This window comes from Pinus tabuliformis, chromosome 8 (genome assembly GCF_031772625.1).
Source record: "Pinus tabuliformis cultivar Carrire ecotype Pingquan chromosome 8, CPIR1, whole genome shotgun sequence".
Lineage (NCBI taxonomy): Eukaryota > Viridiplantae > Streptophyta > Pinopsida > Pinales > Pinaceae > Pinus > Pinus tabuliformis.
The window spans coordinates 686,389,586-686,461,674 of record NC_142294.1 but is presented as its reverse complement, the minus strand read 5'-3'; positions in this window follow the sequence as shown (position 1 = coordinate 686,461,674).

Genomic DNA, 72,089 nt, shown 5'->3' with positions numbered 1-72,089 from the left:
TATGCCAGTCGGATCTCTATCTGTATAATCCTCCCTAATCACTGCTACTAAAGAAGTATTTGAGCTTCCCTCACCTGCAATTCCATCGTCAAGATCTTTGGTAGAAGATGCTCCTACCAAGTGCTTCAAGATTCGTGAGATTGATCTCCCACTTCCTTCCTTCTTCTTCACTCCTGCAACGAAGTCAATTAACTTCTCTTCCTTCGTTGTTTGAGTCATACTCCCAAGTCCTCTTTGCTCCACATCCTCATGCTTCACATTCGGATCTTTGGGATACAAATTCATAGAAGCCATCCTTGGTCTATACCCCAAGCAACTCCTCCTATTCATCGAAACCAACATGGTTCTCCCTTCAGCTGTGATCAAGAGAATGTCCCGGTCCACCATTGGTATGGCTTGTGCAAGGCTCGGAAAATCTTGCCCCAGCACCATAGAATGATCATCCAAGTCCACGATCCTCAAGTCCCACTTTCCAAACCATGAGGCCACTCTCACCTGAGTGTTCTCCATCACACTAGTAACAACTTTCATGGTAGAGTTGACTGCTTTGAAAGCACTCCACTCTTTTTTAATTTAGCTTTCTTCCCAAAAGACTTTGCTACCTTCCTACTCAGGAAACTATGAGTAGCTCTCATGTCTACCAAACCTACAAATCTCTTGCCTTTCACAGTCACCTCTACAAAACTCAACTTCAAGGAATTACCATCCTCTTTTGGCTTGATATTGCACCTTACATCAGCAACCTTCTTCAACAATTCAACCTCAGAAGAGTCTATCGGCTTATGCTTCGACCTGACTTCTTTTTTAAGTTACTTCACCTCCATGCTTAGCTCTTCTAAGCAACTCAATCCTGGTTTGGCCTGACTTCCCTCAAGCTTGTCCTCCATCGCATTTTGCTCAAGTGCACCAACCAAGTGCCCATTGACTGCTTCCATCGAACTAAGCTTCCGAACATCTGCCTAATTGTTTCGGTAGTAGTCCCCAAGTCTTCCAATGTAGTCGAGCTCATCCTACTCTATTACAATGACCTTTCTAAGAAAGTCCTTCTTCACCGGATCCTCGTATTGGCCCTTGAGTTCTTCAAGTTCTTCCTTTATCTTCATACAACCTTCCCGAATTTGCATTTTCTCGGCTTTCATCGAAGCCCATTCAAAACTCCATTTCCTCATTTGTTCCAATACCTTGTAATGGAAAGCTTCCCCAGCATTGTGGCTAGATTCACCTGTCATAACCTGAGGTCCTTCTGCCATCTCTGCTACTGCTTTCTTTACAACTCTAAATCACCTTTCACAAGTCTTGATACCAACTCTCACGTTAGTCCAGCTTGCACCAACTTCCTTGTCCTGATTTCACCACCTCTAATACCACCTGTCATGTTAGTGCAGTGGGATCATCTCCTCATCACAATTCACCAGCTCTGATACCACCTGTCACATTAGTGCACTAGCGGTACTCTTCCAACCGCACTATAGGAGGGTCGGCACCACCAACCACTTTCTTTTCACCAATACTTGCGATCGTGGACTACACCTACTTTTGATACTTAGTTTATTTTTCAATAGCTAAGCATATATTTCATTATACCATTTATCATATTAACTCCATTACCATGAATCAACATTAACATGAAATGCACAATAGTGTAACTGGGAGGGGCAACTCCCTGTAATGAGTCTGCACGTAATAATAATAATAACAACATTTTACAATATACAAGTTCAATCCTGAGGAAACCCAGGATTTACACTTAGGATATTTTCACATTTGCCGGCACAACACGTTTAGCCAACTCATCGGGCGCGCCCACACGGTTTCCTGAATGATCCTTACCTAGCTCGTTGTCAGCCTCCGCACGTTCACCCGAACGCATTTTGTCCAACTCATCGATCAGTTGTCATTCACCATTTGCCTGGCGCCTTTGTGCACCCTCAGCCGGCATTCAACCCAACTCTCCAACTTGTCTAACTCGTCGAGCACTCCCACCGAATGCCCAACTCGCCAACCAGCGAGTGCTCTCCACCGAACGCCCAACTCTCCGATTCTCCACCGGTGAGTCATTCACCATGCACACGCTCGTTCAAGACTTCACATGATCTACCCATTCACCAACCCGTGTCGTTTGGCCGGGCACCCTGCTGTGCCCTCGCACGCCCTCGAATGACTTCCTGAACAGCCTTCCGAACGATCTTCTGAATGACCTCCTACATGACTTCCTACATGACTCGTTCAAGTCTTCGTTCAAACCTCCTGCTAAACGATTCTCTAAACGACTCTTCGAACAATCCTCCAAACGCCTCTTCGAACGATATCTTGAATGACCGTTCACCTAGATGCCCTGTCGCACCCTCAAACGACCTTCCTTCGTTTCGGCTTGGGTGCTTCGGCCCGTGTCCACCTGCACCTTCGCCCGTTGCTTCAGACCAACTTCACACTTCTTCCTACGCTCCACACTTGAACGCTTGAACTGCTTCGTTGATTGAATGCCTTAGCTCCATCGCCAAGCCACCAAATATATATGGTTCGCCCATCATATGAAACATTGTGTCTCATAACCACGCCAACCCATCGTTTCAACTTTCAAATGAGTCGGTTCGCCCCAACTCTTCACACTTCGCATGTCGGTCGATTGGTTGGGTGCCCCCCCACCCGGGACCGCCTTATACTATAAACCAACTACCATCAATACTTAGCCATTTCACGTTTCCTCTATTCATTGATTGTTTCGTTTGGCTCGCCCGCACTTCCTCGTTGCACTCCCTCGCCCAAATGTGTCTGTAGCTCGAGGTCCTTACAACGAGGATCCAACGCAATCGATCACAGGAACCACGGCCTCCTTGCCTGAATCAACTCCTGTTAGTTGTTGAGCAACTGTAGAATCCATATGTTGAATATTTTTAATACTCAATAATAACTCAGAAACACAGAGGTAAGCAAACAAGAGCACAGTTCTTCTGTATGAAACATAGAGGTAAGCAGACAAGAGCAGTTTCTTCTGTATGAAAAAAAGGAAATGGTGAGAAAGTATATAACAACCTTGACTTATTAGAAATAATTCAAGAGAAAGTGTTTTTCATGTTTTACTCTCTTAATATCTTAAAAGAGGCATATTCTCTAGTCCCAAAATATTTTGGGAATAGACCAACTTCCTCTTTCATTGTAGAGATTATGTGAATTAGTTCTAAATCTACAATATTCATTCTCTTTACTAAAAATCTTAACTAAAAAAAGTAATTCTGATAACCAAACTTGAGTTGATAACCTCTTTATAATATCTTAACTTTCTTTTGCCCTCAAATCTTTATCAGTCCACAACTTATCCTTGGAATTTCACTATACATTCATAGATATATATATATATATATATATATATATGATATTATATTAAGATAGCATTATATAATATTTAATATAAATAAAGATTATAATAATTATATTATATTATATGTAGAATGAATTTTTAACTTTTAATATTCTTTAATTTATATTAATGATTAATAAAGTTATTTTATATATATATATATAAATTTAAGTTAATTATAAATATTATTTTATTAATAGCCTTAAAAACTTAATTAATCTCTTGATAAATTCATAATGTTAAAACTTAATTAATCTATGTTCATAAATTCATAATGTTAGAAAGGTGAGAAACTTGAATACTCAAAAAAAAAAAAATGTTGAGTCTTGCCTATAGTTGTGCAAAACACTATAAATAAATAAGCTTATTGTTATCCAGTTATGATAAAGCACTTTAATATATAAGTATAATTAAACATAAATATATATTAATTTAAATTAATTATACACTAAATAGTTTCATGTTTTTTTGCTTTAAAAGTTAGTTAAATCATTTTTATAAATTTATAAGTTAGAGCAAAAACTCAAAAGAAGGTCGTACTTGTACTTACACATGAACACTTTAATTATAAGTATAGTTATATTAGAACATTTTAATATACTTTAATTACAAATATAGTTATATTAGAATATTTTAATATATTAATGATGATGATGATGGTTAACGTCCATTGAGACCAAATTTTGGTCTATCGGACCTAAAGAAACGAATTATTTAGTTTGATTTAAGATTTTATTCCTATGCTCAAAAAGCTTGGAGAGAAGCCTCCCGAGCTCACTGTAATTTTGACATCGTAAAAGGCTAGGAAGGTCAGTGTTGCAACAAAGATTTTGAAACTGAGATCTAATGTGGTTGTACGTGGGGCACTCTAAGAGGAAGTGATTTTCATCCTCGATGTTCGTATTCTCACAGAGATGGCAAAACCTTTCCATCCATGGTGTTTTAGGAACTGCCCAACGACCTGTTTCACTATGGAGCTCATGAGAATTTGTTCTAATCTTGGCTATATTAATTTTCTTCTTTGAGCTAGTTAAAACAGAGAGATACTTTTGATATTCTAGGGTGGGGTTGATGACCTCCTTATAATATCTTAATTTTCTTTTAGCTGCTAAATCTTTCTCACACCACATTTTTTCTTTGAACTTAGAAGTAACAATATTTTTAATGTTATTAATGTTTTGAAATGCAACATTCTCGTCGATCTCCCAATGGTTTAACCAGGCCTTGGTGTCTTTATACCAACCTCGTTTGAGCCTTAGGTTTTTTTGGCTTGAATTTAAAGCTAGCTTAGGAAGTCTATCGTTATGTTAAAATTAGTTATAGTTATAGTTATGTTAAAACATTATATTAAATATATTAGTATAGTTATATATTTATTGTTATGTTATATTATAATTAATATATATTTATTTTTATTAGATAAATAAGATATAGTTATAATTAATATTACAATATTGTTTTATATATAATATTAATGTTTTTTTGTAATTGTGGTGAGAGGCAAATTTTACAATTTAGTATGAGGGTGATGTACGATTTTTTCTGTGCTCAACTTAGAGTTGACACATATTCTGTAACATCCCTGGTAAGCATCGTGTAAAAATACATTGGATTATAGTTATTTTACGGAATTTACTAACATGTAATATTCTCAATAACTTATTCTATATTCCTTACCTGACCATTAGATAAAATCATCGTCATTACATAAAGTATCTTTAGAAATGGAATAGCAAGTCAAATAACGTAACAACCATTGTTGCAGCTTATTAACATAAAACTCCATGTTGTAATTTTACATCATTATCATTGTCCATTTAATTATGCTAGTTATTCACATATTTGATGATATAAGTGTCAATGCCATGTAAGGAAGCAACATCATTATAATGGAATAATAGGCAAACACATCAATGGACACTGATATACCATAAAAACATTGTAGGGAAAAACTAGAAAATGTTTATTTTATTAAATGTTTCATGAGGGTGTTCACCCCTCACTCAATGGCTATAAGAGAGTCCATCCCTTGCCCATTGTTAAAAATAAATAAAAATAAATAACATCTTTAATTCAACTTAACTAGTTAGAAGTCATTACATTATTCATATTATCAAAACACTTTACCCCACAATTATTTGAGCATTTTGTCTTTGTGATCTTGTCGTCTACAACAATGGAATGTCATGCATTTGGTGAACCTTCACTCCACATGGACCATTAGTTAAGCATAATGACATTATTCTCTGTTATAGTTTTAACTATAATCCTTTTTCATTTGTTGTATGAGGAATGGGTTACACACTATTAATTCATTCTTTGCATAAGTCACATTTCTTTCCTGCAATTACTATCGTCAGCCACTTTGACATCATGATTAATAAAAGTATTTGTTAAACCCAAATAGCAAATTTCTACTAAAGCGGATAAATAAAACGCATATATATTATCGAGACATGCCTCTTTTATTGGCACCGCACATGCATTAGTTAAAAGCACATAACTACCAAAACATGTCTATTTATCTTTACATGTGTATGGCTATGACACACGTCCATCCATCCAAATATCACATGCATAAACATTACTAAGACATGCCTATCTATCTATACATTCCATGCATTATAAGAAAAATAATAGTTACATTTTACCTCTACCCATAAGAATATGGTAATAATTTAAATATTCAACATAGTTATCACTATCTCTTCGTACAAAAAAATGGGAAATATTTCCAAAATGAGTAACACCACAATTACTATTATTTTTTTCGCATAAGAACACATTCTTTTCTACTAGCAACTATTCATATTTTTTTAAAGGAAAACTAGCACAATAGCTATAATCTTTGGGCATGCAAACACATATTATCTTCCAAGAAATTCAAAACAATATTTATTATTTTTTTGCATGCAAATATATATTAATTTTTTTCCAAGAAATCTATCACAATTAGTTATTCTTTTTGTGCATGCAAAAACATGTTTCTTTTTCAACAAAATATCTGCATCTTCATCTTCTTATATGCAGGGTTCACATGCATTCTCCTTCAAGAAAATATTGTTTCTTTTTTATCTTTTATGTGCAATGTTTATATCTAATCTTTTGAAAAAAATGTCATGAATTCTTTATCTTTTAATGTGAAAAATTGACATGTTTTTTTTAAAGAAAAATTATATTTCCATACACATAACCATGCAATATTTTTCAAGAATCTAATACATAAGAACGGAAATTAATAAAATTAATTATACCTCTGTCCACCAAAATAACGAAAACTTTCAAAGAAATCATTTTAAAAAAATTAGCATGTTTATCTATTCATTTATGCGCACAAGAATAATGAGACATTCTAAAAGGTACACGAAGTTAACTCATCTCTCTTTAGACTACGACACTTTGATTATTCATATGAATAGGTAGCCACAATGAATCTATACAAGGATGTTAAATTTCATTAAAACGTCCTACATTCATAAAGAAATCAAATCTTATATAGAGACGTTGTTCATTCTATTAAAATTTCAAATCTTGCAAACATCTACACAAGTACATTAAATGTCGAGCAAATAGACCTTTAAAAGGAGGAACAAATACACCCTCTACCTCTGCAGGTCTAGAAGGAGCGACCACTAGTGTTCGATTTACCTAAGATGCAAAAACAGAAACATTTCTTACTAAGTGTTGGCAAATGTAGGAAAGCTAATAGTACAACATTTTTCATAAGAGATGACCAGTTGACATTCAAGTAGCCAAAAAGTTTTCAATGCCATGTTATCTCTGCATAGAATTATCTCTCCAATTAATTATCGAACAATTGATATATGATGTCTGCATCGAGGTTTATTGGAATCCTTCTCTCCGCCATGGGAACACTAGTAGGCGTGTTGATTGTATTTCATACAATTCGAAATGCCCGACCAAAAACCCGTAGCATGTTCAGCGTAGTTCTAAAAAAAATGTTTTCAACCATATATGAATCTTGTCCCAGCTGCTCAAATTAAAGTGACATATTAATCAATAATAAATTTTATATTATTCAACCCGTGAGGCTTAATTCTAAAGTGACATATTAATCAATAATAAATTTTATATTATTAATTCCATGAGACTTAATTCTAGGGATAGAGATATTACAGGTTTTTTTTAAATAAAAATAAATTATTCTCTAAATTAAAAAAAATTGTGTAAACTATAATAAAATTTAAAAATGAATATATATGTTTGGTTAGTTTTAATTAAAGATATTTGAAAACATCAATGTGGGCTCTATTGATCTTCCAACCTCCTCTTAAAGAGTGGCTGTAAAAATATTTCATTATTATTCTTAGCCACAAGTAAAATATTTTGATATTCATATAAAGTAACATAATTTTATATCAAATTTAAAGAAATAAAGTAATTAAAAATTAAAAAATATTATATTTCATTTATAAGCATGGGAAAGATGTATTATTATACTTTTTTAAATATTTCAATAGAGAACATAAATCAACTATTTCAATGACCATGTTAACTAATTTATTTTAATATTTTGAGCTGGTTGAGAAAGGGTTTTGTTAGGAAGGTGACCTATGTTCAAACCTTAGTGGGCTGTTAGGAACGTGCACTAGGAGGAGACATCTGACTTAGAAAAAAAACTAATTTATTTTACTATGAACTTCTTATATAAAGAGAGAGCTTTAATCCCTATCCATACTTGCTAGATCCATGGTTAAGATCGATCTATATTGGTGTATAAGGGTGATGTGGGATTATGTCCATGATCAACTTAGAGTTAGCTTGTGTTCCTATTAAAATAAAAATTAATTATTCTCTAAATTAAAAAAATTAATGTGACTATAATAAAAAACAAAATGAATATATAATATGGGTAAAATAAAAAATAAAATGAATATATATCTTTGGTTAGTTCTAATTAAAAGTATTTGAAAACATTAATAGTAGCTTTGTTGATATTACAGTCCATTGTCAAGAAGTTGTGGGAAAAGTATATCACTCTTACTCTTAAAGCTATAAATAAAATATTTTCATATTCATATGCAGTAACATATTTTTATACCAAATTTAAAGAGATAAAATAATTAAAAGTAATAAAGTATTATATTTCCTTTGAGTGTGGGAAAGATATATTATTCTTATATTTTTTAAATATTTCAATACATGACTTAAATAAACTATTTCAATGTACATATTAATTAATTTATTTCAATACCAATTCCATATATATAAAAAAATGTTAACCATCATAAAATATTTCAATGTCCAAATAAAATAAGTACTTGAAAGTTAGAAGATTCAAATAATTAAAAAGACAGATGTGTAATTCATTTAATTTTTAATATAAAATTAATATGTAATATTTTTTTAATAATAAAAAAATTAATAGAAATGATAAATAAAATATTTGAATATATAGAATTAAGTAATATTGATGTATATTTAAAAATATATTAATAATCGAAAAAATATTTATACATTTAAAAATGTAATTCATAAATAAATTATTCTAATCTCTATTTATGTTAGATAAAATATTTTAATGTTAATTTAAAATATATAGAGAGAGAAAAAGGTTCTATTTTGGTGTGCAAATGTTTTTAAAAATTTTACACTTCAAAAGAACTTTGCAGCTCAAAAAAATATGATTCATCTTGAGACTTGTTACAGATGTAGTTAAAATGGATTCATACCAATAATATTAATTTTATGTAATATTATATAGATTTATAATATTAATTACTTGTGACAATACATTTGAAATATTATAATTATATAGTTGTACTTATAATGTAATTTTTATTAAATAAGATAACATATAGTTATAATTAAAATTAATACTATTTTATATGTAATATTAGTATTGTTTATAAAAATATCGTTCTTTTTGTAATGTTGCTCATACACACTTTAAATATTAGTATAATAATATAATATTATTTTATATATAATATTAGTGTTGTTATCTATATCTATATATATATATATGTGACAAAGTTAATTATAGACTAGTAATGAAAGGGATCAAATTTCTTTTCACTTTAAAAGAAGAATTAAGAAGGATCTAAGATGGTTTAATTTGCCTTTTAAATAGGCTATATTCTACATGAATACCATGTGTGAATAACATGAATTTATTTTTATTTTAATGTTATTTTTTTATTATTTTTATTTTATTTTGAAAGTGTAAAAAAAAAAATCACGTTATTAATTTTTATTTTATTTTTTTTTTGTAATTTGTCTAAGCCAAAATATTTACAAGACAAAACATTACAACAACTCTTCTATACTAAGCTAAAAAGCACCTTTTTGGTACAGTTAAATGTTTATATATTTATTAATTTTAAAAACTAATTAATTTATTTTATAAAATTAAAATATATATATATATATATATATATATATATAATAAACAAAAACAAACAAACAAACAATAAACTAAGCCAAAAATTGCAATGTCACAAAAACACTTTGAATATCAATATAGCTATATAATTTGAATATCAATATAGCTATACAATTATATTAAAATGTCAATAATAATAATAATAATAATAATAATAATAAAAACAAAAACAAACAAACAAACAATAAACTAAGCCAAAAATTGCAATGTCACAAAAACACTTTGAATATCAATATAGCTATATAATTTGAATATCAATATAGCTATACAATTATATTAAAACATTTTAATATATTATTATAGAATAGTATTAAAATTATATAGTAATTATAGTTATGTTAATGCTTTTAATATATTAGTATAATTATACTTATCTTATATTATATTTAATATTAGTTTATATATAATATTAATGTTTTTTTTAATAATATTAATTATATAGATAGATTATAATGATATATGTGTTAAATCATAATATATAGAATTATAGTAGGAAAATATTATATAAATAAATATTATATATTTGTTTAATTATAAATTAGTTAATTAATAATATTATAATATATATAGTGATTTTTTATATTTAATATTAGTTAATTAAGATTATGTATTAAAAGATATATTTTACTAATTAATATAAAGTCATTAATATATTATGATTTATAAATATATGTTAATCTAAGTTAATTATAAACTACTATTTTTATGTTTCTTGGATTTAATAATTAGTTACTCTAAGCCTTAAAAGGTTAGCTTAGTTGGTCGAGTTTTTGTTGCTAAGTACCTTTCCAATTATGAGGTCAGGGGTCAAATATCCTCGCCCTTGGGATTAGGCCCTGCCCGTGAACCATCCTTAAAAAAAATAATTACTTACTCTAGCTTTATATAAATTCATAAGGTTAAAAAAGTTGAGAAATTCAAGAAAAACTCAAAAAGGTTAATAAATTAAAAAAATTATTGTCAAAATGTTAATTAATACAAACATCATTAGTAAAACAATCCATTCTTAGCTAACCATGTTGACGAGTGAATTTTTTATGCTTCATTGTCAACACTCTTGAATCTTACTACGCTAGTGACATAATGAGACTAGGCCTAGGGTTTATCTAGTGTCCGTAAACCACCCTTAAAAAAATAATTATTTACTCTAGCTTTATATGAATTCATAAGGTTAAAAAAGTTGAGAAATTCAAGAAAAAATTAAAAAAGTTAATAAATCAAAAAAGATATTGTGAGAATGTTAAGTAATACATAATTTCTTAGTTGACCATGTTGATGAGTGAAGTTTTTAAGCTTCATTATCAACGCTCTTTATTCTCACTACGTTGGTGACATAATGAGACTAGGCCTAGGGTTTAATGCCCAAATTTATGATACAATGTATTTACAACAACTTTTTAAAATGAAGCAGCGAAAACTATTTATAGTATATTTATACAACAAAGTTAAAGATTGTTTATATACATTAAATCAAAGATGAACAAAATAAATAAGCAATCACCTATCCTTTTGAATGTTAATAGAATGAAATTTAAACAAACTAATGAGTTATTTTACACAAATATTTCTTAAAAATTCATACATTATCAGCTTTAAGATTGAGTAGGTATGACTATAAAGTCTGATATAAATTTAACAATGATTTTCTGATATTGATATTAAAAATAACACTTCTCTCAAAAATTAAAAAATATAAGGAAAATTCATTGAACAAAATATGTCGAAATATACTAGTTGTCAAAATGCTAATTTTATTAAAAAAATAGAATATAACATATTGCCAGTTTTTGCGAAAATTAAGAGAAAGAATCACTTAAAAAATCCTAAGATGTAACAAAATTCATCTATAGACATCCAAAATGGAAAATAATCAAGCAAGATGATGTTCTAGGCAGTATGGGCACTTTTGATAGGATTGGAACAACAATATTTCCTGCAAAAGTTGTAATAGTTAGCAATGGTATGAAAAAAATATCATACCTTCTAACAATAGTAATTGATGCAAAAAGTAAACAACAATCTTTGAAAAGAACTAGAAATTAGATGAGCCCACTTTACTCCTTGTTACTTGTGAAAGGATTTATGATATCACCAAAATAGGTAAGCTTTATGTGATACCCCTATGTTTTTCCTTTTAAAGACATGACTATTTTTAAACTATTGAATTATTGTTTGAACTTAATAGTTGTGGGATTGTAGTTAATTGATCATGTAATTAAATTTTATATGATGAATAGATTATTTTGTTTTTGGGAATAAATGAGAAATATCCTATGAGAATAGAGACTTCTTGTTATTCTATAAATAAATTGTTAAGTGGTCAAGTCCACATAGTGGACCTTCCCAAATATTCTCCCAAAAGTCCTGGGAGAAAACTATCAGTTCAAGAATAGCATAATGGGAGAAAAAAATTATGCTAATAACTTAGCAAGAGAGAATTGATAATTTGGGTGAAAAGAAAGAGAAAGAGAAACAATAGAGAAAGACGTGTTTTAAAGGAGAATAAAATATTTTTTCCTAATTAAAATAAAAATCCTAGGTAATTAAGGGATGCAAACCCTAAAGGCGTGATACTGCCAAGGAAAAAGCTGGTAGGAAGAATTATAAAAATAGCACTAAGGAATACAACAATGGTTTTTATTCATGGAGCTAAGAATTCTGATCTCTATGGGAGTTTTGGTGGTAGCTCGTTGGTTGGGAGGAACATCCTCTCTCCCTAAGTTTTCTCAAGTGACTAGCTATGGTGAGATGATTGATTTTATTTACTGTTGTGAATTGATGAGTCACATATATTGATGTTATTCATAGTTGTATTATGATTTCAATTATAATTTATGGAATTATATAGGGATGTTAAATTTGATGTGAGAAAGTTAGTCTGAGTATTTCTGCACATGTACAATAATATCTTATATATGTCAAATGTTAATTTCAAACTAGTTCCCTCAATTATATATATATATATATATAGCTAACCTATCAATTAAATTCAGAAGTTTAAAAGAGTAAAGGCTCCTCTTATATAAGAAGAAATCAAAAAATTAGTTTAGTTGAAAGAATTAATATAAATTAAATTGTAAAACTTTATCCACAAGAAAAAGAAATAAAGGTAAAATTAAAATACAATGCACATGCAAGAAGCGTGAGGTTAAGCTGGAAATAAACAGGTAGGAACAAAACAAAATATGAGTTACAGTTAAGTTCCTATAATTGAATATGGATAAGAGCAATAATATAGGTAAGGAAACACATAATATTTCAATAGTAGAAAATGAGCAATTAGTGACTAGGTGACTAAAAAAGTTAGTCACCACAGCTTTTCCAAGTGAAATACTACAAAAAATGAGCAATCTTAAGTGACCGAACTAAAAATGACTAACATAAATCACTAATTTAGTCACGGGTTAAAATATGTGACTAGCTAATAAGTAATACAACTAAAAATGACTAACATGAATGACTAATTTAGTCTAAGAACAAAAATACAACTACCTAACAAGTACTACAATAATATGAATCAATTTTTTATGTTAGTCATCTTAATTGTGTCAAGCAATCTAAACTTACAAGTGATAGGGGATTGAAAGGTTGTTAAAGATTGGTTGAAAGGTTATCCTTCCTTAAACACTTATTCATCCTCACATGGTGTATAGGTGAGCCAACTTTGCACTATGTATCTCTAATAATTTGTAATTTTAAAAATATATTTTTTAATAAAAAAAATATTTTATGTATTTTTTAAAAATCTATTCATTGAATCTAATTGGATCTAGTTCTAATTTGAAATTAATTTAAAGGGAAATTTTAATTTTTAAGACTATAATATCAAATAAAAACTACTTTAATTTCATATTAACCAACCTACATCCATCTTAACCCTAGATCTATCAAGCGTTGAGAGGGGTCCAATCTCTCGAGGTGCAAACTTTTTTTTCTAGTGCAAAACTTGAGGAAATGTTTTCACCTCGAGAGATTGGATCCCTCGCAACACTTGATAGTTATAGAGTTAATATGGATCTAGGTTGGTTATATAATACTATATAATATCCATATTTGTATTTGTGTCTCTTTGTTATTCCCTCTCTCTATCTCACCCCCCAAACATACACACACACTCTCTCCCTTTCTTCCCCTTCTTTGTCTATCTCTCTCTTCCCCTTCTCTCCCTCTCTATCTATATCCTTCTCTCTATTCCCTCTCGCTGTCCTCTCTCCCTCACTCTCTCTCCATGACTCTGTTTTCACCCCATCTCTCTCCACCTTTCTCCCTCTATGTTTTTCGTGTTCCCTCCCTCTCCTGCCCCCTCCAATTCCATCTCTCTCTCCTCATCTCTATCTTCCTTCCTCTCTATCCCTTATCTCCCACCTCCCTCTATCTCTCCCCCCAAAATCACTCTACCTCTCTCTCTCTCTCTCTTCCATCCAACTCTATCACTATCTCCCCCCCTCCTTGTCCTTCTCCATCTCTATGTCTACATCTCTCTCCCTTCCCCTTCTCTCTCGATCTCTCATGGGGGCTTCACTGCTGGAGCAATACCATAGCATGTGGGTTCATATTGGGGGATATATAATGAGGAAAAAGTGACATAATATATTGGGGGATATATAGGGGGTAAAGGGTTTGTATATTGATAGGTATAAAAAATGGAGCTCAAAGTTAATGAAAAAATATAAAGGGGTATAAAAAATGTTAATGAAAATATGGATACCTACAATATCTAGTGAAAGTAGGGTATTTTTAAATTGGTGAGGTGTATTGGTTTTATATTGGTAGGGGGTAAAATTATGTCATTTTTAGAGGTATTTTCCAATATGTACTCAAATTAAGGGTATTGTTTAATATGCCATGATCACACGTGATATGTCAGAGGTTCATTATGTGAAGCTGCCATGCAATCTCTATCCTCTCCTCTTCTTTCTCTTCCCTCCTCTCCTCTCTCCCTCACTCTCTCTCCATCTCTCCCTTCTCACTCCTCTCTCTCTCCACCTCTATCTCTCTATGTCTTTATTCTTTCCTCCCTCTCTCTCCCACTCCAAATCCATCTCTCTCTCTCTCTCTCTCTCCTCTCTCTTCCTTCCTCTTGCTCCCTCTCTCCCACCTCACTCTCTCTTCCCCCCATCACTCTCTCTTTCTCTCTCTCTATCCTCCAAATTTTTCACCATCTCACTCCCTCTCTCCACCCCCTCCCCAACTCTCTCTTAAATTTGATCACATTGTATTGTGTTTAAGAAATTATCTAAATTAGAAAAACTTAATTGGTTGTAAAATATTAAACCTATATTTTGGATCAATCATGTCAAAGAAAATAAAATAATGAAAAACTTTAAAAAATCATGCACTATATTTAATCTATTATAATTAGTCAATTTGCTTGCTCTCATCCCTTGGATCCTTAGCTATGATGGATCAATGTCGGTTCTTTATATATATATATATAAAGAACCAGCATAGATCCATCTTAGCTTAATTTTATTAAAACCTTATTTTAATTTCTATGGGAATATTTTTAGTAGTGGTGAGGATAGAGGGTTTAAATATATCTCAAATTGTAACATTTTCCCTTTTAGATTCAATTAAAAAAATGTTGTAAAATTAAATTAAAATAAAATATTTTTACTATGAAATAAGTTATGGTTTTTTGGCATGTGGTATTTATAAGCCATGGTATTTTCCCATGGTATTGTAACAAAGTGGATTTACAAGTTAATATCCATGGTAAAGTGAGGGTGAATATCCATGGTTAACAATCTTGCAATATTGTTATAAAATATTTGATTGTGAAATAATTTATGCTTTTTGGGCATGTGGTATTGTTATAAAATATTTTGATTGTGAAATAATTTATGTTTTTTTGGCATGTGGTATTGATAATCCATGGTATTGACCCATGGTATTGCAACAAAGGATATTTTTTACAAGTTAATAATATCTACCATAATGTGGGGGTGAATATCCACAGTTAAGAATCTTGTCATATTGTTGTAAAATATTTTAGTCGTGAAATAAGTTATGGTTTTTGGACTTGTAGTATTTATATTGGCCCATGGTATTGGTTGTAAAATATTGAATCTATATTTTGGATCGATCATGTCAAAGAAAATAAAATAATGAAAAACTTTTAAAAAATCATGCACTATATTTAATCTATTATAATTAGTCAATTTGTTTGCTCTCATCCCTTGGATCCTTAGCTAAGATGGATCTATGTTGATTCTTTATATATATATATATATATATATATATATATATATATATATATATATATATATATATATATATATATACAAACCTTAATTTAATTTCTATGGGAATATTTTTAGTAGTCGAGAGCATTTGTAACATTTTCCCTTTTAGATTCAATTAAAAAATGTTGTAAAATTAAATTAAAATAAAATATTTTTACTATGAAATAAGTTATGGTTTTTTGACATGTGGCATTGATAAAGCGGATTTACAAGTTAATATCCATGGTAAAGTGAGGGTGAATATCCATGGTTAACAATCTTGTCATATTGTTATAAAATATTTGATTGTGAAATAATTTATGTTTTTTGGGCATGTGGTATTGATAATCCATGGTATTGACCCATGGTATTATAACAAAGGCTATTTTTTACAAGTTAATAATATCTACCGTAATGTGGGGGTGGATATCCATGGTTAAGAATCTTGTCATATAGTTGTAAAATATTTTGGTTGTGAAATAAAGTATGTTTTTGGACTTGTAGTATTGATAAGTCATGGTATTGGCTCATGGTATTGTAACAAAGCCTATTCACAAGATAATCACAAAATCAAAATATAACAAATTAAATTTTATTATTGTTGTTAAATTAATTTTTTATTATTAAAAATAAATCATTTAACCCAATTGCAATTTATATATTTTGTTTTATATTATAAATATTTCTTTTATTTTTTCTATTATAAATATTTATTTTCTTTTTCATTTCCAGTTTAGCGCTAGGTTCAAATAAAATATTCACAAATTACAGCATCACATTGTAGCACTGTATTTTTCTCTTGTCTATATCTGTGTGGAAATTCTAGAAGAAGGAAGACCATCAACGTGATCTATGGATTTCATGGGATTCGAACCCCAGATGGAGTTTTCATGGGAAACACCTTAGGAGAGAATCAACGATTAGATGGAGGAAGGGCAAGGTCACTGGGCGTGGATATTTTGGTAATTTGTACATGGGTATTCGACTTTGTTCTTTCTTTTTACTAAAGAGGATTTTTGTTTGTATGGGTAAATAATTTCGAGGGTTTATATGATCAAAGCATAAATTTTATCTAGAGTTGAGGGTTTAATGATTATGATAAGGGCAAGGTCATTGGGCATGGATATTTTGGTAATTTGTACATGGGTATGAATTTGGACTCTGTTCTTCCTTTTTACTAAAGAGGATTTTTGTTCTTATGGGTAAATTCAAAGCATAAATTTTATCTAGAGTTGAGGGTTTAATGATTATGATAAGGGCAAGGTCATTGGGCGTGGATATTTTGGTAATTTGTACATGGGTATGAATTTGGACTCTATTCTTCCTTTTTACTAAAGAGGATTTTTGTTCTTATGGGTAAATAATTTTGAGGGTTTATATGATCAAAGCATAAATTTTATTTAGAGTTGAGGGTTTAATGATTATGATATTTTGGTAATTTGTACATGGGTATGAATTTGGACTTTGTTCTTCCTTTTTACTAAAGAGGATTTTTGTTCTTATGGGTAAATAATTTTGAGGGTTTATATGATCAAATCATAAATTTTATCTAGAGTTGAGAGTTTAATGATTATGATAATGTAGATCTTGATTGCGGCCAACAATTCATCAAAAGACAATGCACAAGTAAGCATTTTGCATGTCCTTATTGTACAAAGGGTTTAATGATTATGATAGACAATGCACAAGTAAGAATTTTGCATGTCCTTATTGTACAAAGGGTTTAATGATTATGATAATGTAGATCTTGATTGCAGCCAACAATTCATCAAAAGACAATGGACAAGTAAGCATTTTGCATGTCCTTATTGTACAGATCAGTTCGCTCCTCCCTAACTTTTCTAGGGTCAGAATGCATGAAATTTTTTTTTTCTTTTCACCTTTTTTTAGTGGTTGATTGTTTGTGTAATGGACTCTACCATGCCCAAATTAAAAGGGCTCAAGTGATGCAAGAAAATTTTCTGGTAGGATGCAAATGCTAGACCTTCCTCAAACTTTGTTACATGAAATTAAAATTTCTTGTAATCATGAACATAAAATCTTTTATGTTTCATCCTTAGATTTTGATCTCAATGCCTACAATTTTAAACCATGTTACTATATTTTAAGTAGAATATACTTAGATCCATTAAACCTTACAACTCTCCAAATCTTAGGTTAATTTCAGCTAAAAAGAAGGAACCTGAACGACTTTTGCAATTTAGATTCAATTCTTACAAACAATGATTAAAAATGGAAGAACTCAATGGTCTGATAACTTTTACCCACCCATCAATTTCGAAGACCTTTGGTATTATTCTGAACCTAAACAGAGAGAGTAGAAGAAGAAGAGGAGCCTGGATGAGGTGGACCCTAACCTGCTTGATACTTTTCAAAAGTTGGGCATGCCCTTGACTAGAAGAAGAGATTGACCAACTTTGTTGTATATGATGTTTTTGCCAGTGTTTTCATTGCTACCATGCATAGGTAGACTCTATAGGTAGTTGAGGTTATATTTTGTTCGTTATAAGAGGTAATTCAGGAGTATCTTTATCTAGTTAGGAAGTAGCTTAGTAGGGTTGTTGCTCCTGCTGATAACTATTATGCTACATTGTATTTTTATTTTTTTAGTGATAGCTCCTTCTATTAAATCTCCAAGCACACTTTTTCACCCATGGAAATATCCACTTATTTCAAGATGAATGAGATGGAGACCAGGCATTTTGAGAGGACTCTTATTTTTGTAGATGAGAGGATTTTTGTGAGATGAGAGGAGTTCTATGACATATATTGAAGGATGAACTATACCATTTTATGACACCAATCATCTCCATGCCACAGTAGTGGATCTATATTGCATCGAGGCAGAAATTATAAAGTATTCCACTTTAAAGAATTGGTATGTCGGGGACAAGGAATACAGATGTGGGATTTATAATTTTATTACAAAAATAGGTTTTTGCGATGGAGACAAATCAAGAATTTCATGGACCTGAGTAGAGACTGGTTTAACAATCACCTGGAAATACTCAAGCATTGTTTTGAAAGGCAATGATGCATTTGGAGAGTTTTATTCTGTTGCCTTAAAAAATAACTATCATTACAGGGAGACAAAGATGATCCATATAGGGAAGAATTGTAGGAGTAGGATTGTTTCTAAAATTATATCTATAAGCAAGTCAAGGGACTACTACAGAGGATTAGTGCAAGTGCAACCAAATTATCATAATGCAAGGAATTTTTCACAGTGTGATTTGATGCTCATTGGTGACCAGGAAGCTGCAAATACTTATCGTTACATTCAGGTACAATTGAGTTGCATTCTAAAGTCTCTAATTTCATTTATTGATAGTCCTTCTTGTGTCCTTGTCTCTCTTAATTTCATTGTGGTAGGATTGAAATGGATTAAAAAATCAAGCATATCATTGAGTCAAATAGACACCCACATGTCACTACATGTCATTGTGCATACTCTTTGTTTTTTATACAATTAGAAGTGAGCAATATGATGTGTGCACACACAAAAAATCCTAGCATGCATGATGAATCCCCCTCCAATTCCATTTTCTATGGTGACATTTTATTTGCTTTGTTTATACAGGTCATCTAGCCACATAGTGGCCACTATCGAATGTTGAGGTATATGTCATATAAATATTTTATAGTCTACTTTATTTTATATTCAAGTATTCATCGTCTTTCATGTCTTATACTCTGCATTGTATCTTCTTTCATTTTCAGGAGAGGAACTTAATATTGATGGTAAGAAGCAACAATTGAAGAAAGAGGAGAACAATAACACTGGAGAGACAAATGCAAAATGAGAGAGAGAAGAGAATATGTCTAGTGATACCCTTAGGGCCAATATATTGCATAAGACACACTCATAGATACTGATGGTCAAGCCTTCAGAGTTGGTGAATTCACTTGCAATTCTTTGGAAACACAGTGATAATGTTTTGAAATGATTAAACAATATTTCATGTGTAAATTGTAATCCAACCCATATTAAGTTGGAAACTCATATTGTAATACTTGATATTTTATATAATAAAATTTATATGGTTTAAATTATTTTTATTTGCACATGATATGATTTATTCTTGTAATTAACATATGTAACTTTGCGTTATCATATTAGATAAACATGCACATTGTATGACATTTTCTTAAAATTTAGTCGCAAAATCATACTAATTAATTTATGGTGATTAATAATAAACACATAAAATCAATATAAAACTACTAAATTAGTAGTTTATATTAATTAATGATGAACATGAATAAATGAAATGAATAGAAACTACTAAATTAGTCGTTTATATAATGAATATGAAAATACGAGAAAAGGATAAATGACTACTGCAAATGATAAAATTTTTATTATTAAATGATGACTAAATTTTGCATATATACAACTATTAGTAGCTAATTTATAGCATCTTATAACACAACTAAAATTTAGTCATATTTCTTTAGTCATTAATTGGTTTTAAATGATGACTAAAATTTGCATATATATGACTATTAGTAGCTAATTTACAGTATCTTATAACACGACCAACGTTTTGGTCATATTTCTTTAGTCATTAATTGGTTTTCTCAAGGATTCATATAGTAATATATTTTGTTATATATTTGGTCATTAATTGCGACAATTAATGACTAAACCAATGAAAAAATTATGACCAAATTTATGACTAAATATACTACTAGATGGTAAAATTGAGGAAACCAATTAATGACTAAGCTAAAAATGACTAAAAGTTGGTCGCGTTATAAGATACTGTAAATTAGCTACTATTGGTCACCGACTGAAAAATGGTCGTTTATATGCAAATTTTAGTTGTTTTTTTAGTAACTAATTAGTCATTTTCTACTAGTGTGTAAAGTATTCCTAAAGGCTATTTAAATACTTAATTATGTTTGTGAGTCTTGTGAAGACCCATTGTTAAAGTTGGGGAATATACCCACAATCTTCATATGAATAGTATCTTATGTTTAGTCATTATAACTAAGTGATACTTTGAATAAGAAATAAAGGAAAAGCATATCTAAATGATTAGAAGTAAATATCATAAATATGTGTAAATATCATAAACAGAAAAGTAAGGTCTTGCCACCAATGCCAGAGATTTGCTGGAAAGAAAAACCTTGCCGCGTTGCCCTTAAAGCCTATTATAGTTGAGGCACCATTCTAGCAATGGGGTTTACACTTCATCATGCAAATCCACCCCCCTTCCAGTGGTCAGCACCACTGGATTATCACTACAACCGACTATTTCACAAAGTGGGTGGAAGCCACACCATTGAGAAAGATTAACAATAAAGTTGTAATGGATTTTTTGATTGAGAATATCTTCTCTTGTTTTGGGTGCCCCTGGAAAATTATTGCTGACAATGCTAAGCCTTTTTGTTCGGCCGCATTTCAGAATTTTTGCGATAACTAAGTTAAATTGGGGCACTCGACAGCTTATTACCCTCAGGGGAATGGGCTCACCAAATCCACCAATAAGAACATCGTTAAAATCTTGAAGAAGTATTTACATTCAAAAAACGAAACTAGCATGTACGACTAAAATATGTGGTCTGGGCTTATAGGATCAGCACCCAAATTTCCATTGGCACTTCCCCTTTTCAGCTTGTTTATGGGCTGGAGGCTTTGTTCCCCTTGTACCTAGGTACTAAAGTCATGAAGAGTTTACAAATGATAAATGAAGAACCCAATGACTTGCAACGGTGAATTAATCAAATGATCCAGCTGCAACAAGAGAGAGAACTGGTCTTTGAAAGAATAAATCAACACCAGTCTAGAGTTAAACGAGATTTTGATAAACGGGCTAAGAACATAATATTTTGCCCTGGGGACTGGGTTCTGAAATGGGATAAGAGGAACGAAGAGCCAGGAAAACACGGGAAATTTGACAACCTGTGGATAGGACCATTTGTCATCGATAGAGTTGAGGGGGAAAACTCCTTTTCCCTAAAGAATTTTGAAGGAGAGGAAGTTGGTCGTGCTATTAATGGTCAATTCCTCAAACATTACATTACCTACTAAAGTATTTCTATTTAAAACAAAAAACAAAAAACATGAAATAAAAAAAATACAATCTATATATATATAGTATAATAATAATAACAATAAAAACAATAAAAAATGGTGAATCATACAAGATGTATATATTAGGATAGACCATGTATATAAACCAAATTGATTTCAATAACGAGAAATAACTGGGAAATGAAATAATTATAATTATGAAATTCTTGACTAAATATTAGCTGAAGTGAGAAAATTAAACTATAATCCTTGCACCATGTGAGTTCTCTTTTCCTCATTTTAGAATTAACTAAGTTGCTAAATTTTCTATTGAAAATATACTTATGGTGCCCTAGGTACTTCCCAAACACAATTGGCTTTGAGGATAGGTAATTTGTACACAAAACAAATTTGGATCCCATTGGTCCCTTACCTTGTCTCCTGGAAATTATCTTACACCTATGCATCTCTACAAGTCCTTTGAGGCCCTGTATGTTGCAAACATTTATAACTTGAGCCGGTAAAGAATTTTTTTCCTCCTCTACAAAAAAGAACTATCATAGTCTATTCTCACTAATCTTAAGCCTCCATTCTTAGGATGGGGTATGCTGACAACTCCATCGGGGCTATAGATGCTCACTGGCAGTGGAGCAAGGTCAATGGCATTGAGGATTCAGTGTGCAACCTACCCATCCCCTAAGTTTTGGTTAGAGTAGGGTATGATGATGACTTCGTTGGGGCTATAGATGCTTACTGCCAATAGAGCGACATCAGTGGCATTGGAAAGATCCAATGTGGTTCTTCATGTTGTCTCGTGTAAATAGAAAGCTAGAAAAGCAATAAATTAAGAGCATGATGAACCTTAATAATTTGTGAAAATAAGGATCACGGGCCAATCTTACTAGTGAGATAGTGAATGACTCCGTCGGGGCTATGGAAACTTGTTGGAAATTGAGCGATGTTTAGTAGTAACTTCCATACAGGGGTGTCTTAAAACCTTGTATCTTAATGATTCTACCCGTCTCGATATCCATGTATTTGCAATATGTTATCCCCCTCGCAAGAAAATCTTGTTACATAGATTTTTATAAAATCTATGGGAGATAGTTTCCCTTATAGTATTCCCACATTCTCTCTTTAGATTTTGTGTTTTATCACCTAACACATAAAGGTTGATTTGGGAAGGACTTTGTGGTCACCTTTAGTAGAATTTTGGTTCATTCGACACGCATATACACATAATGGGAGAAGAAAATATGCTTTAAACATATTAAAATAACTATTTATATTCGTACACAATTGATAAGAGAGCTAAACAATAACATAAAATTACATTTCTAGCTTCCTTTCCATTTGACGCAGTTTTTTTTTAATGAAGAAAATGAGCATTAGCTATTCCATTTTTTAAAGAAAAAGGTCCCGTGTTCAATAAGTTTAATTATTTAAATATAACTAAAATTGAGTCTAGAAATGTAATAGCAAAGCCTTCACGTTCTATAATACTTAAAAATATACAAAACTATACATTTAATGGGCGTCTAGGAAAAATTAAGCCATTACTATATCATAACTAGCTATCAGAAACCTAGATTACATCCTTAGAAGGGTCAGAGGATCCTACCAGATGAACACTCCCAATTGGCTCCCACAATTGGATGCCTTCAATTCCCTGATAATTTTTTGGTAAAATCGATAGTTTTCCTTCAATTCGCTCCATATGCTCTTCCATCTTTGTTAACAAATGCATTACTCTATCTAGATTTTCATGAAGAGTCTCACGATGACCTCTGTGATTGTCTTCAGCACCCTCCATGGTCCCTAGCTCCTCGTCGCATGTAGCTTGGGAAATAATTGTGTTTTTTCCTGATGGTGGTGATTTTATCCTTTAGTTAACTCTCATCGTTTCTGCATTAATACTCCCATTTAATCCATCACATCACAAATATTTCCCCCATGTCGTATCAATATGGAGTTGCCTTCCAAGAGTCTACATCACCGATTAATTGTGACTCCACTCCATAGCCCAACCAGATAAGGCACTTGGCCCATGTTCTTGGCTCCTAACACCAAGAATCGATCCCCATATGGAGCCAACGTTTGGATAGTTTCTCACCCCCCTTTTTTTTAATTTTTCCTAAGTATTCCCTTCTCTTAAATTTAAATAGAGAGATAAGAGGCCCTTCATAAACAATGATTAGGTGCGTAGAGTGGATCTCTGTCGATTGAAGATCAATGGCCAATGATTGCCCATCGCATCCTCAATAGCATAGTTTTTTGTACTTCTAAAAATCCCTGATGTGTTTAATACTCGCTTAGTTTCTCTATCGATCATCGAAGAGGATTAGATCCTATGGCTCACAAGCACGATCACAATAGGAGTAGCACACGTCTTAAATGTGATTGTATTACTCGATGATTCTTAGCCATTCGATCCTGTATGATATGGCAGTTATTCAGGCTCGTCACATTTCAACATGCTCACACGTTAACGCTTTCACAGAGACCCGATGATGCGACAACCATTGATCGGTTCTAGATCAATGGTCGTCACACTCAAACTTGCATGTTGTTTAGACATCAGCCATCATACGATGAGCAGGTCCTGCCTCCCATGGTTGGTGGCTCAACCAATGAGAATCGAGCACTTGTACATTGCACTAATTAACTACTGGTCACCTTTTAAACCTCATTTCTGCCATATTTTTTCATTCTCCCTGTTAATTTACCTTCCTGCATGCTCTCTCGCGAAGCGCAGCCATAGTTGTTTTGAAGTTGCAAGGAAACTCTCTAGTAGACAAACTTTCCATTATTGAATGGTAAGTATACTATTTTGTTTACTTGTTTTTGCACCTGCAATTTAGTTTACTATGTATCGATGGCTAAGCCAATAGGGAAGGAAGCCCTAGTAAATGAGCTGGTTTTCATTCATGAAAATAAGGTGTGCCTAACCGATATCCTTATGTTGAAAAAGGCTCTTACTTCATCAACAGCAGCAACGACCGATGACCTGTGCTTGCTCAGGACCAAGATTTTGCATGCAACCCTCCCTCTAGTCCATTTCGACCCTGACTTGGTTCTCTTATTGGCCGAGCACTTGAGTTAGAGAAACAAGTGATTTATTTTAAAAATAGTAGGTCATTGTTCCTCAAATTAGACGAGCAGATACTGGCTAAGATGCTAGGTATCCTAGCCCAAGGTGCTGATTTAATAGAGAAAGGATTAGACAAGGAATTTATCACTTGGGTTGAAGAGGATAAGCTCAAATTCCTCAAGACCCCGAACCCTGAGCTAAAATTATCCTTTCCCATATCCACTCGATCACTTAAACCTTTCTTTCAAACCCTGACTTCCCTCTTTTCTGTCATTTTCGGACTCGCCGACGATTCCAAATTGGATGAGATAGTGTTCTTAGAAATTTTCCTTATCACCCTTCATCTGGACCAACAAACCATAGATTTTCTGAAATATTTGGCCTGTGCCCTAACAATAGATTTATCTACTGCCCTTCCATTCAGTTCTTGCCGCCATTGTTCTTACTTGGTACACTTGGTCCTTTACAATTACCCTGCATATTTTATGAGTCTTAAACTCCTCCTGAGCACCATTGACTCTGATGGTAAAGAGAAGGAGGTATTCCACTGGACTGATGCAATCTACCCTCAGCACATTCCTTTGGCTTATTCTCAGTATATCGATTGTTTTTCTTACCCCATGAGGGCTAAAATAACATAAATGAATGTAGGTAGAATTTCTAAAGAGCAACACCTAAAGCTCTTGACCGAGTATAAAGATGCAATAGATAAAGCCCTTAGTTCAGCCCCAATTGCTGAGTTTGAGGATCCCAAGATATTGCAAGTCAAGGTCACTAAATTAGAGCAGGTGTTGTGAACACTCACAGAAGAAAAGGCACAGTGGGTCGTAGGGCTGAAGTCGCAGTGAGGCGAAAGAATATCGAATCAAGCAGATTCAAGCTACTCTGAGAGACAAAAACAATGAGGTCAAATATTTGGAGGAATCCCTTCACGTCACTGTAACAAAAAAAAACTATACTCATACGAGCCAAAGAAGAGATCTGGAGAGAAATTTGGCAGAATATCACTACGGTTGAAGCATATGTGAAGATTCTAGGGGATTGCGAAAAATATCTAATACAAAGTGCTAGACTGGAGGCTAAATCTACAAGTGAAGCTCTAGATAAAAGACAAAAAGACCTTGATGTTGTCATAGATGTGGTTAACACCTTAGAATATGCTACCTTAGAGCAGTTGGGATTACCCACTAGGGATGACTGCATCTATTCCCTGTGCATGTTAAGAGAAAAACAGATCGCTATCCAGGTTATGCGAGATGAATTTGATAAGGTCATCAAGGAAATAAATGATTTCAAAAATGAGTGGAATTATCTAGGAATATTTAGAGTGCCTTCATTCTGGAATAAAGAAAATTGGGTGATATCCTGGCAAACTTTCTCTGATCAACTGAAATTAATAGAACAATACTTGGGCTACTTTAACATGCTAGTAGAAGAAGTGATTGGCCCTTCCATAGTTGTCAATGCTCTTTGTTGAGACTTTATTATCCTAGCTGGGATAAGAAAGATCATACAAAACTTGCCCACCTCCAGGTATCAGATAAGATCACGATTAGTAGTAGTGATCACAAAGTGCAAAAACGTGCCTTGGTTACCTACTACTGAGTGGGATAAGCTAGTGAAGTTAAAGAATAGTTTGAAATGCAGTGCTACAATTGAGTAGATTGCTACTACATCACAGTCTACTAAGCTTGTTCCGCCTATGCAGTCCGCTACAGACCAGCCCAAGGATTGGGATGAAATCCTCTTAATTGCGAAAAATGCTCCAACTATCAGAATGCACAAGGCACACAAACTTACTCCTATGGGAGTCACCAAAAGGACAAAAAATTCCAAAGTCGTGGTGATGGCATGACACTTGATTATTTCGTTCCCAGATTTCATTTTGTTTCATTTAGTTACTTAATTTGAAAGTCAGTTGTTTACATAAATATAGTTACAAAAGACAGTTATATTTTTGAAAACTATTATTTAAAGTCTAGTTTTGCATCATGTGGGGGTTATTGGCAAAAGCGAGAAACTTATTTTATACAGAAGCTGATTGTACATGTTACATGGTTTTTATTTTCAAATATGAAGTTCTATTCTAGTGGTCTTGTTTTCTTTCTTTTCTTGTCATTTTGATTTACAATCACAACAAAACTAAATCTGAGGCTTGCCCTCGTTTAGGAATTAGATTATCTGGCTTTCATGTTTCGATATTTATACTATCAGCATAATGCTAGATGATCAGTCATGGATTATTAATAATTGAAGGTACAACTTTCGCTTTGCAATAGTCCTTGTCTTAAGTGTGATTGCATTGATATTTTTTGCCCATCACTGTTCTGAATGTGTTTTATTTTCATGTTTTCCTTGTTCCCCAAATCATAAAATTTTTCTTTCTTGTTAGTGATTCCGATCACGATATTTACTATTAATTATTTTCATTTACAGAGTAAAGAAAGATTCTAATGTGCTTGCACTTGATGCACATGTTGTAGCTTAAGCTTGGTGAACATTCCCACACTTGTGTTCTCTTATTTTCATTTTTCTTTTTCTTTTTTTTAACATAAATCGTTATTATTGTTCCTGTTCAAATCTATTTTTATCTTTCATGATCACCTGAAATAGAATCTCAGAGTTGAGACTTATTAAGTTGCATTCCTCTCTTTTGTTAAAGCCATTACTTATTACAATGATCAATTATCTCTATCTGGCCTAATTTTTTTTGCTAATTGAAAATTAAATAGTTCAGATTCCAGGGTTACTCCCTTTGGTGTACTGGAGGCCAGGGGTGACACCTAGAGTGGGAGGACTTACTAGCCCTCAGTGAATGTGTACTTAAACCATTTACTAGCCCTCGGTGAATGTGTACTTAAACCATTTACTAGCCCTCAGCGAACGTGTACTAGCCCTGATGCCTCTGACAAGCTTCACATCTTCCCACCAGATATATGATTTTCCCTTGAGATTGAAGATCACTATCATGGATTTCATATTCTCTGAATAATCATGCAATTCGAAGAACTTATTAATCCCAAATAGTCATTCTTATGCATCTTCTAGTTTCTTCACATCCCCATCAAAAGAAGGTGGCTTGTATTTCTTTAACTCCTTTAAAAAACAATGCTTCTCACTCCTCCTATAAGGATGCTAGTAGTAATGATGGTGATGTCTCATAAAAATAGAGCTAGAATAAAATCCACGAGTGCTAGCTCACTTGCCAGGTGTATATAAATATCTTCCATCTCTAACTATGTCATCCCTTTCGAACTTGTAACCCAATCGAGACTAGCTACCATAAGTCCCATTAGTCCTCTCCTCATGTCTATGACTAGTCCTGAGTTTTCTCTACTTCTGCAAATCTGAAAGGATCTGAAGGATGACTACATTAACCTTTCTTTCTTTTATTGAGCTCTAGCAAGTCTTTCTTGTGACTTGATCAACTTGTTATTTTCTGCCTTACAACTTCTAATTTTTGCCTTCAAACTTCTCAATGTATACGTTATATCATGAGAGTACTCATCTCCTTGCTGCTCAACTGATATGTAAGGATAATCACACAAAATGTAATCCACCATTTTTCTTTTCATCTCTGATATTATATATCCTGCAAACATGTCATGTTAGATAAACCAAATATAAATATAATCAAAATATAACTCTATGAACTTGAGAGGAGGATATCTCGTCTTCACAATCAATCCATATTAGCACAATATATATACATAATGACACCAACATCATCGTGATGTCACAAACTACAATAATAACCTTCACAATACATGTCTGGACTACCATGCATGATAACCATAAAAATCTTGATGCATGCACAACAAACACATTCACAACTAGCATGCATGTATAAAAATATACATTTTCTGATTATGTCCAAGTGTTTGAACCTGGTTTTATCACTTAGAAAAAACCTCGATTGTAGAGGGAAAAAACTAAGGTGGCCTCTAACAACTTCGGATTGAAATTTAACCCTTCAATTTGGAGAGGGATCTCTCTGTGAACTCAACTACCTATGGGCACAGTGGTAGAAGGTTTGTAATATGCTCTATGGCCATATTAATTGAGAAAAACTAAGGTTGGTTGGACTATAGGAAATTTCACCATTGGGGATGGAGTCTAACCCAAACATTTTTATATAAACCATAGGTTTAGTGAGAAAATATCAGCAAAATTAAGATAGTAATAACTCCTTTGACAAGTTTGGAAATCAAAGAATAGAAAAAGTAGCTATTGTAATCTTTAGGTGAAAAACAAAGTAATAAATACTTGAATAATGAATTTGGAGAAATCAGGTAAGAATTCCAACTCAATGACCTAGTATTCAAATATTGAAGAACATATAAAACTTAGAAAATAGATTGGGAGTCGTAAACACATGAATTTATGCAAGTTTCTCACATAACATGTTGTATAATAGTTGATCCCACACACACACAATACACAAGAAGGCTTTCTTTCAAAATATTCCAACCCTTCTTCATTAAAAATTCTTTGTCTTTATAAATTACATACAAACCATAACCAAGTTTTTAGAAAAACTTAATTACAAAGTTCTAAAATAAAAGAGTACATATTTGACAAAAATTTGAATACATTACATGGTCCTATTATGAAATAAAATAAAAAATATTATGCTTCTGAAGATTAAACATCTTGTTGGAATTATGGTTGAAATTTAGGGTCAAAATTAATGACTAATATCCTGCCTAATTTTTCTACAATCCCCATCTCATCACCATGCCTAATGTAGTAATATTTCATTGAAACATGTCCTTGACCCATCAAAAGAGGAAATAGGTACTACCTCATGGCTACATCTCCTCCATGTTATTATTGATCGCTTCCAAAAATAACTTTATTCCTTGACGATAGATTCATTGGTATCCTTTCAAGTTGGGAGAGAAACTGGGATTTCTCATAGGCTGGTTGTCAACATTTCATAGGAATTGACACAAAATAGCACTAGCACTGTAACTAGTAGTGTTCATCAAAAACTGTTGACATGCTAATTGTGAGCACCTAGTCAAAATTATGCTCTTAAGATGACTCGCTGAATGTACTAGCTACTTCTAACAAAATATCGAGATTATTTTTTGTTCCTTTTTTAGTTTTCTTGGTCTTTGTAGCAGGTTTCTTACTTTTCTTTTTGTAACTTGTATGCTTTTCCTTATTTATGATTAAATCCTTTAGAGGGGTGTCATCTATGTCAATGACCTATTTTTCCATCTCAGGATTTTGTTTCAATTTACTATTCAACAGGAGCTTGTACCATGGTCTCGTATGTGGCCTCTTTCCACCTATATAAATCTCAGTTAAGGTAGGTTCTCTATCACATTTTGTCTTCGATTCAGTGAATTTAGCCTCAGCCTCCTTTTTTGGCTTAATGATCTTTGTCTCTACAGGAAAAGGCACATGGGCAGAAGGCATAATTTTCATTTCTCTAAGCCTTGTGCTCCTTCTTGTATAAAGTTTTACCAATTCAGGAACTAAGGAGGAATAGGTTCTACTCATTTCTGACTTCTCCTTTGAATGGATGATGTCCCTTGTTATTGGTTTTTGGGTTGTTTAACAGTTTTCTTACTTCCTTTCTTTCTACCTATCTTTGGTTTAACAGTATCTACAAAACCCCCCCAAAAGAAAAATTGGTGCCAAGTTCTATTGAATTTTCTTAGATGATTTTCAATCAACAACTTAATCAAATCCTTGTCATAAATAAAATGATAGGAAACATTTACTTTTTCCTTAACCCTTGCAGACATTTGTTTGAGACTCATTAATAGAAAATAAGGGGAATTCATTCTGACATGTCCAACAATATGGGCGAGGAAATGAAAATGATATAGATTAACCATGTTGAAGTGTCCCTCACATGTGAAATATGACTGCTTAATCTACAAGAGAACATGCCATTCGTCCTTCAACCAACTTCTCTAGATTTTTGAATTTCAGGATCTATCCTTCTAGTTATCCTTCAAAAAGAACAACACATCAATTCTAGCCAAAATATGTCTCTTGAACCACTGTTCTTTGTCTACAGGGAGTCCTATGGATTTCGTAATCACTACCTTGGTAATAGGAAAATAAACGCTCCAATATTAACTCCATGGCCATCAAAACCTTCACTGAAGGCCCTAGAAACACGGTAAGGGTAATTTGTACACCAAAAGAAAAATTGATCCCATCCCACCTGTCAAAACAGTTGTTGAATTTTCGAATACACCTCAACCAAGTTGAGTCCTTTGGGATCTCCCGTGTGTAATTTTCCACTCTTCACCATAATTTCCACTGTCAAAGACACTTTCACAAGATATGGGAGTGGGATTCGATCTCAGATTTAGGGAGAGTCATTGATTTCTTTTTAAGGAATGAAACATAAAAAGGATTAACCACATACTAAACTAACATTCACCTTTAAGAACAAATGAGTTTAAAGCATGACCAATAAATTACATAATGAAATGATTATTCACATGACTGGTGGTTACGGAAAATTATTCTATAAAATCTTGATTTTTACCATAAGATTACCTTTTAGCATCAGAAAAAGCTCATGCAAAATCGTAATATGTCATGTCACCTTCTGCTCAGCAAATGCTCGATTAATTGGTTACCGCTCATCTACTCACGTGTAACCTATCAGTGATCTAGGTGGATATTTGTGGCCACCTGTCTATTCCACCTATACCTCTAGTTAGTTTCATCTGTTTCATTATTTGTTTCAGTATTTACTATTTTTACCAATTTTTCGAGTCCTAAACTTTCGGAGTAGTTTTTAATCCCCCACACAACATTTTTATTTAGGTCTGCCATAGGCCCATAGCCATAGGCAAGGGCCTACTGTAAATCTTATAGTTCTTGGAGATACCTTCCCAACAAGGTATCATATGCACCAAACAGAGATAATATGACCAAGTTACGACCCCGGGAAGTTGGTTGCCCAACTAACCCCAATGGGGCCCACAACGCTTAGCATTCCATCTCCTGGGGTTAGGGTTTTGGTTTTTTAGGGTTTTCCCTTGTTGATCAATAAAAAATAGGCCCTTGAGCCTCATTGTAACACAGTTGGGAGGCATGTAGCCGCTACATATCTTCTCAGGGATGAGCTACCATCGCCCGAGCTAGTTTATTTCCATTATGTTTATAAGCATATTTCATTATTCTAATATTAATGAAATGAAGTGTTATTTCTACTGCATCTCTGTATTTATGGTTATATCTATAATTTGTTGCATTCTTTTTTAAGTTTGGATCAGTGGTATCATAGGAGTATGCTCTTTCTCTATTTTTCTTTGCATGTCCCCAAGGAGGTTAGGGTATAAGGAGTTAGAGCTCAATCTGGTTGAACCTTTGCAAGACCAGACACGCAAACCCTGATGACCTCCTATGGCAGAAGAAAATAAAGATGAGGGGGAAGGATATCCTATCAAAATATTTTTTGAGGAAGCCCTCGAGTGACAAAGGAACGGAATGATGGATAAATTTGCCCAAATCCTTCGACGACTACCAATAGGTAACACATCTTCATCCAACAACCACTCTAGAGGCGTCAATCCTTTTAAGGTACAAGTTCACTTTGACATTCCCATATTTGAGGGCCACATACATGCAGATGACATAGATAAATGATTGAATTTGTTGGAAGGATATTTTTCATTTCATGACTTTTCTAACCAGGAAAATATTACTTTTTCACTTCTCAAAGCCGCCCCACACATCAAGGACTGGTGGGAAACCTAATGTGAACAAAAGGACGAGAGGGAATCCTCACTGTTTTCAGCCGCATCCACTTGGGATTCTTTCCGAGATACCATCAAGAAACAATATTACCCTATCAGGAGCTATGAAAATAAATACATAAAGTGGAGCACACTACGGCGAGTAAGGGACTAGGATGTGATGGAGTTCACAAATGTTTTCCATACCCTCCACACAAAATTGGGTGTCAAGGATTCTGAACAGAATTTGGTACTCAATTACCGTGGTTTCCTACACAAATAAATGAAGGATGAGATGGGGTTCCTGGACATCTCCTCACTCAGCATGACATACTGATACACTATCAAGGTTGAACAGAATTTTAAACAAAAGAAGCAAGGCTTTGGTTATACGAATCTGAAGCAAGGAAATGGTGTTCCCAAACCATAGAGAAAAGGCCAAAGCCAATGCAAGGAGATCCAATACAACCCGCTCAAGCCGCAAGAAAAGGAAAACACCCTGAAGACAAAGAATGACACAGGAAAGTGGTTTGACTTACATAAGAGCCCCACTCACAACACAAGCAAGTGTTGGGCCAAGCAGTCACTAGTGGCCGAGCTAAATGCTTATGAATCAGATGCATGTTATGACTCTGAGTCAAAACCTGACAAGGTGAATGAAAAAGGGAAGTAAATCATTGACGCAATGCCTAGCGCCACCATGGCCACCACCAAGATCCAGAAGAATGAGCATAAGGATCCATAGGAGGGGTAACGCCTCTTCCACTAACAGATGTGGGCAAAGGGTTCCCCACTGTAGTTCATTGTCGATAGTGGGAGCCAAAATAACCTCATTTTAGTAGAGGTCATGAAGTGGCTGGGTCTACCAATGACATTACATCCACAGACATACACCGTTGGGTGGCTTCATCAAGGACAATATCTTCACGTTAGCCATTAGTGCCACCTTCCCTATAGCATGAAGCCCTTCATGAATGAGGTATTGTGTGACATTTCTCCTGTAAAAGTTTGTGATGTATTATTAGGACAACCATACTTGTGGAAGCAACATGTTATATATGAGTTTAGACCTCTCTCTATGATTATTACTTTAGGTAATAAGGTGTACAGGATACCAGAGGTAGCCCCACCTACTGCCATCTCTTTGATCATTGCAAAGCGATGCAGTAAGACCATTGCCCATACCAAGAAATTTATTTTCCTTATGATTCTCCCTCAGGGAAACAAGAAGGTTGTAGCCACGGCTTCCAGATAGGGCTCCTCTGCATAGCAGCAACAAATGGATAAGGTTGTGGAGGAGTACAGGGACATTTTTTCCTCACCTATAGGGGTACCTCTACATTGTCAAGTCAAGCACTCCATCGATATGACCCTAGGCACGCCACTACCAAATGTATTGTTCTTTCGACGTTATGTTCTTGAGAACGATGATATCAAGAGGCAGATTCAAGTGTTATTGTAGAAAGGGAACATAATTCCAAGCTCATCACCTTGCAGGAGCCCGATTGTATTGGTATAGAAGAAGGATGGGACATAGAGAATCTGTATTGACTATCAGGCGTTGAACAAGATTATTGTCCAGAATATGTACCTAAGTCCATGGATTGATGACCTTCTACACCAGCTCAAGGGGGCCACATATTTCAGTAATATTTTCTTGAATTCAAGTTATCACTAAGTACCTATCGAACCCTCTAATGTGTGGAAGATGACCTTCAAATCCAAGGGGGGCCTTTTCGAATGGTTTCTCATGCCTTTTGGGTTGACAAATGCCTCCACAACCTTCATGAGATTGATGGACGAAATCTTGTGACCCTTCACCAACACATTCATGGTGGTTTATTTAGATGACATCTTGATCTTTAGCCAGAGTTGGGAAGAGCACCTCCACCATATTTGACAGGTCCTTGAGACCCTGCGACAACACAAGCTATTTTACAATTGGAGAAATGCACTTTTGGCATGACCCAGGTTCAATATCTGGGGTACATCATTGATGAGAAGGGTGTGCATGTGGACCTAGCCAAGATACACGTCATTCAGTATTTTCCAAACCCAACCACTCTAATAGAGCTCCGTAGTTTTCTGGATCTTGCAAATTTCTATTGTAGGTTTGTGTTGGGGTTCTCTCATATCACTTGGAATTTACGTCAAGACACCAAGAGCGGAGAGAAAGCAAATTTTTTTTGGTCTGAAACCCAATAGGAGGATTTTTCGAGTTGAAGCATCACCTCTACTATGCACTAGTTCTCACATTACCATACCTATAGCAACCATTTGACATTGAGACAGACGCCTTCGAGTATGTTATTGGTGTAGTTCATACTCAGTAGGGGCATCTAGTGGCTTACCATAGTGAGACACTTTCAAAAACAATCTAAAAGTATCCCACTTACAATAAAGAAATGTATTCCATTGTGCAGGTTTGTCGTCAATGGAAGCATTACATTATATGGAAGGAAAAGGTCATCCACACAGACCACTGACCCCTACAGTTCATACAGACACAAGGGAAGTTGCAGAACGATCGCCATCATAAATGGTCCACATACCTGAAACAATTCCATTTGAACATTAAGTACAAGATGGGCAACACCAATAATTTTGTAGAGTTCCTCATCTGACCACCAGTCATGGCACTGATCACTGTGCTGGACTCCTATGGGCACGATACTTTAGGGTGGAGACATCTTTACAAGAGCGATCCAGAATTCGCCAGCACATACCAGACACTCCTGGAAGGTAAGAAAGTTCCAAATTTTCACCTCCAGGATGTGTTGTTATACCACTCAGGATGCATTTTTATTCCTTCAAGCAAGTGTGCCAAGATGATTTGGGAGGCACACTACAGTCGAGTTGTTGGACATTTCGGGGTAGAGAAAACAATGGCAGTACTGTAGAAGTATTTTTATTTTTCGAACCTTCATCAGGGTGTTGGGAGGTACATTAAACCAGACACTACCGTGCCATTTCAAAACCAACCATCAAGAAGCAAGGCCTATATACTCCTCTTCCTACTCCTAGTCAACCTTGGGAATCCATCTCCATGGATTACATGTCGAGCCTTTCTTCTTCTAAGCACGACAACGACTGTATTTTCGTGGTCGTCGATAGATTCTATAAGATGTCCATTATGGCACCCTACATTAGGCCTAAAATATGCCCAATTTTTTACTATATATTACCGCCATTCATAACATAAATTCCTATACGTTTACACTCATTCCATACCATAATTCCTCAACTTTTCGCCAAATCACATCTTACACCTTGTGGTTGATTATCATTAGTTTTCTTAGCTTTTCTATGATTAGTGATGATTTTGTCATGATTTACTAATGATGTTTTTTGCCAAGTTCATTTTCCGTAGGGTTCCATTGCCGAAATTATTCACAAGTCAATTAAACTAGTTGCTACAAGTTGAGTACAAAATAAATTCTTGTAGGTGAAAATATCCAACTTGGAGCTTCAACATCTCGGCACGCTTTCGGGGAAACAGAGGAAGTTTATTGTCCAAAATGATGTTCTAACACCTTCCCAGCAGATGGATTGCACCCAGGTCGCACATGTGGGTCCCTTGAATAAAATCAACAAATTTTCTCAACTCCACAGAATTTTCAAAATGCCAAGTTTCACCTCGATTTGCGTGCCTCTGGAGGCGAATCTCAAAAATATGAGAAATGGGTTTTTTAAAATATAACAAATTATCTATAAACGAAATTGTTTCTCAAGATTCTCTTTGGTTCAAACATTACACGCGGTTCTTTAAGGAAGTTTCATAAAAAAACATTATTTTTTCCAGAATTCTAGAATCTTGCAAAAAGAGCCAAAGAGCCAACCGGGCATGCTTTTCGAGGATATTGAGTTGAATGAGACAAATATAAGAGATTTTTTTGTTGAAAATATTGCAAATTAGGTACCCTCCAAATCGTTTTCCAAAAGTATCCATGGTTAGGAAGACCTGCCAATATCTTTGATGCCAATTTGTTAAAATTATGCAATTTTCCAGAATTAAGGAAAATCATTGATTCGCCCTGTAAATCTTATAAATGGCTTAGCCATGGCTTGTGGGAAGGGATGTAGTAGAAATAATTGTTGGTCTATTTTCTATAGAATACTCTATTCAGGAGATTTCAGAATGACATTTGTATTGATGCTTGAACCTTAATATAATCCAGTTGCAGCGTTAAGTTTTACTGTGAGTATTATGGTTGTTCTTTAAATTTATTCTCATTGAATTAATTTAACTTGCTCCAGGAGTGGTAAGGGCCCACCACACCTAGAAACAAGTCTTACAACTAGTCTAGATCTTAGGACTGTGCTTGTTTAACTAGTTAGTAGTGTGAATGTTATTTGGAGAATTATCACTTAAGTTTCTGAATTACTAGATCCGTTTTGTACTTGAATTTGTATTCTAGTTTCATACATCTGAATTGACAAAGGTGAATTTTAATTCTCATTTGATATAGATCGATCAAGGTCATGGTGGGTAATGTTTTTGGCATATCATTGTTTCCTTCATGAAATCTGGTCATACAAAAGCATTTGTGAAATATTTTTCATTTGAGTTTACAACTGGAATTTGGGAAACAATTTAATTTTTTACTTTTTGTGCTTATGAGCCTTATAGTGTCACGTTTGCATATGAATATCCAAACATATCTAGTTTCACATTCCTTTGATTGCAGACATAATATGATGACAAAAGGGTTGAATTATTGTTGAAGTTTGGTGTGTGTTAATACAAGATTTTCTGAGTTTTATTGTAGTGTTAATTTTAGATTTGACTTTCCTGAGTTTTGTTAAAATAACATTGATTTCAGATTTGATTTTCCTGAGTTATTTTCCTGAGTTTTGTTGTTATAGTATTATTTGAAGATTGGATTTCCCTTCTATTATGATAGTCGTAGTTTAAGTTTTTATTTTCTGAGTTCTATTGTGATAGTATTAATTCCAGATTAGGTTTTCTTGAGTCTTTAGTTTAAGATTCGACTTTCCTGAGGTTTGTTAAAATAGCATTTGCATTGAATTTATTTAGTGTGGAAATCAATAGAGGTATGTATTTTGCTGATCAAAGTGGTAGATCTTTGTGACCCAGGATTTAGGTCTAGCATTCATATGTTAATTAGAATAGGCTTCTATGTTTCGTTAGCATTGGGGTGTGTTAACTGAGTTCTGATTTTCTTTGACATGGTTTTAATTTTGTAAGTACTTTATGAGCATTTCATAATCAGTGTGTTGGTGTGATTCCATTGCCAAGATAGGTTAATGTTTTGAAGAATTATTTTCTTTGTTAGATTTAAAGTTTTGAGTTATAAAGGTAACCTGTAGGAAGTATTTCATAGTTAAAGATTAGAATCTCTTTGCTCAAATAGTGATTTCTCATAATTTTAAATACAGTGATTAGTATAGAATGAGCTTTTGGTTTAAGTTTTACAGTGAGTGAGTTATTTTAGTTAACAGATAATGTTATTCCTTGCAAATAGGAATATTGTTATTTATGAAATAGGATGGTGTGCAAAATGATATTTGTATTGGACTGTTTTGAGTGGATTTCCAAAGTAGATAGATTATGATTTTAAAATATTGAATAGAATAGAATTAGGAAGGTTTTTCATAGATGAAGTTGCAATGAGTTTCTTCTAATTCGATCTTTCAATTTAGAATTGTTATCATAGGTGTTATTTTCGAACAAGTGTAGGGTGTGTTCTTTTAAGAATTTCTTTTATAGCAGTGATTGGTGTTCTTTCATAGCAGTAAAACAATAAATTGATTTTGTACTCTAATTTAGGTTAGATGCTTTGATCGTGCATTACTTGCACTTGTGCTTCGAAGCTTACGAGTCTCGAATTGATAATTTAATGTTGGAATTATAACACATATAATATCCACAACATTTTTTGCACCATTGTTGGGGAGTTGCTAAAGGGATTAGAGCATAGTTTCTTTGACAAGTTAGTTGTGTGATCTTAGTTTCCAGGAAACTAGAGGGCAGAGAAGACGGTAAGACATGAGTGAAGAGCCACACATCCACTTTGGTTTGGGGTCACTCCAAAGTCTGGTTGTCCAAGCAAGTGAGGATTTCAAGTTTGGTAATTTTTATTGCAATTAGCAGTTTTTATTCATTTAGATTAAAATTTCAAGCTCTTTAAAGACAAAAAATTTTTGGGGTGATGTAAGAACCCCTTTGTACTAATCCATGTTGCAAGACAAGAATCATCAACCAACAGGAGAAATTCAAGAATGATTGAGAGCTTGAAGAATGTCCCTCGAAGCACTTTCTCAAATCCTAGTAGTAGCTAGGGTATCTACTTCTCAAGAAGAGTTCATCCTAAACACATTTAGGAAATTATCTATCTCTCCACAACTAGAAAAGGATTTGGAAGTATCCCTTCATTCCTCTTGCATATTTACCAAGGAGATCGAGCAATCATGTACCAAATCCGATGAGGAGCATATTACTGAACCTGAGATCAAGGAACTTTCACCATGCCCAACAACAAGCCTTGCATGCATTCCAGAGACCAATTATCCAAGTTTTCCTGACATGATCGAGGAGGAATTTTAGAGTGGTCCAAATGAAGAAATGGGACAATACCATGAGGATTACATGAAGCATTGGTTCCAGATCATAATCCAGTCAAAGTACCACTCTCATCTTCAAGTAATATTTGTATCACCTTTCAAAATTGTTAATTTTTCATGCTCATGTACCTTCTAAATTTTATATGTTAAATCTGAGCATGTATATATATTTGTACCTGATCCACACATGGTTTCATTGGAAGTTCACTTTCACTTGAAGGAGGACATATTTTCTTCAATATAGTAGGAAAGTTAGTAAATAAATGAAAATAGTAAAGAGAAAAAGAAGTCCTTTTGTGAAAACCAGATTGTTTGGCGCAACTAGGCAGGGATTTTGCTTGAAAACTAGGTAGCTGGCAGGAAAAGTTCCCAATAAAGCTTGTAAATTTGTATGAGTTCTTCAAATCATGTATCTTTCAAGTCATTATGTTTGTACTCGAGTTGGTTGATGTGGGATCCCTTAAGGCCCACCTACCAACAAGCCTTGTCCCATGGACATCAACAAATTATCTAGGACCAAGATTAGGGTTAGATAAGGTACTTGGGAGCCTGCATGTCTTAATGGCAGGTATCCTTATCATCTACTAAGGAAATACATCAATGTTTCTTGGTGGATGAATTTTGCAGTCCATTCAACTTCGACAAATCCATTCATTGCTAGTAGAATGTACCTAGTGCCTTGATTCCCATTGACATCAAAGGTGGGATATCTCGCATTGGTTAACAACATCCTCAATGGTTGGTAATCCAATGATTCTTGCTTATATTCGATATCGACACCATTTATTCACATATGCAAGATTTCACATGGGTGTGTAATGGTTGAAGACTATATGGTTTTGTGATCTCAACACAGATTTGCAGTAGTTTGGATTTTTGTATCAGTATTCCCATTGTCATTTGCAGTAGCAGTCACCTTTCCTCAATTGTTTGGGGACATACAACTCCTCAGGCATGGGGGAGAAGGGGACCTTCAGTTCATCCTTCAACACTTCATTTCATCCTTCATCCTTCATCCTTCTTCAGCAGATCAGATCAACAGTCACATCAGCTCCATCCATTCCATCCTCCACTTCATCTTGCAGCACCGGGCACATCAATGACAAAGGTAAAACTTGAGGTAAATTTGGCTTATGATTCTCTAATTCATTAGAAGGTTAAATAATCTTAATGATTCACCACTTCTCATTCCACGCATTTCATCTTTCATAAACCATTATCCTTCTATTTCCTTCCATTCATTACGTATATACTCTGATTACAAGACCATGTTAAAACCAAAATCATTGTGGTATAAAACTAGTATCTTTAGTGTCTTATTCTCCCATGATAAACAATCAGAGGATGAATTTATTGTTGCCATGAAATGATAAAGGAAATCACCTAGAGACATTGGCCTTAAGAAGACAGAGTATGCAAGCACCCATTAACCATCTCCATCACCACCTCATTTTCATCCATCATCTCTCCCTCATCCATCCCGTTCTTGTCCTCAATTTGTATTGCTTTGAAATCAATATGATATGTTAATATGAAGAGTGTTGCTCCACAAGAACCAACACCTTCAATATTTAAGCAATGTTGCTCCACAAGAACAAACATATACAAAACAATGTTAAGAATATGATAATGAGCAAAATATTTGTTTGCATGAGGACATGCAAACCCTCAGGAATGGGGAGGGTGTTGGGCCTCAAATATGCCCAATTTTCCACTATATATTACCACTATTCAAAACATAAATTCCTATACATTTACACTCATTTCGTACCATAATTCCTCAACTTTTCACCAAATCACACCTTACACCATGTGGTTGATTTCATTTGTTTTCTTAGATTTTCTATGATTAGAGATGATTTTGTCATGATTTACTAATGACAGTTTTTGCCAAGATCATTTTCCGCAGAGTTCCATTCCTGAAATTCTTCACAAGTCAATTAAACCAGTTGCTACAAGTTGAGTACGAAATAAATTTATGTAGGTGAAAATATCCAATTCGGAGCTTCGACATCTCGGCACGCTTCTGGAGAAAACTGAGGAAGTTTATTGTCCAAAATAATTTTCTAACATCTTCCCATGAGTTGGATTGCACCCAGGTCGCACATGTCAGTCTCTAGAAGAAAATCAACAAATTTGCTCAAAATCCGCAGAATTTTCAAAATGCCAAGTTTGACCTTGATTTTTGTGCAGCTGGAGGAGAATCTAGAAAATATGACAAAATGGATTTTTTATAAATATAAAAAATTATATATAACCAAAACCATTTCTCAAGATTCACTTTGGTTCAAAATTTACATGCGGGTCTTTAAGGTAGTTTCATAAAAAACACTTTTTTTTTCAAGAATTCTAGAATCTTGCAAAAAGAGACAAATAGCCATCTTCGGGCACACTTTTCGAGGCGATGGAGTTGAATGAGACAAATATAAGAGAGGTTTTTGTTAAAAATATGACAAATTAGATTCTCTCCAAACCATTTTCCAAAATTATCCATGGTTAGGAAGATATGCAAATATCTTTGAGGCCAATTTGTTAAAATTATGTAATTTTCCAGAATTACAGAAAATGATTGATTCGCCTTGAAAATATGATAAATGGATTAGCCATGTGTTGTTGTAAGGGAGGTAGTAGAAAGAAATGTTGGTCTATTTTGTAAATAATACTAAGTTCAGGAGATTTCAGAATGACATTTGTATTGACGCTTGAACCTTAATATAATCCAATTGCAACGTTAAGTTTTACTGTGAGAATTATGGTTGTCCTTTAAATTTATTCTCATTGAATTAATTTAACTTTCTCCAGGAGTGGCAAGGACCCACCACACCTAGAAACAAGTCTTACAACTAGTCTAGACCTTAGGACTTTGCTTGTTTAACTAGTTAGTAGTGTGAATGTTATTTGGAGAATTATCACTTAAGTTTCTCAATTGCTAGATCCATTCTGTACTTGAATTCGTATTTTGGTTTCATAGATCTGAATTGACAAAGGTGAATGTTATTTCTCGTTTGATATAGATCAATCAAGGTCTTGTTGGGTAATGATTTTGGCGTATCATTGTTTCCTTCATGAAATCTAGCCATATAGAAGCATTTATGAAATAATGTTCATTTGAGTTTACAACTAGAATCTGGGAAAGAATTTAAGTTTGTATTTTGTGTGCTTCTAAACCTTATAGTGTCACATTTTCATATGAATGTTCAAACATATCTAGTTTCACATTCCTTTGATTGCAGACATAATATGATGAGAAAAGGGTTGAATTATCGTTGAAGTTTGGTGTGCATTAATACAAGATTTTCTAAGTTTTATTGTGGTGTTAATTTTAGATTTGACTTTCTTGAGTTTTGTTAAAATAACATTGATTTCAGATTTGACTTTCCTGAGTTATTTTCCTAAGTTTTGTTGTGACAGTATTAGTTGAAGATTTGATTTCCCTTCTATTATGATAGTGGTAGTTTAAGTTTCGATTTTCTAAGTTTTATTATGATAGTATTAATTCCAAATTAGGTTTTCCTGAGTCTTTAGTTTAAGATTCGACTTTCCTGATATTTGTTAAAATAACATTTGCATTGAATTTATTTGGTGTGGAAATGAATAGAGGTATGCATTTTTCTTATGAAAGTGGTAGATTTGTGTGACCCAGGATTTAGGTCTAACATTCATACTTTAATTAAAATATATGTCTCTGTTTTATTAGCATTGGGGTGTGTTAACTGAGTTTTGCTTTCCTTTGACATGGTTTTAATTTTGTAAGTACTTTATGAGCATTTCGTAATCAGTGTATCAGTGTGATTCCATTCCCAAGATAGGTTAATGTTTTGAAGATTGATTTTCTTTGTTAGCTTTAAAGTTTTGAGTTATAAAGGTAAGTTGTAGGAAGTATTTCACAGTCAAAGATTAGAATCTCCTTGCTCAAATAGTGATTTCTCATACATTTAAATATAGTGATTAGTAAAGAATGAGATTTTGGTTTAAGTTTTACAGTGAGTGAGTTATTTAAGTTAACAGGTAGTGTTATTCCTTGCAAATAGGAACTCTGTTATTTATGAAATAAGATGGTGTGCACAATGATATTTTTATTGGATTGTTTTGAGTGGATTTCCAAAGTAGATAAATTATTATTTTAAAAGCTTGAATGGAATAGAATTAGGAAAGATTTTCATAGATTAAGTTGCAACGAGTTTCTTTTAATAGGATATTTCAAGTTAGAATTGCTATCGTAGGTGTTCTTTTCGAACAAGTGTAGGGTATGTTCTTTTAAGAATTTTTTTATAGAAGTGATTGGTGTTATTTCATAGAAATAAAATAGTAAATTGATTTCGTACTCTAATTTAGGTTAGATGCTCTGATCTTGCATTACCTGTGCTTGTGCCTTGAAGCTTACGAGTCCCAGATTGATAATTTAATGTTGGAATTATAACACATATAATTTCCGCAACACCCTGCAAGAAGAGTATCACAATAGATGCCACTGTTAAATGCTTCTTTGAGTGAGTGAGGGTACAGTTCAGGATCCCAAAGTCCATTGTCTCAGATTAGGACAACAGATTCCTCAGTATATTTTGGTCAAGTCTCTAGTCGATGCTGGATACCAAACTTACTAATTCCATGACTTTTAATCCCAAAAATAATGGCCAAACAGAGTTCATAAACAGGATGATTGTACACATTCTGCGCATGTACAAATCAAAGCGTCCACGCACATGGGATGAAACCCTCCCTTATGTCCAGCATAGCTACAACAGAGCTCTCCACAGCTCAACAGGCTACAACCCTTTTTAGGTAGGGTTGGGATTTCATCCAATATGTCCCAATTATGTGGCCATACTATTTGCAACTACTCAGGTAGATTCAAATCATCTCCAGTCCAAAGGCAACAGGGCTAACAACTGCATTGAGCGAATTCAACACGTCCGTTAGTAGGTCCATGATATATTGGACAGAGTTAATGCTAAGTACAAGTAGTGCCATGATCAGCATCGGGTTCCGCATAAATTCTAGGTGGGCGACAAAGTTTGGCTACATTTGTAGAAGGAGTGCCTCACTGGACCCCACATCAAGCTTCACCCACTCCGATATGGGCTACACTTTCCACCATTGTTGGACACATCCAACATTGTAGAACAACTCACACCAACAGAGCTAAACCCATATTGTATGGAATAGGCCACAACTGATCATATCATGGATAAACATATCAAGAACACTCTCCAATAAAGGATCCATCTATATCGAGTTGCCAAAGTAGTCCAACTCCTTCACCAGGGCAAGTGGTTCACCAAGGACTGGGTTCAATAGAAATTTCATCACCTCATGGAGGATTTGTATGCAATGGGGGCCATTGATTCCTAAGGAGGGAGGAATGGTCTAGTTGGATATTGGATGCCACCTTCCTGTTCCACATAGACCTCCAGTTAATTTCATATGTTTCCTTGTTTATTTCATCATTTACTATTTTTGCTAGTTTTTTGGGTCCTAAACTTCGGAAGCATTTTTTGACCCCCTAAAAGATGTGTTTTTAGGTCCACCACAGGCCCGCATCCATAGGAAGAGGCCTACCATAAATCATGTAGTACTCAGAGAGACCTTTCCAACAAGGTATCGTATGCGCCAAACGAAGATAATATGACCAAGTTATGACATCGGGAAGTTGGTTGCCCAACTAACCCTAGCGGGGCCCACAAACTCTTGGCATTCCATCTCCTGGGGTTAGGGTTTTGGTTGTTTATGGTTTCCCCTTGTTGTTCAATAATAAATAGGCCCTTGAGCCTCATTGTAACACATTTGAGAGGCATGTAGCCACCACATCTCCTCTTAGGGATAAGCTACCATCGCACGAGCTAGTTTATTTCCATTCTATTTGTAAGCTTATTTCAGTATTCTCGTATTAATGAAATGAAGTGTTATTTTTGCTGCATCTATATATTTATAGTTATGTTTGTAATTTGTTGCATTCATATTTAATTTTAGATCAATCAATGCCTTTTAATATTGACCTCCAAATTTTAAAATTCAAATGGGCGTTGATGCTTCAGCAGTCGGGTTTTAACTTTAAAAATTTAAAACTAGCATTGATACTCTAGTTGTCAATGCATTTTATTTTGCAAATCTACAATAGGCACTGATATTCTATCTATCAGTATTTTTATTTAACTTTTTACTATTAGCGTTGACAATCCCACTATCAGTGCCTAAAAACTTTTGAATACTAAGAATTACATTATTGAAATTAAACCTATGAAGAAAAATTGAGACAACCGCTGGCTCCAGTAAGGATGTTGTCCTCTTAGTGAGGAAGAAAAGAACTCATAGTTCCAATGCCTGATCCATTGGCCAACTCTTTATTCTGCACCACTCCAATTAATTGTTTTATTGACATGAAATAAACTACAAATCAAAATCTAACCTACATTGGTCTATATCTTAGGGCCTTCACTTCGAGCTTCAAATCCTTCCTAGTGTTTTCCACACCTGCAACTGCTTTGAAAATAAAATTGATATATACAAATGGAAAATGAACATTACTCTTTGAAGAAAAATAAGATTTTAGAAAATGCCCATTTATTGGGCCTCCACTGATGAGCTCACTGTTTAGATCCTCCAGAATGAAGGCATTCTTACCACAAAATGCAGCTATTTTGTAGGGTCCTTTCCAAATATGATCAAACTTCCCATGCTTCCCTTTATCTTCAATCCTAGCATCCCATTTTAAAACCATATCTTGAACCTTAAAATTTTCTACTTTCACCTTTTTATCAAACACCTTTTTCAATTTATCTTGGAACAACTCTAATTGATTGTATAGCTCTTGTCTCAATTCTTTAGCTTCAATAAGTTGATTTATTCTCCTCTAAAATTCATTTGGCTTTCATTATGCTCTTGCAATATCCTCATTATAGGTATACTTAAAGAAACTGGAAAAAATGGTTCAGTACCATAGACTATTTGAAATGGAGAAGTATTGATTGATCTTTTGGTACTAATCATGTCCACCCATAAAGCAAACTTCATCTTGGTATGTCAAACCTTTTATTATCTTCTAATATTTTTTTGATAATTCTAATCAGGATTTTTTAAGATGATTCTTCCAATTCATTTCCCTAAGGACAGTAAGCTCTAGAATGGGTTAACTTAGCATTATACTACTCATAGAACATGATCATTTTATGGGATTCGAAGGCCTAAGCATTGTTTCTTATAATCCTTCTCGGACAACCAAATCTAGAAAAAATATATTCTAGAAATTGAATTACCATAGTGTCTATATAATTTCTTGTTGGAATTTCCTCAATCCATTTTGTGAAGTAATACGTGGCAGTCAGAATCCACTTGTGTTGACTTGAGGAAGTTGGTTGGATTTCTCCTATGAAGTTCAATATCCATTGTTGAAATGGGGTTTCTAGTGAGATGGGCTTGAGAAGTAATGACAGTAGATTAGCTTTCCCTTAAAAAATATGGCACTTGAAGCAGGTTGGTACTTCCCTATGAACATCTAAAAACAATGTCGGCCAATAAAAACTTGCCTTGAGGATCTTCTTTGTTGTCACTTTCCAATAATGGTTCCCTCCATAAATTCCCTAGTGGAATTATTTTACCACTTTCTTTGCTTCACCTTCTATCAAATAGTTGAGGATAATTCCTAATGGATATTTCCAGTATAAATACCCGTAAGGATAGAAGTACTTAATTTCTTTCATTTTCAAGAATCTTGCTCTAATTTTTGTTGTCCTTGGTGGAGCTTCCAAATGTTGTAGAGTGTAGATTATATCACTGTACCATGGACATTGTTTTAGTTCATCATAAATTCCTAAGTTCATCCTATAATCTATTTCATTCAAGCAAATAGATAATAAATCCATGCCAAAGGAACCAACACTTGTTTTTGTCATGAGCTTTGCAAAGACCTAGCCTTTAATTAGTTTTTTTGGATTGATCTCCAAATCATATTCCAATAGCTTAGAAATCCATTTACCGCTTCTTCCATCACTATCAGGTTGACTTAAGATATCTTTCACTACACTGTTAGGGACAAAATCTTTAACATGAGAATGGAAAATATAAACTCTAAAATCCTTCAAGGTCTTAACAAGCACAAATGCTTGCTTCTCCATGATGTTGTGCTTCAATTCAGCATCCCTTAATGATTTGTTGAAGAAATAAATAGACTGATCCAGGTTAGGCATTGTTTTTCTATAATAGTACTCCATAAATAGTATGTTTAGATGCAAATGAAAAAATCAGGAATTCCTTTGAGAAATCTAGGCCTATTAAAACAGGAGTTTGTACCAATGTCTCCTTAATTCCCTCAAACGCTTCTCAAGATGGAATATTCCATTTAATTTCGCTTCCCTTTTTCAGCATATTGGTAATTTCCTTTACAATTTCTACAAAAATCGAAACAAACCTCCTCAGAAAATTGACTTTACCAAGGAAAGACTGTATTTCCTTTTTACTTATGGGCAGTTCTAACTTTTTTATTGTTGTAACTCTATCTGGATCAATTTTGATTCCCTCTTTGGAAACTATGTGACCCAATAATCTACCCTCCTGCATAGAAAAGTGTGATTTTTTTGGATTGAGAGAAATGATGAATTTTCTACATTTGAAGAAAATTTTCCTGAGATGTTTCAGGTGAGCTGAATCTGATGTTGAAAAAATTGTTGTGTCATCAAGATAAATCACTACAAACTTATCTTTTTCGTCTGTGAATGTTATTTCCATCGCTCTTTGGAATGTTGCTCTAACATTCATCATCCCAAATGGAATTTTAAAGTACATGAAGGTGCCCCATGTTGTAGTGAATGTTGTCTTGTCTTGATCTCTTGGATTCACCAATATTTGGTTGTATCTGGAAAAAAACATCAAGCATGGAAATTCTCTCAGCTCCAACCACTTTCTACAATATATATTCCATCTTTGGTAATGGATATTTTTCCTTCAAAGAAACTTTGTTCAGATTTCTGAAATCCACACAAAGTCTGATTTCTCCACTCTTTTCTCTGACCTCGACTAGATTGGCAATCCAATTAGAAAACCTTAATGGCACAATGATCTTTGTAGCAAGTAATATTTTAACCTCCTTTTCTATTAATGGTAGCAGCTTTGGATTAATCCTTCTTAGCTCCTGAAAAAATGTTTCTCATTCTCCTTGAGTGGAATAGTGTGTTGAATAATGTTCTTCTCATAAACCTTTAAATATTCATACCTCTAGGCAAACACATCTGAAAATTCCTTCAACAATTTTGCATATTGTTTCTTTTGCTCTGCATTTAAAGAATTAGACACCTTAACAAACTTAGGATCAACCTCTATTCCTAAATTTTAATCTTCCAACTCCTTATCACTTGGCTGAATCCTAGGTTTTATAACCACATCATTTTTATCAAATAGTCTTTCTAGAGGAACCAAACCCATTGGAATAAAACTATTTCTTAGCTAAATAATTTCTTGTCCAACTGTAGAATTCATTAAAATGTTTTGTTCTACATTTAAGTCTACTTCTTCATCTCCATTCTGATCAACTGGGGTATTTGTAAATTCATCAACAATCTCTAAGAATATATCTATCTATTAATCACCTTCAAAAAGATTCCAATGCTTGATGTTGTCTGGGATAAAGGATCTGTGTTTTACATTAATTTCATATTTTCTATTTGGATGAATGGGGATTTTAAAATCACTAGCAGCAGTAGCTAATGAGTCTGCTATTGTATTTTCTTCTCTATAAACAATAGAGATTTTATGTTCTAAAAATAAATTGTCAAACATATCACATACCTCATTTCAATAAGCCCTCATCCTCAAATGTTTGGTTTGATATATGCCCAAGAATTTCTTCACTACCAACTTTTAATCTCTAAAGACACGAATCCTCCTTTCTTTTTTCTCTCTCAGTAGATTTAGTCCAATGATCAGAGCTTCTTATTCTGCAATGTTATTGGTGCATTCAAAGTACATCTTGAAAGAATGTAGCTGACTAGTAAGATCTAAACGAATAATCCAGATACCTGCCCCCAAACTGCCTTCACAAGTGGAAACATCAAAGTGCATGTTCCATATCTCTTAATATTCATCCAGAAGCACCTTTTCATCCTGAAATTTGGTTTCAATTTGTTGTTGCTTCTCATCTTCTACACATAAATATCTATAAAAAATCTAAGAGCCAAGCTCAGTGTCAACCACATAAAGAGGGTGACTTTACGGTTCTCTTTTTACTACTATCCACATACTTCATTTGGACTTCCCTATAAATCCTTCTTAGTTCTCCAAATAATGGAATTGATGCATAAGACATATCGATCTGTAGGGTGCCTCCCAACCTAGCTTCGCAAGACCTTGAAAGCAGCATACCAAACCTGGGTGGGATATCTACTACTATTACATGAATAACGATAATTTTTTTTGGTACTTGAGTTAAATTCACCACAATATATTTAATTAAACCCAAGTACTTGACCTTTCTTGAATCAAATGAAAAAAAATCCTTGTATGACCTGGAAATCTCAAGTCCCAAACTGTCCATGACTAACTTAGGCATCAAGTTGTGTGATGCTTCAAAGTCGAGCATGGCATTATGGAGGATCATGTCATGGATATTTAGACTAACATAAAAAGGTGGGACATCATCATTTACACTGTTTACATGGGGACCAAATACAAAATTGGGAGCATCATCATTAATATTGAGAGAATCTTGTGAATTAATATATTTTTTGACCAGTCTGTGAACCCTTTACCATTGTAAGAATTTGTTTCCTATACTTCTCATTCCTCAATTGTTCAACAAAAGGAATAATATTTTTTAGTTTACTAATTTCAATCTACAAGTTGAATGATTCCTATGACTTCTCCACTTCTTTCACATCCTTCTTAGCTTCCTCCACCCTTTTTGGAACATCCTTTTTTGGTTCATCAGGTCTCTTAAGTATATCCCTTTTGTTTCAGCTTGTTGTTCTCCTGATGTTGGTTTTAGTGGTGGAGATTTAATTGGAAAACTTCAGCTCCTGAGATTGTACTATCTCTGAAAATCAACCATTGCATTATTGTATCCTTGCTGATAAATTTATGAATCAAGCATCATTTGAGTATTGTCTTTTTCTTCTGAAAATTCAACAGACTTATCATGCTCTTCTTTAGTCACAAACACCTGAATTTCTTCATCATCAAAATAATTTATTTCTTGATCTTTTTCCTCAGTTGAATCTTCATCAAGAAAATTCTCCAGAAAATGAGGTCTTATAGCCTGTTGGTCTTCAGGACCTTTCTGCTCTTTTTTTACAGCTTTGAGGGACCAAAGGTCTCCTGAAATTCTGGTTTCAAAAGTGATATTGAGGCTCAGCCCTAGGAGGAGTTAACTTATCCACTAATTTCTCCATCGTCTTCAATATAACATCAAACTTAGCATATGATGAAGAGGAGGGTTCATCTTAAATGTCACTTTCCTTTCAGCCCTCAATTTTTCTTTTTTGGCCAACAAATTGGTTTCCACTCCTATGGCATTATTTTTCATGGCTTCTAGTGTAGTCAGGTTCCTTTCTCTTAGCTAAAAATAAAAATATGCATCACCTGCATCTGGATAATGAAGAAGAGTAAGTCCCAGGGGTGGCTTAATCTCAACTGGAATAGAATTATAAACCCTGTTAAACCTAGCAAAAAATTCTTGCACAATTTCTCTTGGGTTTCTCTTTAAATGTTCATATTCTACCAAAATTTGTAAAGGGTTTTTCTTCACCTACCATATAGCAAGGAAACATTGTTCAAACTATTGAAAGTTTGCAATGCCTCCTACCAGTAGTCCTCTATACCATTTTTTAACTTCTCCTGAAAGGCTATGTGTAAAATGTCTTAACTTGAAATCCTCATGATCTACCTAGCAGCATCCATGGGTATGCTTGATGAGGAGCATATCTAGCAGCCATGGTTATGTGAGATGAGGTTGAAGAATGAATATCAATAGGAATTTTGAATGTGTATGAAAATGGAAATGAAGTTGTTGTTGTAATAATTGATGAAACAAGAATATGAGGTCCAACAGAGACCAAAGGTCCAGTTGAGGCATAAAATAGTGGAATAGAAAATGGGAAAGTTAGAGATTTAGATGTAGCTATTTGAAGCTCATGAATTAATTTTTCCAATTTTTCAAATTGAAAAAATATCTCTTGTTCTTGTGGTAATAAATTCAATCCTTGATTGGAAAAGTTAGGAATGAAGGTCTTAAATTTTGTCTCATCAAATACAATATCTGAGAGATTATTTTCAGACTTAGACCTAAACAGAGTTTACTCAGACTTAATATCAAACTATATATCATCTATGGATTCAACATTTTTAGGTAAGGGACAGTACCTTCCTAAATGAATAGTACCTGATTCTTCTGGAGATCTTCTTTTTCTGAACAACTTTTCTGGAGTTGATAAGATCTCTGGTGCATTGGGATCTGGGTTACTCCGAGTTTCTACTTCCCTATGAGCCTGAGATTCCCTAGTGGGATTGCCTTAAATCTCAACAATGGAATCACTAGAGAAAATGTTTACAGCCAAAAACTGATATTCAATCCATGTTTTCTGTTAGATATCAATTTTAAACAATCAAGTCATTCTGGGAGAATGTATCATTTGTTCCTCGACAATGTGGCCAAAATGTTATCACTTAGAAAAAACCTGGACTCTAGATGGAAAAAACTAAGGTAACCTGTAATCACTTGGGACTGAATGCTAGCCCTTCAATATGGAGAGGGATCTCTCCCTAAACTAATCTACCCAAGGTCGCAATGGTAGAAGGTTTATAATATCCTCTATGGCCAGATTAATTGAGAAAAACTAAGGTTGGTTGGAATGTAGGAAATTTCACCATTGGGCATGGAGTTTGACCCAATCAGTTTTATATAAACCATAGATTCAATGAGCAAATATCAGTAAAAGCAATATAGTAACAATACAGTAACAACTCCTTTGAAAAGTTTGGAAATCTAAGAATACCAAAATGTAGCTAGTGTAATCTTTAGGTGAAAAAATAAGTAATAAATACTTGAATAATGAATTTGGAACACACAAACATGAATTCCAACTCAACAACCTAGTACTGAAATATTAAAGAATCTATAAAACTTAGAAAATAGATAGGGAGTAATAAACACATGAATTTATGTAAATTGCTTACATAAACGGTTGTATAATAGCTTATCAACACACGCACAATATACGAGAAGGCTTTATTTCAAAAGATTCCAAATCTTCTTCATTACAAAGTCTTTGTATTTATAAATGACTTACAAACCATAACCAACTTTTAGAAAAACTTAATTACAAAGTTCTAAAATAAAAGAGTACATATATGATAAAAACCGAATACATTACAAGGTTCTATTATCAAATAAAATCAAAAATGTTTTGTATTTGAAGATTAAACAACTTGATGGAATCATGGCTAAAACTTGGGGTCAAAACTATTTACTGATATCCTGCCTATTTTTTCTATAATCCATGCCTTATCATCATGCCTAATGTAGTAATATTTCCATGAAACATTTCGTCGACCCATCAAAAGAGGAATCAAGTACTACCTTGGGGTACCTCTTCTCCAAGTTGTTATTGACAGCTTCCAAAAACAACTTTATCCCTGTGCTGACAGATTCACTAGTGCCCTTTCAAGTCAGGAGATAAGTTGGGATTGCTAACAGGATGGCTATCAACATTTCATAGAAATCAACACAAAATCACACAGACACTGTAGTTGTCGGCACTCATCAAAACTTTCAGCATCAAAAATCGTTGACATGCTAACTGTCAACACCTAGTCAAAAGCCCTTGAAAATTGTTTGCCACCAAAATTATGCTCTTAATATGACTAGCTGAGTGTATTATTTTCTTCTAACAGGATATTGACACTAATTTTTCTTCCTTTTTTAGTTTTATTGGTATTTGTAACATGTTTCTTACTTTTCTTTTTGTAAATTGTAGGCTTTTCCCTATTTATGATTAAATCCTTTTGAGGGGTGTCATCTATGTCAATGACATGTTTTTCTAGCTCAAGATTTTGTTTCAATTTACTATTCAACCTGAGCTTGTTCCATGGTCTCGTATGTGGCCTCTTTCCACCTCTATAAATCTCAGCTAAGGTAGGTTCTTTGTCAGATTTTGTGTCCTCTGTCTCTCGTTTAGTGGCTTTACCCTCGGCCTCCTTTGTTGGCTTAATGATCTCTGTCTTTGCAGGAAAAGGAACATGGGGAGAAGGAATATTTTTCATTTATCTAAGTCTTGTGCTCCTTCTTGTATAAACCTTTTCCAATTTAGGAACTAAAGGAGTAATAGATTCTGCTCTTTTTTGGCTTTTAGTTTGAATGGATGATGTCCTCTGTTCTTGGTTTTTGGGTTGTTTAGAAATTTTCTTACTTCCTTTATTTCGGCCTCTCTTTGGTTTAACAGTCTATACAAATCCCCCCCCCCCCCCCCGCAAAAGAGAAATTTTCCCAAGTTCTATTGACATTTCTTAGATTATTTTCAATCAACAGCTTAATCAATCCCTTTTGATAAATAAAATGAGAGGAAGCATTTTATTTTGCCCTGACCCTTGCAGGCATTTGTTTGAAAATAAGGGGCATTCATTCTGACATGTCCTGCAATATGGGTGACGAAACATAAATGATATATATTAACCCTGTTGAAGCATCCCTCACATGTGAAATAAGACTGTTCAATATGTAGGAGCAAATGTCCTTCGTCCTTCAACCAGCTTCTCTATATTTCTGAACGCTAGGGTCTATCCTTGTATTCATCCTTCAAAAAGAATGACACATCAAATCAGGCAAGATATTACTCTTGAACCACTGTTCTCTATCTACAAGGAGGCTTATATCTTTTGCAATCACCTCCTTAGTAACAAGAAAAGAAAACCCTCCATAATTAACTCCCTAGCCATCAAAACCTTTAGTGAAGGCCTTGGAAAGATCGTCATGGTAATTTGTACACTGGAAGATAAATTGATCCCATCCTACCTCTAGAAAATGTTGTTGAATTTGTGGATAAATCTCAAGCAGGTCGTGTCCTTTGGGCTCTTATATTTGTAATTTTCCACTCTTCCCCATAATTTCCACCGTCAAAGAAACTTTCACTGGGGTGAGAGTGGGATTCAACCTCAGATTTCAATAAAATCACTGATTTTTTTTCGGGGAATGAAACATATAAAGAATAACTACACACTAAACTAGCTTTCACCTTTCAAAACAAATGAGTTTAAAGCATGACCAATAAATTACATAATGAAATGATTATTCACATGACTGGTGGTTATGAAAAATTCTTCTATCAAATCATCATTTTTACCATAAGATTACCTCTTGGCAATGGAAAAATGTCATGCGAAATCATAATATGTTATGTCACCTTCTTCGTAGTCAGTGCTCACTTGATCGGTTACCGCTCATTTGTTTTCATGTTCCCTATCAGCTCCTTTTAATATTGACCTCCAAATTTTAAAATTCAAACAGGTTGATGCTCGAGCTAACAATTTTTAACTTTAAAAATTTAAAACTAGCGCTGATACTCTAGTTGTCAGTGCATTTTATTTTACAAATATATAATAGGCGCTAATATTCTATTTTTCAGTGTTTTTATTTAAATTTTTACAATTGGCGCTGACAATCCCACTATCAATGCCTAAAAACTTTTGAATGATAAAAATTACATTGTTGAAATTAAACCAATGAAGCAAAACTAAGAAAACACCTGCAAGCTTTGATACCACCCTGTGGTATCAGATATCACCAAAAGAGAATGGAAACCTACTCTGATACTACCTTGTAACTCCTCCTCCTAAATTTTCCCAAATTCACAAGCTCTCTAGGGTAAACATGCAACAAGTGTCACTATGATATGACCTTATCTCCAAGTTCAAGTTATGGAAGTGGGGCTTGTAATCAGACCACAAACTAAAATCCCTTAGAGACCATGGACCACTCAGGAGGCTAAAAACCACCTCAAGTAGTCAATCCCTAAGATATAACTCTATTTAACTAGGGAAACTTCCCAACTGCATGCACAAGACAACATCAATGCGGTTATGAGGTCCCAATGGTTTGCATAGGCCTACCCTTATGCGGTTATGAACAAAATTACTAAGTTCAATGGAAGCAGTTCTGGTATTTGAGCCACCTTTTTAGGATAGCCTCCAAACCACATCCCAGAACTACCTATAACTTTCCATAATGAAATAAAATGTAACGATAATACTAATCAATAAAAATTCAAGCATTAAATTGACCTAGACATGAATAATACATGATCGACATTTTGTCAAACATATAATAAACATAGAAGCTACAAGCCATGAATGCATATATAATCATAGGAGCTTTCACTTCATATGAGAATAACCGAGAAGGTCTATTTCCCTCTCAATATAGTTGTAATAACACTTTTTAGATCATGCATTCATCAACCATTCAATAACTTATCAAAACATACCAAGATCCATAAATACAATACATCATATAACCATCATATAAACAGAATGGAAACGATGGAAAAGTAGCCATAAAATCACTAGTATAATCACTACAAATGCTTATAGATCATAATAGGAAAATATCTCATATTAACATACAAAAATTCCAACCAAGTTAGGGACTTCCACGTATGACCCGACCATAAATTGGGTTGAACCAAATCTCTCTTTCATCTAATCACCTCTCCGCCATATTTGTGTGCAGGGAAAATTTTAAAGATGGAAAATTATCTTGAATTTTAAAAACATTGGCAAATCTCACTAGTCCCTAACATGAAAATTATAAAATGTTTATTGATCTAATTGTAAAATTATTCAAATTTAAAATGATTTTATATATATTCTCTATATAATGTTGGCAATTTTTAAGGTAAAATTATTTTATATTGTAAAATTTGGCTGAATCATTTTTATAAAAAAAAAGGAAATTGGCGAATCATTTTTTGGAAAAATCATGGAAAATTAGCCCATATGCGAATATTAGCCCCTAAACTTTTCCATGTTTTTGTGGGATCATAATAATTAAACCAAAACAAAACTAACTAGGGATTCCAAATCCGAAACCACCTCAACCCTCAACTACAATGATCTCATCTATATGGTCCAAAAACCCATAACATCAACTAGATCGGTCTCTACCTAAGTTTTCCAGGGCTCCAGGAACTAGTAACTCAACCCACAACGTTCCAGGGCTCCATAGTTTTTGATCCACCTACAACTCTAGGGACTAGTAACTCAACCCATAAGGCTCTAGAGAGTTTGTCCCAACCTATAGGTTCTAGGAACTAGTAACTCAACCCAAGTTTTTCCAGGGCTCTAGAGAATTTGTTCCAACCCACAGCCATAGTGGACTTGAGCACCAATCAAAAAAAAAAGTGGGAAAACCACAACACCATGGCTATCCAAGAAATGGAAAGGAAAGGTTGAAACCACTGTCAATCCAAGCAAATCTCCATGCCAATGAGAGTACATATCCAGGCACCCACATGCATATACCATGCATCCAAAAATCAGTAAGGAAATCACATATAAAACTTGTTACCTGCAAAGTATCCCTATTGTAGTTGTTGATCCAAATTTTCCCTTATGCTTCCTTTCTTTCCCTTACTTTCTTTCTCCAATACAAGTGAATACTAGAGTGCTCCAAGCATGCTCCAAAAATTCTCTAAGTGTGCAAGAGTGTATCAGAGAGAGAATGAAATGAGAGATCCAAAACTGAACTGACAAAAGTTGAAATGACCAAAAGCTAAGACAAAAGTTGTGAACTTATTATCTGATGCCTTTTTATCATTGATGTATCCTTTTTTTCTTCTTCTTCTGTTTTCCCTTACATGCAAATATGTGTCTTTTCATCTTCCTTTTCTCGTATTTTCCTTTATTTTCATAATTAAATTCCAATTATTGCCTCTTTGCCTTTGCCAATTCCTTTGCAAATTTTCATAGCCATTAATTAATTATAAGTGATGACCACTAAAGTGTTTACCCAACATTCATCTTGGAATACATGTCCAATGACCTTGGTCTTATTTTATCTACAGGGAAAATCAACTAGGGTTTGTTACAACATCACACTGATCTTCTGCTTGAAGACTTAGTAAATCAATCTAACCTATAATATGTTATCCATCTCATGCAAGACATTATAAATCAACAAATTTATTTTGAGAAGCAATTTGCGATGAAACCACATTTTGAAACTTATAAGTTAGCCCCATTAGAAACCCTTCCTAGGCATATCATCTGAGCGCCATTCTTTCTTAACCATGGTGTAATGTTTATGACAAATACCATGAGGAAAATGCCTACGAGGATAAGTAGAGTTGGCAGTAGAGAATATTTGGTAAGAGAATTGAACCCACAATTGCAACATTGGATTGGTCAAATTATAATGAATTCATGGTGGTTAAAACAGGGAGTGTGTTCACAACTTGAAATGAAAAAAATAAGCCCTCTAAGGAGGCTAATAGAAAAAAAATGTCAGATGTCACCCCATCACATCTAGATATAAATTCTCCTACCTCGTCCTCATCAATTGGTTCTCAATTCAGCATTTCATATGTCTAACATCAAGGTTAATGCTACATTTCTTTATATAGCCACTACTCTAGAGAATTGACAACACTTGTAAAATTTTCTTGAAGAGAAAATACCTGCTCTTATTAATTTTCTCAAGAAGCATCTTGAACAGAATCCTCCCGAAGATAAGATATTTACTATAAATAATTCTATGAATTTTGTTAAAAACCCTCTTGTTTTTGTCTCAATGAAGGTATGTGATAAATTCATGAATTTTTGTTTGGTTAATGGTGGATCAGGACCTAATGTCATGCGAAAAGTAATTATGGAGGAGTTAAGTCTACATTTTTCTAAAGAGAACCCCAAGAAAATGATGGCTTATAAACTATCATAATGAGGTTAAATATGTTACATTCGTATTATGTGCACATCCTAAAATTAGGGAAACATGTAATATACAAGTTATGGATATGAGAGTAAGCAACTATTCGATTATTCTTGGTAGAGACTCACATACTAGGACAAATGGATACATGTCATTGGATGGCATGCACATGACCCTTCCTAAAGATGAAAGGATCATAATTTTCTTAAGGGAAGGAAGAATCTCAGCTTATATTAAGAATATATCCTAGCCACTTGTCAATTACATTGAAGAAGATTTGGATGCTTACTCTCTTTTTACTAAACAATAATCTCCTCCTCCTTCCCTTGTTAACCAAGATGGTCAAGTCTAGAATATGCACTTTTATGGTGCATGCTCAAATGAAGGACACGGTGATGATATTTTGTTGTACTTGCCTCTTGGTAAGATACACCAATTTTCCCGGTGACTTAAATTTGGATTTACAAATAGCATCATTGAATTTAAAGCCTTACTTTTAGGCATTGGGTAGGACTTAATTTGGACTACAAGAATTTTACCTCTTTTGGTGATTCTCAACGTATTATTAACTTAATCAAAAGGGTCTATTCTCCTTCAAACAAATTAATCAAGAGATATACTCAAGCTACTTGGAATTCTTTTTCCAAATTTCTTTCTTTTAATATCACTCATATTCAAAGGGAATTAAATGCCTTTTCAAATCGCTTGGTTGTATATTCATCTAGTCCCCAAAGGTATCTTATGCCTAACAGGGTTGATTTCATTTTATAATCACTATATCAGCTTCATCTTCCTAACAACAAAGAAGAATGGTAGGTTGAGAGAATTTGATCATTCATCCATTGGAAGCCCTATGGTAAGAAGGAGATTATTTCACTTAAGGATAATAGGTATCCAAAATGGATTTCTCCTATTGGAAACTCTTTTTCTCGTATAAATTTATCTAATAGAAAAGAGATACCTAAGGAGGAATCAAAAAGAAAAATATTTTAAACCACATTGTTGGGAATTGCATGTCTAGGTGACCCTATAGTCTTACAAGTAACTTTCCAATGTCCAAATGATAAGAAAAATAATATTTTTTGATATATTACATGATTTCAAATATTCCATTTCTTGCTCATATAACTACCCTCATGAGTCTCAAAATGGTAACTACAATGAAAACAATGATAAGCAAGGGAAAAATCCTATTGATTTCTGACCTAAAAAGGCAATCATGAATGATCCAATAGAATCATTCCCTTCTCAGGTTACCTTTCCTAATCAGTACTCTATACAAGTTTCTAATTCACACTTATCAAGAAAATAAGTTGCAAAGTATGTTTCTGTAATGTCATGCGTAATTAAAATTCAACAAGTATTGAAAGAAACCTTCATGCCCTCTACATGGACAAAGGAAGATCTATCTTTTCATTGATATTTTATGTACATATTTTTTATTTTCTTTTCTTTTGAATTTTTTTTGCTATTATTTTTTATTTTTCTTTCAACTTTGTTTGGTTACTTTATTTCCTTTGCTTTTCTTTTTTTCCTTTACTATGTCTATAATTGTTATGATTATAGTACTATTTTTTTTCACTTTTCAAATCTGGGCCATTTCCGATAAGATTGAAAAAAACAACCAATTCAATAAATGTTGTTCCAATAACTTCTTATGAGTTATATCTATTTCAAAGCAGGAAAAAGTGGTTACTATCTACTTGTTCACAGAAGATGGCACTGCTAAAACTTAACATCCTATCGTTTTTCTACTCAATAACATAACAGGTCATGTTTTGCCCCATGTTATATCCCATTTTCTTATGTCATATGCTTCCTTCTCCTATATGAAAACATTTCTACCCTCTCTCACAAGTCAACACTCTTCCTTACCTAATTAACCCAGAAATTCTAAGTTCTTTACTGTCTTCACAACCCTCCTTGTGGAATCACCAAATGTTTAGCCACTTACATAAAAAATTGTGCAAATCATTGCACTATTGCCATGATTCCTCCTCCTATAAATACTTAAAAACATAATTCTCATAAAAAATCCTAAAATCTTAAAGTCTTACAAATGTGGGGCCACTAAGATAAATAAGGAGCAATGATATGATATTATTGCACCATTCTTATTTTTATATGGTAACATGATACTAGAAAAAGTTGTATGTTCTCATACATGTGTCTGTAAAGTGCATATATGATATGAAAGCTTTATTATCCTAACAATACTAACATTTTTATAGGCTCGATAGTTAAAACATTATTCTTCATTATTTTCTTTTAAACATCTCCCCATTAAACTAATATTTTTTGTGATATCATAATGCTCAAAAACTTGCAAAACTCACCATCTAGAACATTGGAGGTGTTTGGTCAATTTAGTGTCCTAAATTGCTCTACATAAATTATCAATCCGGGTATCGTAAACTGATGAAGTGTAGTGCACTGTTTGTGCTAGATGACCCTTCTTACTTCATTGTTTTTGTGTTTTATGTTGTTTTGGGGGTTTTTTTGTCCTTTAATCCATAATGATTTACAATATAACTAACAAAAATATTAAAGCTAACTTCTATAGAGACTGCTAAGAACCTAAAGAAATGAGAATTAAAAGAGAGATTAAGTAAGATTTGGAAGAAAAGTTTAATCAAGAAATGAAAACAGAGTTTCTATTTCTGCTCTTATCATTATTTCCAAATCATGAACTAAAAAGTAAAAAGTAAAATTGCAACTACTGTCTAATCCATTACAGAAACAAAACTAAATGAAATACTAAAACTAAAAATGAAATTGCAACTAATGTCTGATCTATTATGGAAACAAAACCAAATGAAATACTAAAACTGAAAGTGAAATTGCAACTAATGTCTAATCTATTATGGAAACAAAGCTAAATGAAACACTAAAGCTGAAAGTGAAATTGCAACTAATGTCTAATATATTATGGAAACAAAAATAAATGAAGTAAGAGAAGATAAATGCAAAAATGCAGAAAAGACTCATTGCATGAATGAAGTATTCAACCACTTAGTTTAAGATGAGTTATCAACTAGAAGGGCTCTTCAGAAACATTCATTAACACCATGAGTCGATAAACTAGTAATAAAATGGCAAGAACAGTAATGGCACTGATCAGTCTAATTGAAAACTTAAAGACTAGTGAAATAGTAAATGAAACAAACTACATTACACTATTGCATTTCAACTTCTAACTACTGATAAAAACTTGAAAGAAATTTAAACAAAAAGAAGTTATTTTGCACTGAAAGAAGCTATTTTGCATTAGTAAGAAAATGATAAAGATTGCATTATAAACAAGGTTAGTATGAAAATGATTATGAACACTGTAAGAGGAAATGATAAATTTACAGTTTAGCTAGAAAAGACAAAACAAAATGAAATAAAACCTCAGTCAGTGCAGGGGCCCTCTGCAATTGATCAGGTTATGTGTGCTTAATCAATCTCCAAGCAACTCTTTCACATATCCATAAAACTTGTGGTCTTCATATTAAAAGAAGAAAATGAGTTTTTCAAAATTATAGAACAGTAAGTCTGAGCTTAATACATGAGGAAATTTGAACTCCTTCTGAGTTCTTTACACAGGTATTTATAAGAAAATTATGCAACTGTTTGTGGAGAAAAATAAGCTACAGCCAAAAACACGTAGAAGACAGGCACACAGAATTTTCTTCCTCGGCTGCTGGAGACATAAATCCAAGATGATGGCTATTGGATTTGGTTGCATAGATGGCTGTTGGAGTCCGTGGGTTCAGGAAGTTGTTTCGGATAACACTTCCCATCACTGTGAAATGTGTTGATTATCCACGAAACAGAGTCTTGTTGCCTTCGGTCTCTACGTTTGACTTCTCCATTGACCAGAGTCTTGTACCATCTTCCTTGTCGACCTGGGCTAGGTGAATAGGACACGGTCCATGTCATGATGATTTCCAAGCTGCCCATGTAGTTAGTTTCTCCTTCTGACACCTGGAACCTGTTAAAGCATGGAAGTAGTTGCGGAATAGCCGATTAGCTGTAGAATAGGCTGCGTTCTGTAGCTAAAAGACAAAAATTTATTCAAATAGCAAAACATAAAAGCATAACATGTAAATCACTAAATGTCCTCCTTAAGGCAATATATACTGGTCATTGATGATAGGAATGCATTTCTTCATGGAAAAACAAAGAAAAAGGGATGAGAAGAGTTGCTAGGGAAAGAGTAGTTTTGAGGCTCAACATACCCCCACTGCAAAACCATTGCATGTCCCCATGCAATCAAAATTGTGAACTTCTTCCTCCTATTGCATTTGTTCTGACACTTTTGCCAACACATCCAACTTCCTCTTCTTGCTTTTCTTTGCACTGACTTCCATCCTTGGCTTCCTCATAAGAAATCTGTATTTGAGGTTAATAAGTGTTCTGCTCAACTTCTTATTTTTCCTTTTCAGTTTCCTGTTCTTTTTGTACCATAATCCCAAGTGTAGCATTGTGTTGTCATGAATAGCTCTATCCAGCTTATTCTGTTCCCTCAAGGTTTCATTTTCTTTTTGGATGTGCCTGTTCAGAATTTCTAGCTCAAAGATCTCTTGTTTGAGAGAGCTAGTTAGAGTTTCTTGTGGGGTGACAGGCTACTCTGGATTAGCTGAAGTTCTTGGATCTATCGAGGTATTCTTTTTCTCTAATGACTCTATGTAGTCATAGATTTGTTGTTGTATTGGATCTATGCCAGGAGAAGCTCTACTTGGGCTGCCTTCAAAATTCTGTGGAGGAGAGTTCTGTGGACTTTGTTCAGATGGAATACTATCAGGGGACTAAATTGGGGTTTCTTCCTCTAAGTTTATAAACTGGGCCTCTTTTGATTTCACCCTCTTCACCTTACCTCGGAGTCTAGAGCTCCTCCTCAAGTTTTGGAAGCTTATGGTTTCTTCTTTTGTGTCCTTTTTCCTCTTTCCTTTCTCCTTATTTTTCTTGATTTGCTCCTTGATCTTGGTTAGTCTTTCAGAGAGCAGTTGTTCATCTTCTTGAGGTGATGAAGGTTCAGGAATGTCCTTATTGATTTCTTCAACCCTTTCTTTCATTTTTCTCTTCAGCTTAGTCTGCTTCCTAACCTCTGGTTTAGGAGCCATTTCTGCATCATCTTTTTGTGAGGAGCTTTTAATGCTGATATTTCTTCTTCTACTTCTTTTAACATGACTTCCCTCAGATAAATCTGGAGCATCTTGGAAGAAATTCCTTACCAAGAAGTCTTCCCATGTATCCCCTATACTTCTCAAATGAAATTCAACTAAAATCTTCACTAATCCATGATGATATAAAGTTGTTTCTATTGATTCAACTTTCTTTTGGACATTTGTTGCCATTCTTCTCAGACTATTCAGAAGGAAAAAGGGAAGATTGAGGGTTCCATTCTCTAGAAAATTCATTAACAAACGTATATGATAAACATACATAGACCCAAACCTTCCTTCACATGTAATGAATTTTTGTAGTATTAAAAACATGCTACTCCATTTGTTTTTTACTACTGAAATTGGAATCACTTTTCTAAATACTGTAACATCCATTCCTGGGTTTTTAAGAATCACCTTCCAAGATTTATCATGAAACTCTTTGTTTTTAAACCATCTTTCTCCTAATTGTTGGAAATAATACTGAGAGGGGGGGGGTGAATCAGTATTATCAGATCAATCAAACTTTTCAATTTCATACTCAGAAACATATACGCTACTTCAATTAAGTGAACCCGCGTGTACACGCTACTGTGTCTAATGAAACTCGCGTATATCCAGAGATCTTATAATTCAGTTAGCTTAATCTTCAGTAAATGCATCAGATCATTATTAAGCATATTAACAGTAAACAGGTGCAGAATAACAGAACAGAACATCACACAAGAGCCACACACATGAACACAAAGATATAAGGTGGAAACCCAATGTGGGTGAAAACCACCTGCTGCAAGTCATCTCAATCTTCTTCTTAATAAGAAAATCCTTTTACAATATTTGTACTGGTGCAGTCTTATACCAGTACGGGAGCTACAACCCCCTTTGCTCTTGTACTAGCCGATCCATTTACTAGTACGCAGGCTGCTACCTGCTACAATGCTCCAAAAGATCTCCTTTAGCTTTTGTACTAGCTTAGATACTAGTACGTAGGTGCTTGCCTACAATCTTCTCACCTCCAGGTACCACGTTTCATCAATTTTCAGACTGGATACACTGAAGCACAACACATAATCTGTAAGGCCACTTTTCATCCAATTTTCATACTGGACCCATAACTATCATTGAAGCTCAAAACAATCATCAAACTCTGAATCACTGAAACCCTGTTAACAACAGTCACCAGAACACAGAGCAGACACAGAACTCTGTAATAACCATCAGATCCATCTGCAACTTCAAATATTAAGATTTACAATGTATACGCTACTTCGATGAATCAAACCCGCGTGTATACGCACTTTTATCAAAGCCAACCCGCGTACAGATCTAAAAATAATTTCTCATAACTTGCAGCTGTACCAGACATCAGTCATACTCATAACACTTATAGAACAATACATGCGTCAGTATGTAGATCTAGAATAAGCATCATAAAGATAGTTCATTTCAAACCATTTGATCCCGATCTCTCCTTAGATCTAGTTCTCCATCAACAGGTGAGATCTCTCCTTAGCTCAGATCAAGCAATGCATCATCTACCCATAACCCTGCATACTGGATCTAATGCTTCATCAGATATTCAAGACATTTCAGATACACTTGCCTAATGATTTCCTTCCCTTTATATAGCCTTAGGCCTTGTTCAATACCAAGAGCCAAAACCATAGAAATCCAATACCATCAACTTCAAAACTAGGGATCAACACGTCCGCCGAGACGCCAAGGTCCAAAACCATAGGCACAACTTCCAAGGAATAACCGCCATGGACCAAAGGTACTTTTCCACATACACGCGCTTTTGCTGAAGCCAACCTGCGTGTACACGCGACTTGGGCTTAACGAACCTGCGTGTATGAACTTTCTCTTCTTCTTATAGTCTGATCATCAATTCCTTGCTGCTGACCTTCTGTACTATGATTTGTCATCAGTGAGGTTTGCCATCAAGGACAACACTTATCTCATAATGCCAACAATCTCCCCCTTTGGACTTGATGGCAAAGCTAACTTGTCACACTTAGAACTATCATCTGATTCCTTTGAGCTGTCCTCCATCAATCACATCTGATATCTCTTCTGAAGATTCATCATCTGATTCCTTTGAGCTGTCCTCCATCAGTCACATCTGATATCTCTTCTGAAGATTCATCATCTGATTCCTTTGAGCTGTCCTCCATCAGTCACATCTGATATCTCTTCTGAAGATTCACCCAGTTATACATAAGTGAGATATTCTTCTATGAGAGGGTTGCCATCAAGTACAACACATGCATTATAATGCCAACAATCTCCCCCTTTGGACTTGATGGCAACAACACCAAATCACTCTCCCCCTTTGACATCAAGGACAAAGGGTGGACCAAGATATTCTCTTCCTTTGCTGAATCATTCCACTGTCCATACTCCCCCGGAGTACCTGCTGAAATCTCTGAATAATCTCCCCCTTTGTATATGCCAAGGTGTACCAATCTGTCCATGCTCCCTCTGAGTACATGCTGAATCTCTGTTCTTGCTGAAGTGTGCTGATCATGCTCTCCCTGACTGTAAGCAAGGTCTACAAAAGATGTTCTTCAAGAAGAACATGACTCTATACATCATAAAGGACCTTCCTATCACTTAGGACTCATACATACATCCATCTCTCAACTAAGTGAGGATATACAAAAATTGACTCATCCACCCAACCAAGTGGGAATACATCAAAATTTTACATATGACAACCAATCATATTGCATCAATCATCCCAGGCATAGTGTGGAAACCAAAATAGGCCGTTACATGACCTTGACACCATGAAAGAGATACCACAAAAGAGATATATGACATAGAGACGAAAGACCAAGATTTATGAAAGTTACTATCAGCATCTGATAATCACCATTCAGATCAACCAATTTCGCCTTTGTTCCACTTGAAACCAACAACAAATGTGAACTAGAACCAAAAGCTTTAAGATAATGCCAACAATGCATCATTGGAAGATTATCTGCTCCCCCTGAATCTGTGCCAGATGATCTCTGTCGGACCCATATCAGACTTTCTGCAACCAACATCTGTCCCTGCTGATTTCCTTCAAAACTCCATATACGCGTATTCATCCACATAAACAAGCGTATATACGCGGATAGGCCTTATGAAACTCGCGTACAACCATTTTCATATCAGCAACCTGTAAATGTCCTGCAGCAAGGTATGTCTGAACATAGATGTCAACTCCTCCTTTTAAACATCATCATGAAATCATTCACATTACATGTGAAACCACCATAGCTATTACATCAACTTCAAGATCTACATGATCCAAGTATCATTACTTGGGAACATCTGCATCAATCAACATATGTAAGTATCAACCTATCATCATATAGATAAGAACTCATCACCATGTCTCCAATAAAGCAACTTTGAGTAGTCATCCATGTATCAGCATTATGTATCTTGAGCTCAAGCTCATTTGACAAAACTTCTTGATATCATCAACAGCAACAATCCTTATCCACAAGAGTGCCTGCATCATAACTGTATGATTTTTATGCATATGACAACAGCAGTATATGAGTGACCCATCATCAAGTGAGGAAGATGTATATTCAAGCTTTGTACTTCTCCTTATCCTTATGAAGATCACCATGTAAGCATCATCAAAGGATCAACCATAAATATGATCTGAACATCTACTATGTAACTCCAAGAATCATAAGAGAGTTTATCATAGACAACTCACAACATCATATCATAGCAAGATATATCATTTAGCCATATAAGAATCATCACCAAGGATTATTAACCATAATGCCAACAATGAATTACTAAAGGCATATGCTCCCCCTCAACCAGTGCCATCTGTTAGATCTGATCATGCATATATCAGCAATAAGCATCAAAACATCATCATCCTCAAGTTAGGATCAAAACACTTCTAGACATCATACAAGTAACAAAACATTTCCGCACATCCTCAGTAGACTGTAACCAATAGAGCAAATAATAGACTGAATCATATCAGATCCTTTTTCTGATCCTGTCCCCACTGCTTTTCCTCAGACTGACATATACGCGACTTTGCAGTGTTTAACTCGCGTATATACGCGACTTCCCTTTAAGGAACTTGCGTATGAGATTCAGGACACTGAAGTTTTACACTTTCAGCTCCCTCTGAGTCTGATATGTCTGTGTTGTGCTGTGTCTCAGTACATTGTGCTGACTGTACTTCCTTCTTCCTCCATATCTTCAAGTGTGATGAGGTTTTCTTCTTTTTGTGTGATGTCCATCCTTTGTTCCTGCATTCCTTTGCTATATGTCCAAGCTTGTTACATGCATAACATCTAACATGTTTCATGTTCCTCCTGTAGCAATCAGCAGCTTTGTGACCAAACATATTGCAAGCAAAACAATATCCATTAAAGTACCTTGAATGTGATGATCTTTCTACATGATGGTCTTGAACCCTTCTTCTTCCACATCTAGCTGCAACATGTCCAAGATTATGACATACATAACATTCAACATTATTCATAGGAGGAGTAAAAGATTTTCTTTGAGGAGTCTCTTTCCTTGATTGTTGATGGGGTTGACCTTTCATCTCCTTGTTGATCATTTTAAATTTCTCTTTAGAGTTCCTTGCCTCACCTTGTGAACTAGATTCACCTTTAACAGATTCATGAAAACCAAGACCAGTCTTGATTGCAGGAGACCTTTGACTACTAAGAATATCATCCAAGGCTTTAGTACTATCTTGAAATCTCAAAAGTTTATCCTTTTCTTCTAATTTACCTTTCAAGATATTTACCTCAACTTGAAGTTGTTCCTCCTTTTCTAGACATTGCTTCTTCATGTCTTCTCCATCTTTTCTTCCTTCTTCCATTTGTTGCCTTAGATTGAGTATCTCCTTTTCTTGCTTTTCATACAGATCCTGCTGAATTTGACGAACTCTGAAGGCACATTCCAACTGTGATTTTAAGCTAATGACTTCGTTGTCTTGTTTTTCAATTTCTTGGTGTAGATCTTCATTCTGCTTCTTGGATTCTTCAAGATCTTCCTTTAGTGAGAGGATCGTAGCTTCAAGATTTTCATAGTAGCTGGATCTATCTTTGAGTTTCTTGATGGTTGTGCTTCTTTCGTTGACTTCTTGTCTTAATGATGTCACTTCATGCTGCAATTTTTGACATTGGTCTTCCTTGTCCTTGAGTAGCTTTCTTACCTTGTTTCCTTCTTCTAGTTGGGCCTTTAGTTTGGTAACTTCTTCTTTGAAAGCACATTCCCTTTTGTTCAATAGATCTTGTTGATCTTTAACTTTGTCTATAAGCCTTCTAAATACTGCCTCTATTTGATACTTTTCTTGCTCACCCATAAAAGCATGTTCAGTAGTTTCACTATCACTTCCATCACTTTCACAAGGAAATATAGCAGGAACATCAGAGGATAACACATTCATACCTGATAATGATTCTGAATCTGATTCTGAATCTGAAGAGCCTCTTATACCTAATCCCCAATCGATTCTCCCACTGTCATAGTCCTTCTGAGATGTCTTCTTCTTCTTATGAGCTTTCTTCTTAAGCTTCTTTCCCATTGTTCCACGGATCTCCTTCAAGCGATCAAGCTTCTATCAAAGGACCTGCTCTGATACCAATTGTTGGAAATAATACTGAGAGGGGGGGGGTGAATCAGTATTATCAGATCAATCAAACTTTTCAATTTCATACTCAGAAACATATACGCTACTTCAATTAAGTGAACCCGCGTGTACACGCTACTGTGTCTAATGAAACTCGCGTATATCCAGAGATCTTATAATTCAGTTAGCTTAATCTTCAGTAAATGCATCAGATCATTATTAAGCATATTAACAGTAAACAGGTGCAGAATAACAGAACAGAACATCACACAAGAGCCACACACATGAACACAAATATATAAGGTGGAAACCCAATGTGGGTGAAAACCACCTGCTGCAAGTCATCTCAATCTTCTTCTTAATAAGAAAATCCTTTTACAATATTTGTACTGGTGCAGTCTTATACCAGTACGGGAGCTACAACCCCCTTTGCTCTTGTACTAGCCGATCCATTTACTAGTACGCAGGCTGCTACCTGCTACAATGCTCCAAAGATCTCCTTTAGCTTTTGTACTAGCTTAGATACTAGTACGTAGGTGCTTGCCTACAATCTTCTCACCTCCAGGTACCACGTTTCATCAATTTTCAGACTGGATACACTGAAGCACAACACATAATCTGTAAGGCCACTTTTCATCCAATTTTCATACTGGACCCATAACTATCATTGAAGCTCAAAACAATCATCAAACTCTGAATCACTGAAACCCTGTTAACAACAGTCACCAGAACACAGAGCAGACACAGAACTCTTTAATAACCATCAGATCCATCTGCAACTTCAAATATTAAGATTTACAATGTATACGCTACTTCGATGAATCAAACCCGCGTGTATACGCGCTTTTATCAAAGCCAACCCGCGTACAGATCTAAAAATAATTTCTCATAACTTGCAGCTGTACCAGACATCAGTCATACTCATAACACTTATAGAACAATACATGCGTCAGTATGTAGATCTAGAATAAGCATCATAAAGATAGTTCATTTCAAACCATTTGATCCCGATCTCTCCTTAGATCTAGTTCTCCATCAACAGGTGAGATCTCTCCTTAGCTCAGATCAAGCAATGCATCATCTACCCATAACCCTGCATACTGGATCTAATGCTTCATCAGATATTCAAGACATTTCAGATACACTTGCCTAATGATTTCCTTCCCTTTATATAGCCTTAGGCCTTGTTCAATACCAAGAGCCAAAACCATAGAAATCCAATACCATCAACTTCAAAACTAGGGATCAACACGTCCGCCGAGACGCCAAGGTCCAAAACCATAGGCACAACTTCCAAGGAATAACCGCCATGGACCAAAGGTACTTTTCCACATACACGCGCTTTTGCTGAAGCCAACCTGCGTGTACACGCGACTTGGGCTTAACGAACCTGCGTGTATGAACTTTCTCTTCTTCTTATAGTCTGATCATCAATTCCTTGCTGCTGACCTTCTGTACTATGATTTGTCATCAGTGAGGTTTGCCATCAAGGACAACACTTATCTCATAATGCCAACAATCTCCCCCTTTGGACTTGATGGCAAAGCTAACTTGTCACACTTAGAACTATCATCTGATTCCTTTGAGCTGTCCTCCATCAATCACATCTGATATCTCTTCTGAAGATTCATCATCTGATTCCTTTGAGCTGTCCTCCATCAGTCACATCTGATATCTCTTCTGAAGATTCATCATCTGATTCCTTTGAGCTGTCCTCCATCAGTCACATCTGATATCTCTTCTGAAGATTCACCCAGTTATACATAAGTGAGATATTCTTCTATGAGAGGGTTGCCATCAAGTACAACACATGCATTATAATGCCAACAATCTCCCCCTTTGGACTTGATGGCAACAACACCAAATCACTCTCCCCCTTTGACATCAAGGACAAAGGGTGGACCAAGATATTCTCTTCCTTTGCTGAATCATTCCACTGTCCATACTCCCCCGGAGTACCTGCTGAAATCTCTGAATAATCTCCCCCTTTGTATATGCCAAGGTGTACCAATCTGTCCATGCTCCCTCTGAGTACATGCTGAATCTCTGTTCTTGCTGAAGTGTGCTGATCATGCTCTCCCTGACTGTAAGCAAGGTCTACAAAAGATGTTCTTCAAGAAGAACATGACTCTATACATCATAAAGGACCTTCCTATCACTTAGGACTCATACATACATCCATCTCTCAACTAAGTGAGGATATACAAAAATTGACTCATCCACCCAACCAAGTGGGAATACATCAAAATTTTACATATGACAACCAATCATATTGCATCAATCATCCCAGGCATAGTGTGGAAACCAAAATAGGCCGTTACATGACCTTGACACCATGAAAGAGATACCACAAAAGAGATATATGACATAGAGACGAAAGACCAAGATTTATGAAAGTTACTATCAGCATCTGATAATCACCATTCAGATCAACCAATTTCGCCTTTGTTCCACTTGAAACCAACAACAAATGTGAACTAGAACCAAAAGCTTTAAGATAATGCCAACAATGCATCATTGGAAGATTATCTGCTCCCCCTGAATCTGTGCCAGATGATCTCTGTCGGACCCATATCAGACTTTCTGCAACCAACATCTGTCCCTGCTGATTTCCTTCAAAACTCCATATACGCGTATTCATCCACATAAACAAGCGTATATACGCGGATAGGCCTTATGAAACTCGCGTACAACCATTTTCATATCAGCAACCTGTAAATGTCCTGCAGCAAGGTATGTCTGAACATAGATGTCAACTCCTCCTTTTAAACATCATCATGAAATCATTCACATTACATGTGAAACCACCATAGCTATTACATCAACTTCAAGATCTACATGATCCAAGTATCATTACTTGGGAACATCTGCATCAATCAACATATGTAAGTATCAACCTATCATCATATAGATAAGAACTCATCACCATGTCTCCAATAAAGCAACTTTGAGTAGTCATCCATGTATCAGCATTATGTATCTTGAGCTCAAGCTCATTTGACAAAACTTCTTGATATCATCAACAG